The sequence below is a fragment of the Arachis hypogaea genome, chromosome 6 (assembly GCF_003086295.3).
Source record: "Arachis hypogaea cultivar Tifrunner chromosome 6, arahy.Tifrunner.gnm2.J5K5, whole genome shotgun sequence".
Taxonomy (NCBI): Eukaryota; Viridiplantae; Streptophyta; class Magnoliopsida; order Fabales; family Fabaceae; genus Arachis; species Arachis hypogaea.
Genome location: NC_092041.1, coordinates 110,388,914 through 110,461,002, shown reverse-complemented (window position 1 = coordinate 110,461,002; position 72,089 = coordinate 110,388,914). Strand labels below are relative to the sequence as shown.

At 30.2% G+C, this 72,089-nt stretch overlaps 6 protein-coding genes across 8 annotated transcripts in view; 2 read left to right on the top strand and 4 right to left on the bottom strand.

The window, feature by feature from the left end:
• Positions 1-12,645: 12,645 nt before the first annotated feature.
• LOC112755665 (transcriptional corepressor LEUNIG) lies at positions 12,646-22,595 on the top strand. Of its 2 annotated transcripts, none has more exons than XM_025803902.3 (18): positions 12,646-12,983; positions 13,519-13,616; positions 13,737-13,846; positions 14,768-15,172; positions 15,266-15,345; positions 15,490-15,568; positions 15,654-15,729; positions 15,939-15,988; positions 16,507-16,818; positions 16,925-17,119; positions 17,949-18,194; positions 18,304-18,421; positions 20,125-20,234; positions 20,404-20,553; positions 20,949-21,104; positions 21,254-21,370; positions 21,627-21,833; positions 22,126-22,595. In XM_025803902.3, exons 1-18 carry the CDS (start codon positions 12,952-12,954, stop codon positions 22,267-22,269), a joined length of 2,685 nt encoding a protein of 894 aa, XP_025659687.1. In that variant the 5' UTR covers positions 12,646-12,951; the 3' UTR covers positions 22,270-22,595. The 2 variants fall into 2 exon arrangements, with proteins under 2 accessions (XP_025659687.1, XP_025659686.1); XM_025803901.3 differs by having other exon boundaries at positions 18,277-18,421.
• Positions 22,596-23,629: 1,034 nt separating this feature from the next.
• On the bottom strand, positions 23,630-25,985 carry LOC140173763 (uncharacterized). Its single transcript, XM_072198339.1, has 3 exons — positions 24,064-25,985; positions 23,797-24,008; positions 23,630-23,751 (listed from the first exon to the last, which is right to left on the bottom strand). The coding sequence occupies exons 1-3, from the start codon at positions 25,983-25,985 to the stop codon at positions 23,630-23,632; spliced, it is 2,256 nt and encodes a 751-aa protein (XP_072054440.1).
• A 10,196-nt stretch (positions 25,986-36,181) lies between these two features.
• LOC112755664 (probable 2-oxoglutarate-dependent dioxygenase AOP1) lies at positions 36,182-42,074 on the top strand. Its single transcript, XM_025803900.3, has 3 exons — positions 36,182-36,773; positions 39,914-40,244; positions 41,617-42,074. The coding sequence occupies exons 1-3, from the start codon at positions 36,325-36,327 to the stop codon at positions 41,857-41,859; spliced, it is 1,023 nt and encodes a 340-aa protein (XP_025659685.1). The 5' UTR covers positions 36,182-36,324; the 3' UTR covers positions 41,860-42,074.
• A 6,202-nt stretch (positions 42,075-48,276) lies between these two features.
• On the bottom strand, positions 48,277-50,814 carry LOC112755663 (gibberellin 3-beta-dioxygenase 2). Its single transcript, XM_025803899.3, has 2 exons — positions 50,294-50,814; positions 48,277-49,090 (listed from the first exon to the last, which is right to left on the bottom strand). Exons 1-2 carry the CDS (start codon positions 50,767-50,769, stop codon positions 48,517-48,519), a joined length of 1,050 nt encoding a protein of 349 aa, XP_025659684.1. The 5' UTR covers positions 50,770-50,814; the 3' UTR covers positions 48,277-48,516.
• A 14,271-nt stretch (positions 50,815-65,085) lies between these two features.
• Positions 65,086-72,089, bottom strand: part of LOC112755661 (uncharacterized) — a 7,494-nt gene continuing 490 nt past the window's right edge. Inside the window, exons 1-8 of one of the 2 annotated variants that reach the window (XM_025803894.2) lie at positions 69,991-70,131; positions 69,210-69,369; positions 69,007-69,129; positions 68,305-68,510; positions 67,690-67,833; positions 67,169-67,386; positions 66,072-66,330; positions 65,086-65,358 (exon numbers count right to left, since the gene is read on the bottom strand). In XM_025803894.2, coding sequence (XP_025659679.1) covers positions 65,230-65,358; positions 66,072-66,330; positions 67,169-67,386; positions 67,690-67,833; positions 68,305-68,510; positions 69,007-69,129; positions 69,210-69,285 — 1,155 coding nt within the window. In that variant the 5' untranslated portion in view covers positions 69,286-69,369; positions 69,991-70,131 and the 3' untranslated portion in view covers positions 65,086-65,229. Of the gene's footprint in view, positions 65,359-66,071; positions 66,331-67,168; positions 67,387-67,689; positions 67,834-68,304; positions 68,511-69,006; positions 69,130-69,209; positions 69,370-69,990; positions 70,132-72,089 lie in introns of those variants that run through there. The other variant, XM_025803893.3, reaches the window with a different exon arrangement.
• Positions 70,120-71,514, bottom strand: LOC112755662 (protein WHAT'S THIS FACTOR 9, mitochondrial-like). Its single transcript, XM_025803898.3, has one exon. The coding sequence runs from the start codon at positions 71,512-71,514 to the stop codon at positions 70,390-70,392; it is 1,125 nt and encodes a 374-aa protein (XP_025659683.1). The 3' UTR covers positions 70,120-70,389.

Here is a 72,089-nt window from a genome sequence, read left to right as displayed (position 1 = left end):
ATCGCACACCCAAATATTCTTAAATGGGAAACATTTGGCTGCTGGCCAAAAGCTAATTACATAGGAGAGAATTGATGATAACTCGTTGGCCTCAAACGAATAAGTGCTGCGGCATGTAAAATAGCATGCCCCCAAACCGAGGTTGGGAGATTTGTTCTCATAAGCAAGGGTCTAGCAATTAATTGGAGGCGCTTAATAAGTGATTCTGCTAACCCATTTTGCGTGTGAACATAAGCTACTGGATGTTCAACACTTATTCCATTAGCCATACAATAAGCATCAAAAGCTTGGGAAGTAAATTCACCAGCATTATCAAGACGAATTGCTTTGATTGGATTTTCTGAAAATTGTGCTTTTAATCGAATAATTTGAGCCAATAATCTCGCAAACGCCAGGTTGCGAGAAGATAATAAGCACACATGTGACCATCTCGAAGATGCGTCTATTAGGACCATAAAATATCTAAAAGATCCACATGGTGGATGAATAGGTCCACATATATCATCTTGAATCCTTTCCAGGAATTCAGGAGACTCAAATCCAATCTTTACTGGTGATGGCCTTAAAATTAACTTTCCTTGAGAACATGCAGCACAACAAAATTCACTAGTTTTAAGAATCTTCTGGTTCTTTAGTGAATGTCCATGATAGTTTTCAATAATTCTTCTCATCATGGTTGTTCCCGGATGACCCAATCAGTCGTGCCAAGTTATGAATTCATTTGGGCTAATAAACTTCTGGTTTACAGTGGCATGTGATTCAATTGCACTAATCTTGGTATAATACAACCCAGATGAAAGTGAGGGTAATTTTTCTAATATAACTTTCTTATTTGAATCATGAGTTGTGATACATAAATACTCATGATTTCTCTCATTCATCGTCTCAACATGATATCCATTTCGGCGAATATCTTTGAAACTCAACAAGTTCCTCAGATACTTGGTAGATAATAGTGCATTATTTATTATAAATTTTGTTCCTCCAGGAAACAAAATTATAGCTCTTCCGGAGCCTTCTATCACATTGCCTGAGCCAATAATAGTGTTAACATATTCCTCTTTTGGCACAAGATGGGTAAAATATATATCACTTTTGAGAATAGTGTGCGAACTTGCACTATCCGCAAGGCATACATCTTCATTACATATCCTTGCCATTCTTCAAAAACAAATAATAATAAAATGAGTAGTATGCACAGTTAAATTGAATACTTTATCAGAATTATTTTTCTAAGAAACACTGTACATAAAATAATGTCATATACTAAAATTTTATTTTAAAATTTGACACATTTAATAATTTCAAAATTCATATTAATATTTCATTATTTATGTACATCACATTTGAAACTTAAATACATAGAAAATAAAACTTAACAATAAATTTTTTTACATTATTTATTTACATAAATACTTCACAATTTCACATATTAAACTATTCCATCATTGATCAAATGACCAATATTTCCTTCAGGGTCCTCAAAGAAATCAGATACATCATAATGAGTGGTGGAGTTCTCAGCATCATTTGAAACAAAATTTGTTTCCTTTCCTTTGTCGTTCTTTTTCAAAGATGCCTGGTAAAGATCGACTAGGTGCCTTGGGGTACGACAGGTACGTGACCAATGACCCTTTCCACCACAGCGGAAACACTTCTCCTCGGTTGATTTATTCTGCCCGATATTCCTTTCTTTGTCCCACTTCTGGTGAGATCCTCTCTTTTGAATATAATTCTTTTTCCTTCCATAATTTTTCTTGTTATTAAAAGCTTGCTATTTACCTCTTCTGGGGTAACGATTTGCCGCATTTACTTCAGGAAATGGGGCGGCGCCAGCTGGGCGCGCTTCATGATTTTTCAATAACAACTCATTGTTGCGTTCGGCAACAAGAAAGCAAGAAATTAACTCAGAATATTTCTTAAACCCTTTCTCTCGATACTGCTGCTGCAGGAGCACATTCGAGGCATGGAAGGTTGAGAAAGTTTTCTCCAACATATCATGATCAGTTATTTTTTCCCCACACAATTTCATTCGTGAGGTGATTCGAAACATTGCAGAATTATATTCATTTATAGATTTAAAATCTTGTAAACGCAAATGCGTCCATTCATATCGGGCCTGAGGAAGTATCACCGTTTTCTGATGATTATACCTTTCTTCAAGGTCTTTCCAAAGATCTGCAGGATCTTTTAATGTAAGATATTCATTTTTCAATCCTTCGTCAAGATGACGACGGAGAAAAATCATGGCTTTGGCTTTATCCTTCTGGGATGCATTATTTTCAGCCTTAATGGTATCTCCAAGATCCATTGAATCAAGATGGATTTCAGCATCTAGTATCCATGATAAATAATTGTTTCCAGATATATCAAGAGCATTGAATTCAAGATGAGAGAACTTTGACATAATGAAAATTTGTTACCTGAGTCTTCCTAAAAATTTGATCAGAGTCTCGTGCTGATAACGTGTTGTGAAATAAAAGATATATATATATATATATATAATAGAGATGTATAAATAGAAGACTCTAGTATTAAAATAATTAGCACAATAATAATTTATATATATATAATAATATTATATGTTGTAATGTATATATATATATATATATATATATATACAAAGATAGAAAGAAGTATTAAAAATAAAGAGAGAGAGAATCGCATTTGTTTATTGTTACAATCTCAATATAATAAAGATGATTAATATTGCTATTAATATTATATGTAAAGAGTAATAGAAAATAGAATTTAAAATACTTATAAAATAAAAGAAGAGAAAGAATTGTAGTAGAAATATAAGAAGAGTATTTGATTGCAGCATAAAAGAGAGAAGTGATTTTATTATTACTTGCTTGTGTATGAAAAAAAAGGGAGAATGTTATTTTTGTTGTGTTACATTCACGGAGGTTCACCTCCTATTTATAGGCTTATGGAAGGAAGATTGTCAACCTTCATTTATTTCATTCTCTTTTGAGAATGTAAACTTTATATAGGAAATGGGCATCCACGTCCCATTCCTATCACAACATGTTAGCTATAATTGCAATTATTACAGTTTTATTTGTTATTGAATTTATATTCAAATTTGTTGTACATAAAATGAATGTGAAAATTGTATAGCTAAATCAGTTTTTGGCGTAGACATTCATTTGAATTAGTGTCAACTTATGCAGTAAATTTCAACATCTAATAAATTTAGATATGAATCTAGTCAATTAATTTAGTTTTTGTCTTTGACTTTTTCTTTCTTTTCTGTTTTGTCACAAAAAAAAAATGAAAATTGCATTTTTGAATAAAAAATATTAATGAAAAAATTTATATAGATGAATCAAGAGTTGTGTGGTAAAAGGCAAATAAAAAAAAACCGTAAATTTGTTAAAGCTAAACTCCTTATAATTTAGGGTTTGTTTGGGTGAATTTCTAAAAAATATTTTTTTTCTATTTTTTTCAAAGATCTTATAGAAAATGATACGGAAATAAAAGATAAATAAGAAAATAAGGATTCAAACTGAATAAAAAGATACATTGAAATTAAAATAGGAACAAAAAAGATAAGTTGAAATTGAGTACAAAGAGAATCACTTTACTTTCTACCCAATTTCTTGACGCAACAAGAAAGGGACTCCTCAACCTAACTTGTCAACGCCATAGTTTGGAAATTGAATCGAAGGGACTCCTCAACCTTCTATTCAATTCCCCGATGTAACAAGAGAGGGACTCCTCAACCTCAATTGTCCACACCATGGTTTCATCACGAAACCAAAAAGGGGTTTTCAAACCTCTAAAAATTCTATACTATAACTACAATAGCTAAGGAGGTATTTATAACCTCTTATTAGGTTAAAACAAAGAAAACCCTAAAGCCCATAAACATAAGGCCCAATCTAGTAATTAAATAAACAAAATCAAAATACATTAAATAAAATATTCTAAAAATGTAAACTAAAATATCTTCTAAATAATTCTTGAACTCTTCATATCACGAACATTTGAAGCACATATCATTCTCCTCCTCTTCAAAAAAGATTCGTCCTCGAATCTTGTAGGTGAAAAAAAAATAATATATGAAAAGGACAATAATTATAAGGAAGATAATTTCTTTTTTTTTTTTAGTTTTTTTCTTCTTTTTTTTGTTTTTTTTTCACTTTATTCTTCTTCTTCTTTTTTTTTTTAAATAATGAAACGCAAACGAAAACAAGAACACAAGAACAAAATGAAAGACGCAACAAACACTGGACTCTTTTTTTTTATGATAAAAGAAGAACAAATATAAATTAATAAGAATTAATCTAATACCTGAGCTCTGATACCAAATGATACGGAAATAAAAGATAAATAAGAAAATAAGGATTCAAACTGAATAAAAAGATACATTGAAATTAAAATAGGAACAAAAAAGATAAGTTGAAATTGAGTACAAAGAGAATCACTCTACTTTCTACCCAATTTCTTGACGCAACAAGAAAGGGACTCCTCAACCTAACTTGTCAACGCCATAGTTTGGAAATTGAATCGAAGGGACTCCTCAACCTTCTATTCAATTCCCCGATGTAACAAGAGAGGGACTCCTCAACCTCAATTGTCCACACCATGGTTTCATCACGAAACCAAAAAGGGGTTTTCAAAGCTCTAAAAATTCTATACTATAACTACAATAGCTAAGGAGGTATTTATAACCTCTTATTAGGTTAAAACAAAGAAAACCCTAAAGCCCATAAACATAAGGCCCAATCTAGTAATTAAATAAACAAAATCAAAATACATTAAATAAAATATTCTAAAAATGTAAACTAAAATATCTTCTAAATAATTCTTGAACTCTTCATATCACGAACATTAAAGCACGTATCAGAAAAGTAAAAGTAATTTTATGTTTGGATATCTCATACAAAAAGATCTTTTTATTTACCAATTATGTATAACCATATAAAAGAACTTTTTTATTTATTTATTACGTGAAAATTATTTTTTAAAAGAAAAAATATCTTTTAAAAAAAATATATAAATTGTAACTTATTAAAATTTTTTTTTTAAATTTTTCTAATGTTTTTACTTTTACTTCTAGAAATTTATTAAATACGTAAAAAAAATATTTTTTTATTAAAAAAATATTTTTTATCAACTTAATGACGCCCAAACAAGCACTTAAAACAAATCTCTAAATAATGACATGAAAAATTGATCAAATTATGCTTTTTTAGTGAATATGTAACTAATGAATCTCATAAATATTCTCCAACTTGACAAGTTAAAAATTAATTTGTTGTGGATCGAAATTTTATTATTTAAGAGATTAGGGTTTAACTTGTTAATATTTAAAATATGTTCTGATATTTTGTATACCAAATTGAGATACACACAATATAACTATTTTGACTATTAATTTATTTCAGAAGTGATTTTGAATAAAAAAAAATACGTGTATATTAAAAATTAGCTATTAAATCAGTTGTCATGTATTTGTATATAAATATTAAGGTTAAATATAATTTTAGTCCCTATAATTTTTTTTGAAAATCAAACGCCCATAATTTTTTATTTTAAAATTGCCTTAACGTTGAATTTTATTTTAAAATCATCATTTTGCTTAAATTTTAAAATTTTTTACTAAATCATTCCTAAAAAGATAATTATAAAATAAAAAAGAGAGAGAAGCATGGGAGAAAAAGAATAATATAAAGAAAAAGAAAAGATGACAATGTCTGAAACTATCCAACACTATCGTCTTGTTACTGCTCTTTCTATTATAATTACCGTCGAGCAAAAGAACAATGGAAAGATAGACTAAGATAAGAGATAGAGGAACAAAGAGAGATAGCACTCGAGAAGATTAACAACAAAGCAAGAATCGAAGAGAGAGATGTAGAGAAAGAAGAAGGTGGCAATGACGCTAATGAGAGAGGATGCATTCGCCATCGCTATTTCTATAGCAGAGTTTCTGACCAAAAGAGAAGAAGAAAGAGAAAGGAGAATGCGAATGGAGAGATAGGGAGAAAGGATAAGTTTACAACCATGCTTCACATCTGTTCTACCATTGTTACTCGATGTTGTATGAGCTCACCGGGTCATTGAGTTTCACCTTAACATTAACAATGTTAGAGAATAAATTAGAATTAATATTAGATCAATTAGTATCATTTATATTTATATAGCATATCTGTATATTAATTATTGGATTGTATACGTTTATTACTCTGATTTTTCTAGCACCTATATATACCCCTTGTACATTGTATTTTTCCACAACCTGAATAATACACTCTTTTTTATTACTCTTTTGTTACTAACATGGTATCAGGAGCATATGTTCTTTTTTTTTCATGTAAATTCGTTTGTAGCCCCTTTGTTTCTTCTCCTCCAGCAGTGTTCTTTAGCCTCGTTTTTCGTTCTTTTTCCGATGCTTTGGTTCGTCATAACCGTTCTCACCATATTCGTCTCGTCGTCGTGATTCTAACGCATCCAGATTCGCCATCATCCGCCGCCGGACGCACCGCCACGCGCCGCTAGAATCTTCCTGCCCACATCCATTGTTCTCCTGACCAGACGCTTCAGCAACCGTTGGATCTTTGGTAACGATTGCATGGTCCACAAGCTTCCACGTGTCGCGCCGCAACCTTCCCAGCAACCCGCGTATGACCCGGTCCGACCCGTTGTTCGAACCCGCGTTCCAGCCACCCTCCAGTGTGTCTTGTCCCTCCATTCTGACGTCACCACGTGTTATCGCTTGCTGACGTGGCTGCTAACGTGGCAGACAGTGGGACCCTCCCTAAGATTTTTTGGTGAGCTCTTTCCGATTTTGCACTCTATTTTTCTCCTTTTCTACTCCAAAATTGCAGTTTTCTCTCCTCTCTTTGATCTCTGTATCTACTATTATGGAAAAGTAAGATATTTTTGCTCCCACAAACAAGAAGGGTAAATTCTGTTGAAACGATAACCGTTCCGGGCACCTCTTCTCCGACTATCCTTCTGTTGAATGTCGCACATGCCACCAAAAAGGTCATATTAGCTACCATTGTTCACAACTGTTCTGCCATTATTGCAAGCTCTTGGGACATTTGATTACTACCTGTCCTACTCGCCCACCACGTCCTGATCAAATCAAGTATCATTCTCGTTCCAACTTCTCCAATATTGTGCCTGCTTCTGCTGTTGTTGCTACTACTGAATCTACCACTTCTGCTCCTCTCAACCCGTCTCCTGTCTCTCTATCTGATATTGGGTATCTTCTTCAGCGTCTTCTCTCACTTTCTGGTAATACTCCTGCTACTTTTTCGACTCCTCCAGGTAATTCTAAATGGTATTTTGACTCAAGTTGATTTAATCACATGTCTCCGTTGCGTAATCTTTTCTCGTCCCTGTTTACCACTTCAAATGTACCTTCTGTCAATACTGCTAATGAATCCCTCTTGCATGCAACACACAAGGGTACTATCTCCCAATCGACTCTTAATCTTCCTGATACTTATTATATTTTCAAATTGAACTTTAATCTTATTTCTGTTGGTCAACTTGTTGATCTGGGTTTTTATATCACTTTTTCCATTTCTAGTTGTCGTGTACAAGATCGTCAGACATGACAAATCATCGAGACTAGATGTAAGGTCAGAAGGTTGTTTGAACTCGAGAATCTTCGTATTCCTCCTGTGCCAAATCTCTGTGCTACTTCTTCTTCATTACCCTTCACTTATGGCATCAACGTCTTGCCCACAGCTCCTTAGAAAAATTGCGTCCTCTTGTGTCTCAGGGTGTTTTGGGTTATGTTCCTAATGAGTCTTTTCATTGCATTTCTTGTCAAACTGCCAAATAACCTGCTTTATCTTTTCACAATAATTCCTCTCTTACTTGCTCTCCTTTTGATCTTATCCACTATGATGTTTGGGGTTCCGCTCCCACCGCTTCTATGAGAGGAGCTTGATACTTTGTCGTTTTCATTGATGATTATTCACGCTTTACTTGGATTTATTTGATGACTAATTACCATGAGTTACCTCAGATTTATATTAACTTTGCCACTATGATTAAAACTCTGTTTTCCAAGGTCATTAAGGTTTTTCGACGCAATAATGCTATGGAATACCGTGATTCCAAACTTTTAACCTTTTTTTGCAGAACATGGTACTTTTTCTGAGTTTTCTTGTCCTGCTACGTCTCAACAAAATGGACGAGCTGAACGCAAACACCGTCACATTCTTGACTCTATTCATGCAATGCTTCTTTCTTCTTCGTGTCCTGAGCGTACTTGGGGTGAAGCTGTTATCACTACTGTTCATGTTATCAATAGATTCCCTTATTCTATTCTTGGTAACGTTATTCCCTTTGAGCGTCTTTATCATACCTTTCCTGATTACAGTTCTCTTCGAGTTTTTGGTTGTGTCTATTTTGTTCTTCTTTAGCCTCACGAACATAGTAAACTTGAACCTCGGACTCGTATATGTTGTTTTCTTGGTTATGGCACTGAACACAAGGGTTATTGTTGTTGGGATCCTCTCTCTAAACATATTCGTATATCTCATCATGTTGTATTTTGGGAGCATCACATGTTTTCTCGGTTCTCCACCTTTAAGTCCATTCCTCCTACTCAGTCACCTTTTTTTCACTAACCCCAATGTTGATCTTCTACCTAGTGATGATTTTACAAGTTCTATCTCGAGTCACCCTCTACAGTCTCCTGTTCTTCTGCCTTCTCCATCTCCCGATAATTTCAGATCGGACAACGATCCTACTCCTATCGTCATGCCTCCTCGTTCCACTCATTCTTCTAGGGTAAGAAATATGCCTTCTCATCTTCTTGATTATCATTATTTTTCTACTATTTTTCATTAACATGAACCTCAATCATTCCGAGAAGCCTCCATAAATCCAAATTGGCAACAAGTAATGCAGGAAGAAATACAGGAACTTGAGAAAGCACACACTTGGGATTTGGTTGATCCTCCTTCTAATAAGAAAGTTGTGGAAAGTAGATGGATATACAAGATCAAGACTCGCTCTGATGGTTCTATTGATCGTTATAAGGCACGTTTGGTTGCTCAAGGTTGTACGTAAGAGTATGGTATTGACTATGAAGAGACTTTTGCTCTTGTTGCTCGTCTCACATCTGTTCGAGCTCTTCTTGCCATTACTGCGATAAAAAAAGGTCTCTCAGTAAGATGAACGTGAAGAATGCATTTCTTAATGGAGATTTGAAAAAGAATGTCTATATGAAACCCCATCCGGGTTATCCTTGTCCTTCTAGCAAAGTTTGTCTCCTTCGCAAGGCACTTTATGGTCTTAAGCAAACTCCTTGCGAATGGTTTGACAAGTTCAGCACCACTATATGTAATCTCGGTTTCACTTGCAGACCTCATGAGAATGCTCTCTTTATTCGTAAAAGTGAACGTGGAGTTGTTCTTTTGCTTTTGTATGTTGCTGACATGATCATTACTAGAAATGATGTTGATGGTATCTCTGATCTCAAAGCCTCCCTTCACCATATTTTTTAGATGAAAGATCTTGGTTCTCTCAGTTATTTTCTTAGTCTCGATGTCATATCCACAAATGATGGTATTGGTATCTATCTCTCTCAAGCTAAGTATGCTTTGGATCTTCTTGCTCGAGCTGGTATTACAGATAGTCGCACTGAGTCTACTCCTCTTGAGCCTAATGTTCGTTTTACTCCTATGGATGGCACTATTTTGGATAATCCTACTCTTTATCGGTAGTTAGTTGGAGGACTAGTCTACTTAACTATCACCCAACCAGACATTGCCTATCCGGTTCATGTTCTCGGCCAATTCTTGTTAGATCCTCGTACTACTCACTATGTGGCAGTTCTTCACGTTCTTCGCTATATCAAAGGCACCCTATGTCATGGCCTTTATTTTTTTGCTCATTCATCTTTATCCCTTTAGGCGTACTCAGATGCTGATTGGGCTGGTGATCCCATTGATCATCGTTCTATTATTGGTTATTGTTTCTTTCTTGGCGACTCTCTCATTTTCTGACGAGCTAAGAAGCAAACGTTCACTGCTCGATAAAGCATGGAAGATGAATACCGTGCTCTCGCTAACACCATTGCTGAGGTTATCTCGATTCGTTGGCTTCTCAAAGACTTGGGTGCACCGCAATCGTCCCCCATTGATAGTTTTTGTGACAACCGCAGTGCTATTCAGCTTGTCCATAATGATGTGTTTCATGAACGCACCAAACACATTGAGATTGATTGTCACTTTGTTCGGCAACGCATCCTTATTGATGATGTTCGTCTCATCGCGGTTGGATCACTGAATCAGACTGCTGATATCTTCACGAAAGCTCATCATCCGACTCGTTTTCAGACTCTGGTATCCAAACTCAAGATGGTATCCTTAACTCCCACTTGAGTTTGAGGGGGGATGTTAGAGAATAAATTAGAATTAATATTAGATCAATTAGTATCATTTATATTTATATAGCATATGTATATATTTAATTATAGGATTGTATACTTTTATTACTCTGATTCTTCTAGCACCTATATATACCGCTTGTACATTGTACTTTTCCACAACTTGAATAATACATTCTTTTAAATTACTCTCTTATTTCTAACAAACAACAATAATATTTAACTTATTTTAATTTAAAAAAAAACTATGAGAAAGAAAGAGAGTAGGGGATGATTTTGATGTTGACGAAGATCTAGATGATGGTAGTATATGTAATGAGTGGAATGAAGATGATGATAAAGAAGATTGTTAGAGAAATGTGTTGGTAGTGGACGAAGAAGAAGAGAAATTAGAAAAAAATTGGAGAAGATAGTTATATTTTTAAACATAATTATTATTTTTGTTAAGAAATGTATTTTGGTCCAAATAATAATTTTAAAATAAAATTCAATGTTATTACGTTAGAAATAATTTTAAATAAAAAAATTTTAGGGACGATTTTGATTTTCGACCACAATTATAGAGACAAAAATTATACCTAATCATACATATTATGTAGTTTAATTCATATTTAATAGGTATTTTATATTTTCATAATACTAGAAAGACAAAAACTATAATCAAAATTTATTTTATTTAATTTTTATTAATGATTATAATAAATAATAAAAACTAAATAAAGTACGTTCGGATTATTTTTTATTTTTTTGGATAACAAATATGGTAGAAATTTAGGTGCGGTCAACTTTACCTAAAGTTGATAGTTGAAAGTCATTAGATGAAAATTTAGTCAAATCATTTAACAACTCTTAACTATCAACTTTACCTGAAGTTGACTACACGTGAGTTTTCACCAACAAATATTTTCATTTATATTTCAATACCATGTAATTGTTTTTAATATATCTCAATTTGACCCATAAGTTTAGAGAATTAGAAATGAAAATTATAAAGGGTTAAGTACGATTTTGGTTTCTAACGTAGAGGCCGAAAATTTATTTCGTCCCTGGCCTTTTTTTCGTTACAAAATGGTCCCTAAGGTTTCAGTTTGTTTAAAAATCATTCTTTGGACGAAAATGCCCTTCCCCCATCTTCCCCAAAATGCAGAAACAGAAGCAGAATGCAGAAGCAGCATGCAAAAGTAGAATGCATAAGCAGAACCAGTGAAACAACAACAACAATGAAACAACAACAACTAGAAGAATTTCAAAGTTATAAACTTTCCATCCATTAGCATGTTTCCCATCAATCATATTGTCAATAACCAGCGTGCGAGTAGCTCATCGGAGAACACTGTCTTGTCATCGCCGTTGTCGGAGGGGAGGTAGTGCTAGCGGATAGCCACTCCAATAAGAGAGCGGGAGGAAAAAGTTCAGGGAGACGCGCCACCCTTTGTACCGCGGCGTGCGGCGGAAGAACTCCGGCAAGTAGGTTTGTGAGGTGAGGGAGCCAAACAAGAAGACGAGGATATCGCTTGGGACATTCGCCACTGCATAGGTGGCAGCGTGTGTGCATGATGTGGCCGCTATCGCTCTCATGGGGAGGTCTGCCTGCCTCAACTTCGCAGACTCGGCGTGGCGCCTTCTCGTGCCGGAGACGACAGACGCAAGAAACATCCAAAAGGCTGCAGCGGAAGCTGCCGAGGCATTCCGTCCCGTGACGGAATTGGAGACTGGTGAAGTGAGGCAGGAGGGTGCTGTGGGGTAAAGGCGCGTCAGAGACGACCATGGTGACGGAGACGGCAGAAGAGCAAGAAGCGGTGGCGGCAACGACGTGCTCTCCATCACAGGCGGCGTCATGATGGCCACCTTTCCCACCCCCACCTCCGTCCTCTCTTTCTCCCCACTCCTTCGTAAACTAAAACCTTCAAAATCATTTTATAGTGAAAAAAAGGTTAAGGACGAAATAAATTTTTTATCTCTACGTTAGAGACCAAAATCGTACTTAACCCAAATTATAAATAACAAAATAAAAAAAAAAAAGAGAGACCTTGTCCCTAGTCAAGTATGCCGCTCGTTCTTTGAAAATTAGCATCCAAATACTATGATTTAATTAGTTAACATTAAACATTAATCATTAATCATTATTCATTAATCATTTCACTGCACGTCACCCTTGATTTATATTCTCCCAATCATACCCAAAATTAATTAAGCCGAATCAAACTTTTACCTTAACCGTCGGTCAAGTTGAAAATTAAATCATAAATATGAGACGGGTTGATTTTTGGAATCCTAATTAGAATCCCTATTTATGTTTCCATGTTCTTTCCCTAAAAGCTTTCGAGGCGTCGTCGTTTTTGTTCACACCTTCATTTCATACCCTTTGGATTTTCCTCTCTCTCTCTCTCTCTCTCTCTCCTTAGCTTCGTTTCTCTTCTCTTTCTCTTTCTCTTTCCACAGTGCCTTTTTCCTTTTTTCTCTTCATTCTCTCTCTTCTGTGTCAACCCAAATTCTAGTCCTTTGCAACTGCAACCGCAACCAAACTAAACAAACCTTCGAGCTCAAACTCTTCCATTCCCTTAGTACCATTCAATCTCATCATGTCTCAAACTAACTGGGAGGCTGATAAGATGTAAGATATGTTTTTCACTCTCTCTCTTTCTCTATTTTTCTTTTTTAACATTTTCGTTTTTTTGTTTTCACTGTTTCATGTTTTATCTCTACTTTTTAATACAGTTTTGAAACATGGGTTTTTTGTCTTACAAATTATTGTGCTTTATTTTTTGTGATTTGGGATTCTGGGGTTGGGGTGTTCTTTTTCGATTTGGGTTTGGTTTTGGTTTATCTGTCTCATTTTGGCTCCATTCGTATTGTATTTCGCAAATGTGTGTGAATATTTTGATGGGTATGTTAGGGTTTTCATAACCATGTGGAAGTACAAGGGTGAAATTTTTATTTTTTTTGTTCTTTAAGCTGAAGAAAATTGTAGCTACTGGTTGTTGAACTCTTTCATTCTTGGCTGCATTTGGGGCTTGCTGATGATTTTTTGTTACTGGGGTTTTGTGATGTGTTCTGTGATGATATTCGATGCAAAGGTGAAAACTTTGGTTTCTCTCATGGTTGAACTGGCTCATGAAACATGCTCTTTATACTGTGTGAGATTTCAGGTTAGATGTTTACATCCATGATTACCTTGTGAAGAGGGACTTGAAGGCTTCAGCTCAGGCTTTTCAAGCTGAAGGGAAAGTATCCTCGGACCCAGTTGGTGAGCTATTTGGAAAACAAAGAAGCTAATTAATGCTTACTTTTTGTCCATTTTATTATCTTTTTTACTGGCGATAGAAGTTCATTTTACTAATTTGGTTCCTTTGTTTTGCGATTTCAGCTATCGATGCTCCCGGAGGATTTCTATTCGAGTGGTGGTCGGTTTTCTGGGACATATTTATTGCCAGGACTAATGAGAAGCACTCAGAGGTTGCCGCCTCGTATATTGAGGTTGAATTGAAAATCGGTTCTCACTGTTTTTTGTGATTTGCATACTACTACTACGCCTAGGTCGGGTGATTATTGCTGGATATTTGTTGATGGAACAACTGAATTGAGATGGATTGGCTGTTGATTAACTTTCACTGTACCAATTCATAAGAATTTTTTATACATTCAATTGCATGCAACTTCCAAGATTGTGCTTCCTGACTAATAAATTGTTAGCTGCTTCTAGGTGTAATGCAACTGTCTGGGGAGGTTGGGGGTACTTTCTTTAGGTTCAGATTTTATTTTATTGAACACGTTCCTAGAAACATGTTAATCGTTTATCCAAGTTGTTGATCAGGTGGTTAGCAGTTTGATATCATGGGTCTGGGCTTGAGTAGTTAGGAATATCAATTAGTAACAATAGCATAAATTTAAGTGATGAAGAGGGGTAATTGAGAAAGTAAAAGCTGAGACAATAAGTATTCTTGTTCACAAATCATTGTATTCTCGTTCATAAATCATATACTTTGTCTTGGCATTGTTCTAAACCACACTATTTGACCCCAGACAATATTTTTCAGCATGTGATGATTTATGTACTAGCTAGGGTGATAATTTAATGGCTTTTGACTTTTCTCATTTTCACCAGCATAACATAAATGGTTGCTTACAGACAACTTTGAATGCATGCGCAAATTTAGGAAAAGAAAAATTGAATAGATGAATAGTAGGCTTCTTGGGTCTCTACATTTTTTGAGGTGTTTGAACCTGTTATATCTCAACTTCTTAGTTTACTTGTTTAATAATATTTCCCATTTAGCCTTACTTCTCCATTATGTCTCTTGATTTCCCTTCCTTGAAATGAACTGTGATCAATTTATCACTTTTTCTTATTTGAGAGACCCTTGACTTTTATGGTACTTTTTGAAACTCACTTTGCAGACACAATTAATTAAGGCTAGGGAGCAACAGCAGCAGCAACAGCAGCCGCAGCCACAACCCCAGCAGTCACAACATCAACATCAACAGCAGCAGCAGCAGCAACAACACCACATGCAGATGCAACAGCTCCTGTTGCAGAGGCAGGCCCAGCAGCAGCAGCAACAACAACAACAACAACAGCAGCAGCAGCCGCAGCAACAGCAGCAACAACAGCAGCCACAGCCGCAGCAACAGCAGCAACCACCCCAACAACAACAGGGTAGGGATAGGGCTCATCTCTTGAATGGTGGTACCAATGGGCTAGTTGGAAACCCTGGCACTGCTAATGCAATGGCAACAAAGATGATCGAGGACAGGTTAAAACTGCCCCTTCAGAGGGATTCTTTGGATGAAGCAGCAATGAAGGTAAGGTGTTATGGTTACCTAGTCAATTAGTTATAGTATGAAGTACTGATTTTATGACACGTATTCATGGTTTCTTGATGGTATTTTATACAGCAAAGATTCGGAGACCAACTCATGGACCCAAATCATGCCTCAATATTGAAGTCATCTGCAGCTCCTGGCCAGCCTTCAGGGTGATTTTCTTGAAACCTTTGAAAATTAACACAAACACACACACACATTCTGTTGGCATTTAATTATGTTTTCTACAGTGTGTTATGGTATTCTCTATAGCAGTTGATGTTGACTTTGTTTGCATTGAAATTTTTTGAATTCAGGCAAGTTTTGCATGGTGCTGCTGGTGCGATGTCTCCACAAGTTCAAGGTCGTAGTCAGCAATTACCAGGGTCTACTCCGGTATGCTATTGTTATTAGAGTGTTTTCTGGTTACTTCTTACATTGGTTGATAGCTGCTTTCCTCTGACTTCTCATCTGGAAACAGGACATTAAGAGTGAGATTAATCCTGTTTTAAATCCCAGAGCTGCGGGGCCTGAAGGATCACTAATAGGAATGCCTGGTATTACTGATCATGTTCTCTTTCTAATGTAACTAGTTTCTATTATTCCATTGAAGTGGTATTTGGTACCTGTCTTGTATGTTCTTTGCAGTTTATTATTATTAACCCTGTCTGTTGAGAATATTTTGGTATTTAATGATGAAAGTTTTATGATGTTTTGCACAATTCTCGTGCACAGATTTAGTTAACAGGAGTTTTTCTTGTGTCAGGATCAAATCAAGGCAGCAACAATTTGACTTTGAAGGGGTGGCCACTCACAGTGAGTAATTGTTTATAGTTTAACTTAGTCTTCATTTTATTGCATGTAATTGTTTGTACACATAATCATGTTTTTGCTCTTGCTAATCTTTGTCATTTTTTCTGAATAAAGAACTCTTTTCCTTGGAAAGATTTAGTATCCTGGAGTGTCTTTGCAGAGTGAGACTTGTAGGCTTCTTTCCTTTTGAGTGTGTTTGGAATCAATAAAAATTGGAAACTAATCGAATTATAAATCTAATTCAGAGTTTGGCATCTAATAAAAATGGAAGTCAATTAAATTATAATCCATTGGAATTAGATAATTTGAATTATGAAATCATGTCATTTTTTTAAAGATTTGTAGGGAAGTGAATTGATTTGGGTTTTTTTTTTTAACAATTTAAAGACATTTTTATCTTTTATGGCTGTAACTGTATGCAATAACCATAGTGAATGTCTCTTTGACATCATATAATGATGAAAGTCTTAGCTAAGTGAGTTATTAAATTTGAACTATCGGTTTCTTCTTTCGCTTCCTAGGGGTTGGAGCAATTACGGTCTGGTCTACTTCAGCAGCAAAAACCTTTCATGCAAGCCCCACAGCCTTTTCATCAGCTTCCAATGTTGACACCCCAGCATCAGCAACATCTTATGTTACAAGCACAACAAAATCTGGCATCACCATCTGCTAGTGATGATAGTAGAAGACTCAGAATGCTGATGAATAATAGGAACATGGGGTTAAGTAAGGATGGTCTTTCAAATCCGGTGGGGGATGTACCAAATGTTGGATCACCACTTCCAGGTGGTGGTCCCCCGTTTCCTCGTGGAGATACAGATATGTTAATGAAGGTGCTTGCTCCCTTGTCATTATTTGCTTCACTGTTGTTTTGTAAGCTTCTTAAGATATGCAGTGAATTTTATTAATTGCATATTCTGAATGTTCTTTCATATGTAGTTGAGACTGGCTCAGTTACATCAGCAGCATCAAAATGCCAATCCACAGCAGCAGCAGCAGCTTCAACAGCATGCTCTTTCAAATCAGCAATCCCAGAGTTCAAATCATAGCATGCATCAACAAGACAGAGTAGCAGGAGCTGGCAGTGTCACTGCGGATGGAAGCATGTCAAACTCCTTTAGAGGAAATGATCAGGTCAGTCCTTTTATGATTGTCCCAATACAACGCATATTGTAGGCATAGCTTTCTCAAATTTGTAAATGCCCTTCAGATATGTTGGAATTATTTGTTGGATATGTTGAAACATTGATGCTTTAACTAAAAGTCTGAAACTAATGTATGCCATTGGGGAATTTTATGAATTGTAATTGTATTTTTTTTCACTTCGTATTTTTAATTTTTCTTCTCATTTTTATTTTTTAACAGTTAATAATTCTGTCTTTAATGCTTCAGACGACTTTTCCTTTTTTGTACAGTATCCAGAAAGATCATTGATAATTGGACATATTATCACAACTAGTAAATTAATGTAGTCAGTTAGCTTATTTTGTTAAATACACTAGATGGTCCTTTATTAACTTCACTCTGATATATAGTTTGCCACTTGCCTAAATCTAGTAGGCAAGCATTACAATAATGCTTTCATTACACAAGTTTTTATGTATAGGATCTAGAAAAAGATCTTTATGTGAAGCAATAGATTTGATCCATTGACCATTGGTAACAGCAAAAAAGCATGTTCCATTTGTTTTTTTTTAATAAATAAATAATACAGCAATGAGAAATTGCAAACTTTGCAACTTCAGCTACTTGTTTGTTAAGTTACATTTTTAGGATATCCTTTGGTCATATATATGGAATAAATTGCATGATACTTTTCCATATGGTTACGATGGACCTGATTTTAGTTTTATTGGTTAACATGAGCATGCATTTGTCGTGAAATTGTTACAGATTTGATTTATGTGCATCATGTAGAGTCTAGAGTAGATTCCTAACACTGTTTTACTAAATGAACCATAAGGTTTCAAAAAACCAGACTGGGAGAAAGAGAAAGCAGCCTGTATCTTCTTCTGGACCTGCCAATAGCTCAGGAACAGCAAATACAGCAGGCCCATCTCCAAGTTCAGCGCCATCAACTCCCTCCACTCATACACCTGGTGATGTGATGTCAATGCCTGCATTACCTCATAGTAGTAGTTCAACAAAGCCTCTAATGATGTTTGGTACCGATGGCACCGGAACTCTTACATCACCCTCAAACCAGTTGGTGAGTAGCTCCTCTTTGGTTCAATTAATGGAAGGAATATAAATTCCTTGCATATAGACTCATTGCCATTCCATTTTGGCAGTGGGATGATAAGGATCTTGAATTGCAGGCTGACGTGGATCGTTTTGTGGAGGATGGATCTCTTGATGACAATGTTGAGTCTTTTTTATCCCATGATGATACAGATGCTAGAGATGCAGTTGGTCGTTGTATGGATGTAAGCAAAGGTGCAGAAAACACCATTGTTTTTTTTATTACAAAATATTTGTCATCGTCATTGCAATCAATGTTCTCAAGTGTATGCACATGTGAAAATTTTCCCGGTACTTTTTTTTTGTCTTGATCAATAACTTATTTCTTCTTCATAGGTAATTTTGTTATTGAAGTATACCCGAACGAATAATAAATCTTGATAGTTAAACACAAAGCAGATCTCCTTAATAAATTATGCACCTTTTTTCTTTTTCTCCCTAAAAAGTACAAAGTTGCTTTAGAATATGTATGTCATGTATTTGTTTATGCTTCTTGTTTGAATATGTGGTTAATTTTGGTTAATCAATAACTGTTTATGCTTGCTGGCTTGCTCCATTTGTTACTTGTATGCGGTGCTATACATAAAAAATCAGGTGTCTTTTGTGGGTTAACGTGTATGAATGGTAGATCATAATGCATAAATGATCTTAAATAAACAGGAATAAAAATCTTAAGTGCAGTTGCATAGTTGCTTTAGAATATTTATGTTTTGTACATATGTTTTCCTTTTTGATGTATAACAGATGACAGAATAAAATACAAATAGAAAGGAGGACGGGAGATCCTCTCTCCAAGAACCAGAACTAACGAGAGAACTATCAATGAGATAGAACTGTTCAATCTTTTAACATGAGAGGAAACCTTGTAAAAAATCATGTGCACTCCAGGGTAGAATAGGAAAACTACAAAATTCAACAAATGACAAAATAACAATCACATACCAACATTAGTCCCTTCCCCCTACCCTCTTACGACTCCTATCTGAAATAAACGATTCCTGTCACTCTTCAATAACACTGTCAGCTGTCATTACACAATCCTCATTTTTCTCCTACACTTTAGTCAGTTCCTCATTGTTGGATCCCTGCAGCCAATATTATCTGCTGATTGAGGCACAACCGGTTCCTTCTTAGATATTCTGGTATATACTAGGGCTCATCACTCTCCTCATTCACTAGTTTTGTACTATTCATTTATTCATTCATTTATACTTCTAATTTGGGTATCTGTGTATGATGAAAAGGAATGAAGCATCAGAAAACAGAATAAACTTAAAACAAATTTAGAGTAAAAGAAATAACAGGTTGGAAAGAAATGGTTGAAAACTAGAAAAGACAGAGAGCAGCTTGTTGGTTGTACAAGATATATACCTTGTTTTGGATGTAGACTTGGACAAGTGGCAGTGTATTGTGCAGCTTTCTATACCCTCTCATGTTTTTCTGGCAGTAACTAATTCTTGGATGCCATATTGAAACCCAGTTTTAATGGACTGGAATAAGTAAGGCATAACTTATATTCTAAAATATTACCCCAGGTGAGTGCCTATGTTTGAATCTGTCAAGAGGAGAAGGGCCTAAAGTGGATACTACAACATGTCATTATTAATAATTTGCTTAGAATTGCAGTATAAATTAAAGATTTGCCCTTATAACAATTTAAAGTAGCTTTATTCAACTCCTTTAAAAGTTATTTGCACAAAACAACCCTGAATGGTCATGAAACCAAGCCACCTTAAGTTGCTCATGATTACCTATTGTTAGCATTATAATTTAGAAAGGGCAGTGGTTGGTTATATTTGTTGGGTTGGTATAGATACTTTGTTGCTCCTTAGTTAATGGCTACTTTATGTTACGGGGTGTTGATTCACAAACTGAAGGTGCGATTTGCTTATTTACAGGTTTCACATTTTCTGAAGTAAACTCAGTACGGGCAAGCACAAGCAAGGTCGTCTGTTGCCATTTCTCATCTGATGGGAAATTGCTTGCAAGTGGTGGACATGACAAGAAGGTTACTTTAGACATTAGTGTTGAAAAGTTGCTTTATTTCGTAATCTATCCATTCAATTGACATACTGACTTTAGGCATCAGCTTTTGAATAGACATGCTTGGAAATTGAAATATATATGTATGCCATGTTTCTTTATAGAATGTGACATGCTCTCATTTCACAATGCAGGCTGTTTTATGGTACACAGATTCTCTGAAGCAGAAAACTACCCTTGAAGAGCATTCATCGTTAATCACTGATGTCCGGTTTAGCCCAAGCATGCCTCGCCTTGCAACATCTTCGTTTGACAAAACTGTCAGAGTTTGGGATGTTGACAATGTTAGTCCATCATTATGTCTTTTTTCTTATGTTTTATTTCTTGAGATTTAGCTTCTCTGTAGATCCAGAATATATGTTTGAAGTAACTTCTGTATCCACATTGCAAGTATTGAGTTTTTATTTCCTCTTTTGGCTGCTTGTTTAGTGTCGGTCTGAGATTATAAAAATGTGTTCTTAGTACTTTAACTTAACTAATGTTCACATTTAGGATAAAATCATCGGATATGTGCACTAATTTCTATTACTAGATTAAAATTCCTATGACTTTAATATCCATTATATGTATATGTAAATGGGGATTAGTTCTTCTGCCTTCTGTCTATTTTTTTGGATCATGTTTTTTGGTACTCCCTGGTTGCTATTGTGCTTTAGCTGATCTGAAATTACCTATGCAGCCGGGGTATTCTCTTCGCACCTTTACTGGACATTCAACATCAGTTATGTCTCTAGATTTTCACCCGAATAAGGATGACCTTATCTGCTCTTGTGATGGTGACGGTGAGATACGATATTGGAGCATAAACAATGGCAGTTGTGCTAGAGTTGCAAAGGTAAGTTTTCTCAATAACTTCTTCTAAGGGGTTCACTTGCAAGTGAAATACACGATTTTGTCAATGGATGATTTATACATCATGTCGAATATTGTGGCAGAGTGATAATGTACTTAGTTTACTAAACTGACATTTTTCTTGCCAATTAGGGTGGGACTGTGCAGATGAGATTTCAACCTCGACTCGGGAGGTACCTTGCTGCGGCTGCAGAGAATGTCGTATCTATACTTGATGTGGAGACACAAGCATGCCCATATTCGTTAAAGGTTGGTTTTAATATTTTTGTTTTTCAAATCAATTTGTTGAAGTTATCATAAATAAGTGTTTATTGCTTTGGACTGATATATTCAAATTTATTATGTGATAGACAAACAGTTACTCCTTTTTTAGCATATCTATTTAACCATCAGAAATTCAACTTGGGAAGCTGAATTTATTGTTATTTTCCATTAAGGAAAACAACTTGGATCTAGGTAATTCAGCGTTACTGATTTACTATTAAATGTGTTACTATGATTTTAGGGACACACAAAGCCGATACATTCCGTGTGTTGGGACCCATCTGGGGAGTTCCTTGCATCTGTCAGTGAGGACTCTGTAAGGGTTTGGACTCTTGGAACAGGAACTGAGGGCGAATGTGTTCACGAGCTTAGCTGTAACGGCAACAAGTTCCACTCGTGTGTTTTCCACCCAACGTATTCTTCGCTGCTCGTCATTGGTTGTTATCAGGCAAGTCTACACCCTTTATTTCTTTTTCCGAGTATCTTTGGAATCGCAATGTTTTTTCTTTGCTCATCAATACCTCAATTTGTTTGAGTTTGTTGTGGATATATCTCCAGAATGAATAGCAATTAAATCTGATCCATAATATATTTTATAAAAGAAAAACCCTTAGTAGTCCCCCACAATTTGACCCTTACCCAACAAGTTCGTCCTTGCGGATTTTGTTTGGAAGGACAACAAATTCTTAGAGACAACCATGTCCTTTGATTTTCATGTTAGCGACCGTATGTTTATGCAGTCGTTGGAGCTGTGGAACATGTCAGAGAACAAGACAATGACTCTGTCTGCTCATGAAGGTCTGGTCGCCGCGTTGGCAGTTTCAACTGTAAATGGTTTGGTTGCTTCAGCGAGTCATGACAAGTATGTCAAGCTCTGGAAATAAAAGAGAATCTGAATGTGTTGGATCAATGTTGATAGTAACATGCTTGTAGTTTATTTCGCTTCTTTCTTTTTTCTTTTTTCCTTTTTATATTTTTTGGCTGCTGCTTTTGGTGTAATATCTAATTTTATTTTACACGTAATGTAATGTTAGCTAGAGACTTTGTAACGTTTGGTTGGTGTTTTAAACTTATGGCCTTGTATAATTTCGATTGGATCTTATTGTTGCATCATTTTTTCCGATTAGTAGTGTAACTTGAATTTGCAGCAAACAACTATGATTATGTAAAGTGGAAATTCAAACAATTAAGGACCAATTATTTTATGTAATATTTTTATCTAGTTAACTTTTATCCAGACAAAATAAAGAATATGATATAAGGGAGAAAGTTGGAATAATGCTTCTTGTAGAATTTTGTTGTTATATTTAGTTAATTTTGAGAGCCATTTTATGTGACCTTAGATAATATGGCATATAATCAATTAATTGGACCATTGCTTTCAGGACCAACCCACTGGACCTACTTTCATTCCTCTCTTCTTGTCATAAATGAAGCTAGCTCCAATACAAATCACATCAACAATAAACTCTACAAGTCATCATTACCATTTTTAATTCTCTTTCACTCACTCGTCTTAATTTATTCTAATTACTTTTAATAATTTTTTAGATAACTTTTGTATGAAATATTATTATTATTATTATTATTATTATTATTATTATTATTATTATTATTATGAAATGGTTTGGAGGTAATTAGGATATTTTTTCAAAAAATGCTTAGCTATTATTAGTGTTCTAGCAAGGATACTGTTCAGGCGCCGAGCAGTAACCACCAAACCAAGTGCTAGCTTCTCTATTGTTGGATACCTTAGTTCGGCGTCTTGTAGGACTCTGCTTACGAAGTATATTGGGTGTTGCTCATTTCATGTTTCTGTTACGAGCACAGAACTGACAGTGTTAGCTGAAATTGAGAGAAAAAGTAATAGTGGCTTACCTTGTTCTGGTTTCTGCAATATAGTCGGCGATCCTAAAATTGGCTTGAATTCAGAAAACGCCTTTTCACAGTCAGTCGTCCATATGAACTTTTTTTATTTTTTTATGGTTTTGAAAAAATGATAAGATCTTGTTGCTGCAGCTGGTAAGAATCTTGATAAGGCGGCTAAGCGCCCTATTAATCGTTGCACTTCTTTGATTGTCGTTGGTGATTGCATATTTAAGATGGCTTGACACTTATCTGGATTGGCCTCTATACCTCGGTTTGTTAACAAAAACTCGAGGAACTTTACTTTCTTTACTCCAAACGCGCATTTTTCGGGATTCAACCTCATGTTATGTGCTCGGAGCTGTTGGAAAACTTCTTTTAGGTCAGCCTCGTGTTGTTCTTCGAGCTGGATTTGACGACCATGTCATCGACATATATCTCAATGTTTCTTCCGATTTGGACTTTGAATATTTTGTCCATTAGTCTCTGATAAGCGGCACCTGCATTTTTTAGTCCAAAGGGCATTACTTTATAACAGAAGTTACCTTGGTCGGTTATGAATGTTGTCTTGTCCTCGTCGTTCGGGTGCATTTGGATCTGATTGTATCCCGAGTAGGCGTCTATAAAGCTTAGCACTTTGTAACCTGAGGTATCATCTACAAGTCTATCGATGTTCGACAGTGGATACGAGTCTTTTGGGCAGGCCTTGTTCAGATCTGTGAAATCCACACACATCCGCCATTTTCCTGTGCTCTTTCTGACCATAATCACATTCGCCAACCATGAGGAGAACCGGACTTCTCTGATGAAACCTGCATCGAGAAGTTTTTGTGTTTCTATTGCTGCTGCGCTTCTTCTTTCGGCCCCCCAAATTGCGTTTATTCTGCCGTATAGGTCGGGCATTCGGGTTAACTGCCAGCTTGTGGCAGATAAAGTTTGGGTTGATCCCTGGCATGTCGGCCGGTGTCCAAGCAAATAGGTCAGCATTAGCTTTCAAGATGCTCTTCAAATGTTGCTTTCTTCCTGCAGAAAAAGCTGATCCAATGTTAGTATATTGATTATCTGTATGTAATTCTACCTTTTCCAGATCATCCGTCGGAGAAGGGAGGCTGTGGTCATCTCTTGGATCCATGTCGGTTAGTCGTGGGATATGTTCCGAGTTATACACCGAATTAATCCTTGGGATGGGTTCTTTTGCGATCCTCAGTAAACTCGCATTGTAACATTGTCTGGCCTCCTTGTGATCGGCGTAAACCGTTGCTATTGTGTTGTCCTGCAAAGGAAATTTGACACACAAATGGATGGTGGAGACAATGACTCCAAAAGAGTTTAGGGATGGGCGCCCTAAAATGATGTTGTAAGGGCTGGCGCAGTCGACCACTAGAAATTGAATATACAGGGTCTTGGAGTTTGGAGGTTCTCCTAATGTCGTTCTCAGCCAGATGTAACCTGATATAGGGACTCTTTCGCCCGAAAAACCTGCCAGCTCTCCTCCTGATGGTTGTAGTGAATTGTCGCTCAATTGCATCTTCTTGAATGTGGAGTAGAACAGGACATCAGTGCTACTCCCTGGATCGAGCAGCACTTTTTTCACGGTCAGTGCTCCCATGCTCACTGAAATCACGACTGGGTCGTCTAGGTTTGGGGTTCTTGATTTGAAATCAGAAGTACTGAAGTTGATGGTGGCCGAGGAGGTTGATGCTGGAGAGTCTTGTTGAGTCCCATTCATCGTCATCATGGCTCTGTAACTTCGCTTCCTTGCTGTGTTTGTTATTCCTCCTCCTGCGAAATCCCCCGAGATGTAGTTTATGATTCCCTTGGAAGTAGGGGTTTCTACTGGGTCTCTCCATGATCCTTTGTCTCTGCGTTCCGAGTTATACTTCGGTTTACTCGTGTCTGCTTCCTTCTGACTCCTGGAGCCGATATACTTATCCAATAACCCCTGTCTTGCCAGTCTCTCCAGCAAATCCTTAGCAGCTACACACTCGTCCGTGGTGTGACCGAATTTCTGGTGGAAAGCGCAATGCTTCCCTTTGTCTACATACTTCTGATCCTGGTACGTTCCGGCCTTGACTGGCGGTTTTATCAGTCTGTTGTGCAATATGTCCTTTATGATGTCCTCCCTCCTTGTGTTGAACCTAGTATATGAGTCAAATTTTGGAGTTAGTTTAAAAGATTTTCTATGATCTTTAGTATTGGACCTGTTCGGCTTGTCATCGTCTTTTCGTGAAGGTGGCCTTTTGTTCCTTCGCGTTTCACGCAGTTCTTCTATTTCAATTTGTCCCATGGCTTTGTCTCGGAATTCCTCTAGCGTCTTTGGTTTGGCCACAGCTATGGCTTCTTGGAACTTCCTTGGTCGGAGCCCACTTTTGATAGCGTGCAGTTGTACTTCTGGGTTTAAGTCGGGGATTTTCATTGCTGCCGTTGTGAATCGCGTCATGTATTCCTTGAGACTTTCATGCGGGCCTTGCTTGATTGTGCTGAGGTAGTCCGAGTCTCTCACGTAGATTTTTGATGCCGCGAAGTGATTGATGAACATTTTGGCGAATTCGTCAAAGCTAGTTATGGATCCTGCAGGCAAATTAGAAAACCATAGCAAAGCAGCTCCATCCAGAAAAGTAGGAAAAGATCGGCACAAAATTGGGTCGCAGTCACTGTCGAGGAACATCATGGATTCGAACTTGGTGACGTGAATTTTTGGGTCCCCGATCCCTTTGTTTGGTGCCAGGGTCATCGGGAGTGTAAAATTCTGAGGCATTTCGTAGCTCATTATCTCTTCGAAAAATGGGTTAGCTCGTTGCCTCCCAGATTTGGGGGGAGTTTCTGCTGTTTTAGCGTTGGATTCTGACTGATGCTCTTCGTGCTATTCGGCATTTGCCCTTTTACTATCGACTTTTCGATCCCCGTTGTTTTGCATTGCCGCCAACAGTTCGGCCATCCGTTGGTTTTCTGCCAGGAGTGCGGCATTCGCGGCAATGAGATCGGCATTGGCTCGGGGAGGTTGTTGGGTTTCTGAATGATCCGTCATAGTCTTCTTCCTGCAAAGAAACAGAAATGTGCAACGGATATGGGTAAGCTAAAAATAGATATATCTTCCGGGGAGGAATTAACGCCGGTCCCACGGTGGGCGCCAAATATTCTAGCAAGGATACTGTGCTTGATCTATACGTCGGTCTGGTTGTCCAGCGAATGCTCCTGAGCCGACGTTATCCTTGTGAACTCGGACCCGAACGTGGTACCTGCAAAAGGGACTCCGACGCTCAATTAAATTAGCAAATAAATAAATAAATAAATAATTACTAAAAAAAAAAGAAATATATAAAGCATGTGATGTTACATATTTCAGGATCATACAATTCCCTTATATGAAATGTGCCAAAACCAAAACAAGAAAAAGATTTTTAGATTCTAATAGATCCAATGTCAAATAACCGTAAAAAAACACAATATGTGCTCTTCTAGCCACACTTTCTTAACTCCAAATACCTAGATTCGTTGTAGTACCTCATGTGATACTTCAACTACCCCATGAATTCGTTATTCCTAAAAAACGCAAGGAATTGAAGGATTTAACTAACATACATACCCTATTTTCACATTGGATCAGGAATAGGTTTAGGGACATAAAAGATTGCTTATATATATATTGAAAAAAAATATATCAAATAAGTTTTTGAATAATTAAAATATTATATGTATAGCTCCCTAAAAAATTATAACGTTGGGCATGATTCATCTTTTTGTCAAAAACACAAAAACTGCTGTAAATCTATAGCTACAATATAATTTTTTTTAAGAAATTGGTTTTTTTTTTCAGAAACCTAAATTTTCTTAATGATTTAATTGATATGTTTACTTTAGTTTTTTCTTAGGAATCTATAAGTCAATCGTAAAATTTTTCAGAGTCGTACTTATCTTAATTTGTTTATTTATATTTTTAGACATGGATAATCTTTGGTCGGATAACACTTAAAGTCACATATTTGGTTTATATATATACATATATTTTCCGAAGAATCAAATTTCATTAATATAAAGCGCCAAATACACGCAACAATATAATACGTTCATCATCAATTTACGTGTGATGTTAAGCATTTTTTTTTTTTTAAATTTTGGTTCATGAATAAAAGGCTTTTCCTCTTAAATAAAAAAGCCTGGACAGAATATATTTTGGCGCAGTCACTTTCAAGTAATCATGAATAGTAAACCTTTGTCGTACCAATATTCAACTTAAGATTTGATAATCTTATTAGGGCCATGCATGACATACAAAAAGCATAGAGATCATATATTAATGCTTATTCGCTTCTTCTGGCATTACGTATTGAACTATAGAAGGAAAAATGTCTTTTATATATATATATATATATATATATGTGCAATAATTCATAAATATTATGACTCCTTTAAAAAGAAATATAGTTCATTCTACCGACTTTGATAATTGGATTATCAGCAAAACTAATGAATAGTATGAACTCGCGGTATCATATTATTTAAAAAAATGTTATGTGGATATTAAAATTAGTTATTATAAATTTATATATAAATATATATAATTTAATTTATTTTTAATATATATTTTATATTTTAATATATATATATTTTATACTAATAGTTGATTTTGATGAGATTATCTTATTATTTATTCAAAACTTTTATCCTTATACTTTTATTATATACAAAGAAGATATAAAAAAAATTTGGTGTCAATTTTTTTTAAATAGATACTTTTCATCTTATATAATTTATAAAAAGAATTACTATTTTTAATATTTGAATCCAAAACTTTTATTAGATGTATAATAATTCACACACGTGTGTATATATATATATATATATATATATATATATATATATATATGACAAATTAAGTTTTTGAATAAGAACATGGTTTTATGATATAATATTATAATTTTATAATATAAAAATAATATTTACATAAAAAATATTAAATATGTAATTATTATTCATATACCTCTATTTAATAATTTAAATTTTTAGAATAGACAATTTTACGAGAAGTTCACAATTTCTTATTTAAAATATATGTAAGGTACGTATTTATTTTTTTTTTGTTCAAAATTAAAAATGAGACTTAAATTTGCGATTTCTAAATACGTATGGGAAGATTATGTTATTTGAGCTTATAGCTCGTTGGCATAAAGTATGCACTTATTATTATTTTAACTAATATAATTTTTGTTATTATATATTAGTCACGTTTAAAAAATATAATAAATTAATTAACACGTTAATACCTATTAATATATTAATTAGTAATTATAAAGAGAAATTATTTCCTCCCCAACCTTTTATATTAGTGGTTAAATCTCTTATACATCTCAATTGAATTAGAAGTTGTATGTTCGACTTTCATCTTCCTCATCTTATAATATTATGAGAGATGAGAGAATTGATCTATCATCTATCTACGTAGAGGAATAATACTATTTAAATTAATGGATGATAAAAATTGTACTATGCATGGAATTCACCATGAAGTCATGAACTACTTGAGATCATATCATAATCATTAACATCTATTAATAATCTTTTATTAGTACACATACATGATTATGCAAGTCTTTCCTTTTTTAACCTTTCTACCGAAAATTAAAACATGTCATGCATTGATGTTATGAGTATTTAGGAAGGTCTTAAATAGGAAACAAGGGAAGAAAATTAAAAAAAAAAAAAAGATGTACAACAATAATATTTATTTATGGTCCCACATAAAGTATAAAGATTATTAATTATGACATTTGAACAACTTGCTACTGGAACTACTATCTTTTGCACCTTGTATATACTTATCAAACTGCACAAAAAAAGCGACTACTGAATGGGAGAAGAGACACAAGTTTATTATATATAATCATTTTGGTTGCTGTTAATAATTAATTTGGACCACCCTAGAAAATGCATGTGTTATTTTATCCTTTTGCAATCAGATACATTCATTCACTGTATCTTTTATCTCATCCTTTTCTTGTAACTTACTATGTTCTAGTTCGGATAACTTAACTAGATAACAAATTTTCCTTCCAAACCAAATTGGGAAAAGGGAAAATCATGAGGGAATATAATATTCAATCATAGCTAGCTTACACTAGCTATGCTAGTTACATTATATATATTAAGATTTGTACCATAAAAGATACAGATATTGATAAATGTATTCATATTAGAATAAAACGATAATTATAACTACGGAAAATGATTTTTGTGTGCCAAGAGTACCCGAACGTTGGTTACATAATTGGTCCGTTAGCGTATTCTTGGCACACGGAAGCTATCTTCTGTGGGTATAATTGTTTTTTTATTCTTATATGGATATATTTGTTAGCATTTATATCTTTTATGAATACAAATGATACTTTATTCTTATTTTTATCGTTAATTAATTATCAATATTTAAAATTGTAGACAAAAGTATATTGTTAAATGACTAAATTAAAAGAATTGGATTAATGATTAAAAATAATAGTTAAAAACAATAAATTTTAATGATTCTCTGTTATTTCTCTATTAAGAAATGCTAATATATACTAAAAACAAAAACAAAGCTAACTATCCTTAACTAACTTTCTGTTACATAACCATTATTTTACTAACAGAATTTGTTGCTCTATAAACTAGTTTTTAGAGTTGAGTTCATTAGATTTACTATTTACAAATGTTTATACTACAGATGATCATCTTGGGTACAAAGAGGTATATTACAAGTCTCATCATATTTTTTATCCATAAACTACCTTTTCGAGTTGAGTTAAATTCACTTTGTCATGAAATCATTTTTTTTAAAAGGTCGAACAGATAAAAAAAGAAAATATATAAATAATATATCTTTAACGTTTTTCTACAATTAAGAATCTCTTTAAATTTATTTGAAATTTTTGTAGAGATTTTTTTTAAATTTGTTTATGCTAATTTTTTTTTTTGTTTAACAAAGATTAAATTCTAAATTTTTCAATCTAAAAATTCTCATATCATATTATAAAATTAGTTCTCTCAAAATAAAAAAACATATAAATAATCATATTTATTACAAATTCAATTTCAATTCTAATACTTGACAGGTAGCTTTCAAGTTTGAATTAAAAGTTAAAACAATCAAGTCCAATAATATTGGTGCACATGTTTATTTAATTTGTTTATAAAGTTGAAACAATACGATGACAAGGTAAGTTAATTAATTATCCTCAGCTAGTAATTTTGCAATAATATAAATGCAACATGCACTATACTATAATGCTAGTGCTGGAGTGGAGTCATCGTTCCATAAAATATGATAACGCTAAGGAGATATATAATATCTAATGTTATTTTATATATAACATAATATTTATAATTTTTTATATATAACATTTATAATATATATTTATTATATCTAAATTATATAATTATTTTAATAATAATTAATAAACATTAAATAAAATAATTTTAAACTGTTTAAACTGATTTTTTTTATTGGTTTCTAAACATTATTGCATAAAATAATACTAATACTAACTACTAATTAAGAATAATAATATATAGCGTTAATGGAGTTGACGTTTTGATATAATAGTGACTCATAATTCTTTAATTTTCTCTCCATGATTCCTTAACTTTATTTAAACTATTAGCTACAAATTGATTAATTACAAGTCAATGTTGTTACAATTGAAAGAAGTTTAATCACTAAAAAAATCAACAACATAAACAATTACAACAAAAACTTTCTCTTCAAGTAAGATTTAACAAAACCTCTCTATATAATTAAATTTATGTATAAAATATGTAGTGTTGTTCTTTAAAATATGTTTAATGTATACTAATAATGATTACTAATACAAAATATATATTATTGTATGAAAAATATTAAAAAATTAATAAAATTTATTATTTTTAGTTAATAATATTTAAAAATATAAAATAAAAATATATTATTAAATTATTAAACTAAAAAAAATTAATTAATAACTAAAAATATTAATAAAAAATAATAAATTCTGTTTGTTCTCGAATTTTTCTCTAATTGTATATTACTTTTAGCTGCGGTTCAATAATGGTTGGCTATATATCCAAAGGCAAAAGCTCCCTAAAACTAAAACGAAAAAAAGAAATGGATTACTTTGATTTATTTTATAGTAATTAAAGTTTTGTGAGTGAATATTTTTTAATGACTTCATTTGTGGTATTATTTGGACTTAATATATGACTCTTTCGTATTTCGTAGGAAAATGGGGGAAACTTTTTGGCGCTTTTGAAATTAAGGTTTAAAATGTTAATTTTATGTACAATAGTTTTTAATCGTTAAAAAATTTTTAATCTCAGTTTGGTACATAAAATGATACAATAGAAATCAGCCTTTCATATAGGAATATAAAATATTTTTATATTTATATATATTTATAATAAACTTAATTTACATTTATATTTATAATTAAATTATATAAATAACATAATCAAATAATATTGATATTTATGATCATAATATAAGTAACATTACAAAAACACAATAGTGACTGATTTTTAGGGTTCATAAAATATTTGGGTATAGAATATTTAATTATTTTTGTGATTGATTATTCTATTTAAAAATAGGTGAAATACATATAAATATATAAAAACATGATTTAGTAGTTATTTTTAATATTTATAGAGTAACTTTTATTATAAAATATATATATAATATAAAATAAATTCATAAAAAAAGCATAAAAATTAAACGGAGGAAATATATATTTTAAAAATAAAACTCCTGGTCCCTGCTGGCATATGTATTTTATTTTCACAACCTTTGTAGTGATATCATAAATATTTCATAAACTAAATTATTGTCATATTTACCTTTTAGTGACTTAATTCCTAGTTTAGTCCAGATTTTATTACTAGTCAGGAAAGAAATGTTAATATTTTATGCTTAAATTCACTTCAGCAGACACGCAACTGTTCGTTACACGCCTCCATTAATGATTTAAAAATATTAGTATCTAATTAATAATATAATTGAAATAATTTTAATACATACTGTATTGAATTGTAACAAATAAAATATTAAGAGTAAAATAGTAACTAAATATAGATATTAGTGACAAAAATTATAATTTAAGAGTTATCAATAAAATACTTGTTACTCAAAAATCAAAAACAAATAATAATAATAATAATAATAATAATAATAATAATAATAATAATAATAAATACATAAATAAATAAATAAATATACTGGATCAAATTATTTATCTTTTTAGTAACATAAGGCATTTCAATTTTTTTTGTTTTTGTTTTTTTTTTTTTTTTGTATTGAATCAAATTAAACTCCTGAAACCCATGAATATGATCCAGACTGGACAAAAAATAAAATAAAAACTCTAACTCACACCCAAAACTTAAATATAATCCTCTCACTTAAAAACCTTATTAGTTTACTTTACTTCTACTAAACACCCTGGCAAATGTTCATTATTATTTATTAACATGCATTTATTGTATTTACATGATGAAGCTAATACAAATGGCTTGCATGCACGACAGCACCAACATATTCAGCCTTAGTTGGAATACACAAATATTTTTTTTGCATATTAAAAGCGAATTGAAGGCATGTATTAATGTTGATGTTTATAATTACTTTTCTTTTAGTTTTATTAAAAATTATATATATGAATATTGAGAATGAATAAATTATAAATAGTTTTTAAATAAATATTAAAGAAAACGGAACTTCTCTGTAGAATGACATAATTCTGTCATGGTAAGTCATTCTTCATTAGAAAAATTCTTACCACTTATTAGAAAACTTAAACATATTATCTAATTTTAAATAAAATAAAAAATTAAAATATATTGAAATTACAAAAAAATCAAAATAATATTTATAAAATTTTCCTTAGCATGAATAGTAGTTGAAGAAAGGCTTAAGGATTAACAATTTTAGTTTATAGGTTAATATATTTTTAGCCAGCAATTTAATATTTCTAATCCAACAACTTAATACTATTTTCTTAGTCAATATTTTTAAATATTATTGACTAATTATGGATCAAAAATAATAAATTGTGTTCATCATATAGTACTATTATTAGAATTAAAATAATTTACATTAAAAATAAGGGTACTTGATAAAAAAAAATAAATATTGAATTTAATTTTGATATACTGATCTTTTAAATAATTATTTACTTGATTAATATAAAAATAGTTGGTTTTTTTTATATGATTTTATATAACTAGATACACATATCAAACTATTTTATATTAATAGTGCATCAAAATTAAATTTATAAATATTATTTAAATATTTTTAGATTTTAACTTTGATACTCTTATTAATCTCTTATGGTGTAAAATATTGTACACATTCGTATAATCATATTTAAAATATTTTAAATCATCATTCAATGCTATTAATATATATAAAAATTAAAGTTGTTTTTGTTAATACAACGTTTTGTAATTAGATTGACGGTACTTCAAAATTAAGTCCATATTTTGTACAAACAATTATTTGTGAAAATAAAATTTTAAAACTGAATACACATAAATTATATTGGAGGAAGCTAAGTATATTCCTTTAGAAGCATGCATGTGATGACACCAGCAAAGACCTAAATTTGAGACCTCCCAAGTAATTACTTTATAGTTTAATGTACTAAATCAATACGGAACCTATCTGTGGAACTAAATTGACTCAATTTTTTTAATCTATTATTTTGATTTATTAAAATATATATACGAGACTAAAATGACGAACCCATAAACCTGCTAGATGATGAGAGAGGTGCGATTTTGCATGTTTCAATTAGGGAGGGAGAGATGGATTAATTTAACTTCTCAAATTAAAATTGTGTGTTTAACTAACAGTTACTCATAAAATTGATGCTAATTTATTAGATTCTGCTGCACAATTAAAAACCGTTGACAAAACTATCACAATTCTTCTATTTAGTGATGGTTTTGCATAACTGTTGTTAAATGGTCGCTGCAATCTTCTAACCTTAGATATGTGGTGTACTGATAATGATATCAGTTAATTCTTTTAAAATTATTTTTTTTAGTTTAAATTTTAAGTCATAAATTTTATTATATTTAAAAATTATTTAAAATTTTTTATTATATTAACTATAACTAATCAATTATATTAATTATTTTGTTTTATGTATTTTGATTAACGATTTTTACCAGTATCATAATTAATAATTTATTTTATTTGTTTAAGATAAATATAAAATTATTTAATATTTTTTTATCATATTAACTATAACTAATTAATTATATTAATTATTTGATTTGATTGAAATAAATAATAAATTAATTTTGTTTTAGTTTAAATTAATATTTTTTAAAAGAATTATAATTTTTACATGATATATTTATAAGATATTTTTTTATTTATTTAACTTACTTTATTGAGCCAAACAATTATAATTAATTTATTATATCAATTATTTAATTTAATTAATTTAAATATATGTTATTTGATTTAATTTATTGTCACGTTAATATTTGAGTCGTTATTTATCAGAAGTTCTTTTTTATTTTATTCTTTAATTTTAAATATTTTAATTTTAAATTTTAAATTTTTATTCATTGTTTATATTTTTTTACTTTAATATCAATCTAATATTTCTATTAATATTTTCTTACTGTTAAATCGTTGTTTGTCCACCGTTAATTATATGATCGTGATTATTTTTTAATTTATTAAAAAAATACAATTCTTTTTTTTATTTTTTTTTATATTTTATAATTTATTCACTGTAAAAAATCATATATACTAGAAGAAACTCTTATTTTTTTTAGTCAATATATGCTAGAAGAAAGTCTTATTTTTTTTACCAACTGCTCCTCTGTTTGATAATTTTTTTTTCTACTATGATGCATTATTATTCATTATTGTACTCTATCTCTTCTATTTCGTTTATTTTGTTTCTATTTATTTAAGTTTTTATATTTTTTCATATAAATTTTATCCTTTTTATCCTATATAAGTTAATTTATGATAACTCTTCATATATTAAGTTTTTTTATGTTTAAATTATATTTTTTAGTACTTAATTTTATTTCTAATAATTTGAAAGATTGAGTGATAAAATAATATCATTGAAGATTATTGTGTGTCTTCTTCTTCATTTTTTGGGTCTACCTTCCTTTTTGTAGGAATTACAAGTAATTATAAACAATAGTACTTATGCATAAATAATAAATATAATTGTATAATATAACAAATATAAAATTATTTAATATGACAATTATCTTATATTCTAATAATCAAAAGGTATGGGTTCAAATTTTTGAAATAGCAAAAATATATTCATATAATAGGTTATAGATAATAAACAATATTTAGAAAATGAGAATAACAAATATAATGAACAAAAAATATAAGCTTAATGTTTTTTTTTAAAAAAAACCTTAAATTAATTGATCTTTTTTTTTTTTTTGTATGGTTGTCAAACTGAGTGTTCATTCGAATTTATGAGTTTAGGCAATCAAGTTACTCGACCTCACACTAGGTTTTGGGGAATTCTTTAAAAAATTATTGTATTTGGACGCTCAAGTCAATATATTTAGGTAAAAGAGAGCGTCTAGGTACATCAATTTCAAAAGAAAAAAAGTAAAAAGTAAAAAAATACACTTAATTATGGAAGAAAATGTATATTAAATGTTACTCTTACATTGAATAATAATATATATAAATTTAATTTTGATACACTTATAGTGTAAAATATTTTATATAATTATTTAATTATATTTATTCGAATGACATACAATTAATGTAAAAAATAATTACTTTTATTAATATGATATTATATAATTCGATACACGTATAAAATACAATAGAACGTGAAAATTAAATTTATATATAATAAAGTTGACATTTTTGTTTTATATATATATGACGGCAGCTATGGTCTCTCGTCTGAATATATTGTCCCTTTCCCTAATAATAATAGCGTTGCTTTTGGGTTCAGCAGACACGCTTTTGTGTGCTAATTTTGCTATAAATAAAATTGTGTGTAACATTTCAAGAATCAACAACCCCAAATAAAGAGCAACAAAGAATTTAAAGAAAGAAAATGAGAGAAGAGGGTCCATTATCCAATGGTGAGAAGAAGAGTGATGATGATGAGGTTGGGATGATGATGATTCCATGTTTGGATTTTTCCTTCAATAACAAAAATAATAATAATGGGTTGGGATCATTAGAGGAGTGGAAGAAAATGATGAGCAAGAAAGTGAGAGAAGCATGTGAAAAGCATGGTTACTTTGTGTTAGTGTGTGATGATGATGAAATAGTTCCAAAGGTTTTAAGAGAAAAGATGTTGATGGGGTTAAAGGAATTGTTTGATTTACCTGAAGAAACAAAAATGAAGCACCAAAGCACAACAAAGCCATATAGTAGCTACACTAGTGATTGCCCTGTTATTCCTCTCAATCAAAGCTTTGGTGTTTGTGATAGCCATGTCTTCCATGTTTCTCAAGAATTCACCAATCTCATGTGGCCTCATGGCAACCCATCTTTCTGGTATGACTTTAATTTAATTTTCTTTTTTGCATGTTCAATGCTGTGTCCATTTATGTTGAAGAAAATTCATTGACAGTTTGTTTTCATATGAAGTTGATAATCGAAAATGGTTAGATAATTTGATAAATTTGACTAAATTATCATTTAACGATTTTTCGGTTATCAATTTCACACAAAAATAACTGTATATGAGTCTTCGTCATTCATGTTTTATTCGATATTATGTTAGATTCATCAGTTTCTACTAATTTAATTAGGTTAGAATTTTGAAAGAGAGAGAAAAAGGATTTATAGTGTAAAAAAGTTTAAAATTTAACATTAATTAAAAGTATTTTTATTTCTTTCTTTATTTTTTTTAAATCCAAACTTATTGCAAATAATTTCTAAAATAATCCTTAGCTTTTGTGACTAACCAAAATGATAATGGGGAATTAAAATTTGGTATTTTAAGACTATGTAATTTGTTTATACACAACCCTTAATAATTACTACACGTTGCTTAATTTTGTGCTTTATAATCATAAAAAAAAAGCCTTTTATATATAAAAAAGATAAAATGTCTGACTAAAAACTGGTATATATAACATGATTTAGTGATTGCTTTTTGAATTATTTATATAGAGTAAATTAAAATTGTGTTATTGAAAAAATTATTTATTGAAAAGCAAATAAATAATTTAAGAATTTAATGTTGATGTATTATAATATAAAACAATTTTATATATATGTATCAAAATATGTAATATAACATTAGTAAAAATAACAATCTTTTATATATATATATATATATTAATTGAGTATAAATAATTATCTCAAAAAATAGATGTAATTGAACATTGTAATGGTTACTATATCAAAATTAAACTAAAAATCTAAACTCTTCAAAAAGTTCTATACCCATAAAAATCACGTTGACAAACTAACTACTAGTTTTTATGGGGTATAAATTTGTCAAATAAATCAAACATTTTAAATATATCAGAGACCACTACCTCTCGTTCTTATTGACAGAGTTGCTATATTATTATGATCATTAGTTTGAGGTATGATGTTGATTAAGTACATACTTTGCCCTCAAACATTTTAAATATATCAGAAAATTTTTTGTTCTTTCATATCAAACTACTAGTGATATGATTTTTGTAAATAATATTTGTACCGTACTAATTAATTTAATTATGTTTGAACTAACCTAATTTTGCTGCTTGATTTGTGCCTCATTTGCGAATTCCACCCCTAATTAAAAACAAAGTCTTTTATATTTAGGCTTTAGTCGTATATGAATATGAGTTTATTATATATCGCTTATTAGTTGGATTAGGAAGAGAGGGGTGGCTGAAAAGACATAAGAGTGCAAAGTAAACGCTGATTAATATAAAATTTCTCTCACCATGTGACAAAGCTTTAATCTAAATAAGTCTATTAGTGGTTGCATGATGGGCATGTTTGTGTTCTATGGAATAAAAAATCTATGGTACGTACGTTTGTTTGAATTTTTAATATTTTGTTAAGAGAAAAAAATAAAAAAATGCTAAAAGAAAATCGAAATCAAAGTTCTATTATTTATTTTTTTTAATATAAAATTTGAAAAAAAAACCAAAAATAAAAACACAAAATAAACAAATATCAGAAAAGAAATTGAAATTATGTATGTTGGATAACCTTAGAAGTTGACATGCCATGTGTAGCTAACTCTTCATTTAAATTCATTATTGATTAGGAACTACTCAGATAAAGACGTCTAAAACGTCTTGTTTTAAAGATATTTTTTAGTAACTAAAATTTAACACATATAATCGATTAAACCATGCTATTTTTGTTAAAATTAGGCCAAACAAATTAATTTGACCGAAAAAATGGTAAATCAAATCTTGAACTGATCTAAATTAATATTTTTTTATAGAAAATAACTACAATATCTTTTGTTATAGAAAATGACTAAAATAATCCTATTATACATATTAATTTTGAGAATCCTAAATTTTAGTCCTTTACTTCTCTGCCGTTATAGGATTAGGATTTAGAATTTTCAAAATATATATAATAGGAATATTTTAGTCATTTTCTATAATAAGAATATTGTAGTTATTTTCTATAAAAAGTAATATTAATTAAGATCGATTTAAAATTTAATTCACCGTTTTTTCAATTAAATTAATTAGTCTAACCTAATTTTACCAAAAATAACATAATTTATATATAAAATTTTAACTAATAAAAAAAGATGTTTTAAATATTTTTATCTAAGTCATCCTAATATTTTCATTTGTTCATTTCTAGAGTTTTTCAAAGTTGGAATTGGGAATAGTCAGCATCCAAACACAAAACCTTTTATAAGAACGAACCAATGCTCAGCAATCAAGATCATCCAAAATTTTCCTTAATTTCATGAATTGTTACCTTGGTGCTTCTCTCCCATGCATAGAGCTCCGAGCTTCTCCTAGCTAGCATATATAGCTCATTTAATTTAGTGATATTTTAATAAAGTAAACAAAAATTTTCGAAAGAAAAAACGATTTTTTAATATTTTAAAAATAATAAATATATGGTTCGTTCTATATATCTTTTTTTACAAAATTAATACTAATTAAATTGATTTTGCCAAACAGGCACTCTTTTAAAAAAATATACAAGCCATATAAAAGAAACGGCAAAATATTATATTTTAGTTTTTATAGTTCGGTTAAATTTTATTTTTTATCTAACATTTAAAATGTCTTATTTTTTTTTTCCAAAAATTGTATTTCATTCTATTTTTTCTCTAAAATAATTCCCCCCCCCCCCAATACTACTTTTCTTTTATTATTTTTTATTTCTTTTTTTATCTACTTTTATTATCAAATTACTAAAATCAACACTATAATTATTATAATTTTTGTTGTTACCTAAAAAAAATAATATTTAAAAAAATAAATTTAATAAGAAGTTAAAAATAAGACAAAATAAAAAATTTATAATAAAAATAAGATATTTTAAATATTAAAAATAAAATTAGTACTTAACTTAAATGTTAAAGACTAAAACAATATTTTATCTTTAAAAAAAAAAAACTTACTTTGAAAGTCCTACAGTTATGTGTGCAACCTATTAAAGAAAATATCTATGTTATATACATAAATTGTTTTGATTCAATGTGGTAGTGAGACAATGAATTCCATAAGTTCAAAGTTGGTGGAACTGAATTACATGATCTTGAAGATGATTGAAGAGGGTTATGAGCTTCCAAAGCACTACACTTGGGAGATTGAAGACATGCTAATGAAGGGTACCGTTTTTTTGCGTCTAATGAAGTACAAAAGTCCAAGCAAAGAAGGTGAAATTGGATTGGTGACTCACACTGACAAAAACACCTTAACTATTCTTTGCCAAAATGATGTGCAAGGTCTTGAGGTGCAAACCAAAACTGGAAAATGGATTCAAGTGGAGATACCCCAAAATGCCTATGTGGTCGTTGTTGGTGACATATTGAAGGTATATATAGCATGTTAATTAATCTGATAGAAATATAACTGTGTCTTTTTCTGACAATTTAAATTAAATTTTTAGAATAAATAATTTTTTTATATGAAAAAAAAAATATTCTTGATCAATGACAATTTTAGAATTTGATCTTTGTTATCTCAAAAGAAAGTATTTCAATTATGACAAAACTAAAAAAAAGGAAAATGCGTATACAAATTTCATGATTAAAGCCCGTATTAAAAGAGGCAATTAGGCGAAAAAATATGTTAAAAATATAATTATTTATGTAATTTATTTAATGATTTAAACTTTAGAGATAAGTGATTTTATGAGATAATAATTTTATCAATTATATGTAACCATGGATCATAAAAACAATGAAAAATGTAAATAATGGCTTTGAACTTCATTTATGTGCATGTTTTATCTTAAATTTTTAAAATAGACTTTTTTGGGTATCAGCCATGTTCAATAATTTTAATCAGTATTTGATCAGTACAAATATCAAATTATTTTTAACAAATAAAATTTATTATTTTATTATATGTATGTATAATTTTTGATAAATATAAATATAAACGGTATTAATTCATATTTATAAATTTTGATAAATATAAATATAAATTATATATTTTTGTGTATAAATTTTTATAAATATAAATATAAATTATTGTTAACTAAGTTGACCTAAAATAATAATGTTTATCGATCATGTAACTAGCGATGGAGCTAGCATAAAATTTGGACCGGAGCCAAATTGTAATTTTCGAATATAAAAAGATTACAATAAAAATTTTAATAGTGAAGACATAGAAAACTAAATTTATATATATACAGTTTATAAGAAAAGGTTGAAGTTTAGGGGAGTATTACCCCCCTTGAGATTCACATAATTAAGAGGCTTCGCCTATGCATGTAGCATTGCTATTTTTAAAATGAGTTTATTTGATGCCCTAAATTCGTTAAATGATGAAAAAAAATCCGTTAATTTTCTATTCCAAAACTATTCTTTTGCATATATAGATAACTTTTTTAATAGTAGAAGAATAGTTTTGGGAAAATGAAGTTAAGAAAATATCTTATTTGTATCATTTGATATTTCTCATGGGTCACATTACATATTTTGAGAATTTAGAGTACATATAAACTACATATAATTAATTTCAGTAATTTAACCTTAAACATATATTAAAATTTTTAGGGTATTATGCTGTCTTTTAATCATGGTTTTAAATTGTGGGTGCCATTATCTTGCAAAGAATAATAATAATGGAACAATCTTTTAATTAGCACTAACAACTAATTAATTTTGGTCCAATAATTGCTCATGCTCTATGTTTATATAGTAACTAAATAGAATGATTTAATTTGTTGTGTATAGGCATGGAGCAATGGTAGATTACATGCGGTTAGACATAGAGTGACAATGAAGGGAGATAAAGAAAGATATTCATTTGGAGTGTTTACAATGCCTAAGGATGAAGCCAAGATTGAGGTGCCACCTGAGTTGGTTGATGCCAACACTCATCCCTTACGTTATCACCCATTCACTTATGGAGACTACATCAAATTCTTTGTTTCTAATCTCAATGAGAATGCACTTGATGAATTTGCTGCTCTTTAATTTCATTCTTATTTGTTTGTTTGTTTATGATGCATGCTATTATATTATGGCATTTATGTGTGTATATGATTTATAGTTTATTATGATTTTATTTTATCAATAAAGTATGTATGTGTGTCTGATAGTAAAGTGTTCTAAATTTATTGATTGAACGAATTCATTGTAAGCCAACTCTTATAGTGATGTGAATATATATGGGTGTAATTCTAAGTAAAGTTATGTAGTTCATATTTTGTCTATGTAATTATTTTATGTTCATTCTCACAAATTTTTATATTCAATTTCATAAATTTTTAAATTTTTTATTTTTAATTTTAGGAAAAATGTTTTTAACAAATATTAAAAATACACAATTTTTTTGAAAAATAAATTTGTAAATAAAAATATAAAATTTTACATCTTTTTTTTTCTGCTTTAATGATAAATATATAATTTAAAAAAAAGTATAAAAATTTGTAAACAAAAACACAAAAATTCTATTGCTCTTTTGTTTTTCCTCGTTCTCTTCACCTTTGTAATAACGTTTAGAAAAAGATAAAAAAAATTTATAAGAAAACACAGAATTTTGTGGATGAAAATATCTAAATAATTCAACATTTTCTTATTTTCTTCTTTGATGATGAACACATAAACTAAAAAAATAATAAATTATATATTTTTTCCTCCTCTTCTCTTTTTTTTTCTCATTTTTATTTAATTATTTATTTTTTTGTTTTATTTTCAAAAAAAAGAGGAGGAGGAAAAAAATATCAAATAAATAGAAGCAATTTTAACAAATAGTTGTTTCTCCTTCTTCTCCTCCTTCTTCTCCTTCTCCTTCTCTTCTCCTTCTTCACATGTTCTTTTTCTCATCGTCATTCTTTTGTTGTTGTTGTTGTTATTGCAGTAAAAGTTGAGGAGAAAGAGTTTTTGAATTGTGCATGACAACGAGTCGAAATGCACCTTAATTCACTCAGAAACAAACCGAAATTATATAATGATTACGACATAATTAACTTAGAAATGAACCAAAATCACGTAATGATTGCGACACAATTAACTTAGAAATGAACCAAAATCACATAATGATTACGACATAATTAACTTAGAAATGAACCAAAATCACATAATGATTGCGACACAATTAACTCAGAAAGAAAGAGAAGTAGAGAACAATGATAAAAAATTTGCAGGTTGAAGCAATGGATGGTAATAATAAAAGATTTTCAACCTGAACTTTAGAGATTTTTGCATGGAAATTTCAAATTCAACTGAGGAGAATTTAGCTACAATAGAGAAAAAGATTATAAAAAAGGCCTTTTAGAAAAAAGAATATATTATTTATGGTATCTTATATTAAATTTATAATTCATATCAAAGCTATTTGAGAGATTTTATTTTTTGGGATTGTGAAGGTCAATGAAATGCTTTTTTTTCTGCCTTTGTAAAATACTTAAAAAATATTCATTGTATTCATTAATTTTACTAACTCAAATTTAACACATAAATTCAGAAATGGTGTTAAATTTGAGTAAATCAAAAAGAATTTTGAAAAAATAAAATAAGAAGGAAAAGATGAAGAAAAAAAGTTGAAAAAGAAAAAGAAGTAGTAGAAGATGAGGAGGAAGAGGAGAGTTTTGAATTGTGCAGGATAACGAGTCTAAATGCACCTTAATTTACTCAGAAATGAACCGAAATAATTACATAATGGATTGCGATATAATTAACTCAGAAATGAACCGAAATAACATAATAATTGCGTCACAATTAACTCAGAAATGATCGAAATTTACCATAATGATTGCGACACATAAACTCAATTCGAAAATAAGCACACAAACAAGACTGAATCGTAAACAAAGACACATTTAAAATTAATTTTGGATCAGACGTCATTAATATATTTCTTCTTCTTTTTTGTTTGATATTTTTTTCTCTTTTTCTTGGTTTTATTCCTCTCAAGAGAGTAAATAAAAAAGAATTTTGAGAAAATGAAATAAGAAGGTGAAGATATGGAAAAGAAAAAGAAGAACAAGAAAAATGTGGAGAAAGAGTTTTGAATTGTGCAGGACAACGAGTCCAAATGCACCTTAATTCACTCTAAATGAACTGAAATCACATAATGGATTGCGACACAATTAACTCAAAAATGAATCAAAATTACACAATAATTGTGACAAAATTAACTCAGAAATGAACCGAAATTATATAATGATTGTGACACATAAACTCAGTTAAAAAATAAGCACACAAACAAGACTGAATCATGAACAAAAATATATCCAAAATTAATTTTGGATTAGATAACGTTATTAATATATTTTTTCTTCTTTTTTGTTTGATATTATTCCTTTTAAAAGAGGGAAACAAGAAGAACTATAAGAAAATGAAAAAAGAAGGAGAAGATGAAGATGAAGAAGAAAAATATGAAAAAGAAGAAGAAGAAGCAATAGAGATGAGGAGGAAAATGAGAAAGAGTTTTGAATTGTGCAGGACAACGAGTCCAAATGCACCTTAATTCAGAAATGAACCGAAATTATATAATAATTGCGACACAATTAACTCATAAATGAATCAAAATTACATAATAGATTGAGATACAACTAACTCAGAAATGAACTGAAATTACATGACAATTGCGACATAATTAATTCAGAAATAAACCAAAATTACATAATGATTGCGACACATAAACTCAGTTCTAAAATAAACACACAAACAAGGCTCAATCGTGAACAAAAACACATTCAAAATCAATTTTGGATCGGACAACATCATCAACATAGCAAAAATTCAACAATAACAATGACGACGATAACGATAACGATGATATGTATAAAAAGAAGACAACAATAATGATGATGATGATGATGGAGGACAAGGATGAAAAGAAAGGAGGAGAAGAACTTTCAATGAAAAAAGAAGAAGAAAGATTGAGAAAGAGGAGGAGGATGAGATAGTGGCAGTGTAGTGGTGGTGGTGTTGTGGTGGTGTTGGTGACAACGGTAATGAAAGTGAAAAATAATAAAAAAAGATAAAAAAAGGAAGAAGACGTAATATTAGGAGTGAAGAAAAAGAAGAACGCATGCGTGTATTTGAAAGAAAAAGAAAAAGGAGGAGGAGAGAAGAGAAAGCGAAAAAAAGAAACGCGTGACTCAATCACTTGAATGAATTTAAATGTTAAAATTATTTAAATAAAAAATAATTTTTTTTTGTCTCTTTAATATTATCGTGTATATTAATACAAGACTAATTGAATTTTTTCATAAATTATTTTGTTCTTTTTCACATTATGAATGCCTCAATTTACTACACGCAAAGTATAGTAGTAATTGCCAACCAAAAGCAATAATGGAAAATTAAGAATGTTTGATAGCAAAAATATATTAATAAAAAATTATTAATTTTTTAGTTTTATTTAATATATTTTATAATAAATAAATATTAAATAAAATAATTTTAAATATTTGAACGGATTTTTTTATCTCTTTGATATTATCGTAATTGAAATATGAGAATCGAAAACATTAATGAGACATTTATTGTATTTAATTAGCTTATATAGTAGTATAGTCAACTCAAGTAATTAATTATTGATAAAGGATAAAGAACCTACTGATGCCAATGGCTTGCATAGTTGCGTGGCAGAAATTCTACGATAACGGTGAGTATGTCTAAAATAAGTACAATAATGATGTGTTTATTAAATACGTTATATTTATATAAATTATTAGATTTGATTAAATAAAAATTAAAGGCTAATATAAAAGAAGAGTATTAATAGACTCTAATAAATACAGAATATTTTAGTACATAAATAAATATTTTAATAAACAATACTTTAAATAGTAACATAATCTTTTATTCTTAAATAATTAAATATAAAACATAAAAATACAAAAATATGAGTATTTTTTATTCAATAAAATTAATTATTATGCAAAATTTTTTTATAATATTAAAAAATCATATTAAAATAAAATTTTAAATTATAACATAAAAGTATAAAATAATTAAAATTTTATTTTATATTACTTGACAAATAATTAGATTGTTATATCAAAATTTATTAATGAAGTAATTTTGTTAAAAATATTATTATATATAATAAATTCTCATAAAAATATTTTAAAAATATAATTTATTTAAAATATTATATATAATACATGAAAATATTAACTTTTTATATATTTTTTTAAATTTTTTTAGAAAAATAAAATAAAAATAATATAATTTTAAATACATGCCTATCACATTATATATTTACTTATATTAATAAGACTTAAATTAATCAAACTTACATAATTAAAAATATAAAACATATAAATATAAAAAATAAATATTTTTTATTTATTAAAATTAACATTTAAAGTTTCATATATATAATATTTAAAATTATATATTTATAATAAGATCATTTTGTATTTTTATTATTTTCAAGTATTTTTTTTGTTTTAGTTAAATTTTTTATTATCTAACTCGACCAAATTTATATATATAGGTGAATTCTACTAAACATGTAAATTAGCCTCTATAATGTGATACATTTTAATTAGAGGTTTAATTTTAATTTGAGTTAATTTAACTCAATGAGAGTTAACATCTTAACTAAAGTAGGACATTTTATAATTAAATATTTTTTTAAGATAGATAATTATATAATTTTTGTAAATATTAAAAAGTAAAATTATATTCTTTTACCAAATCATTATTATTTAAATTCGTTCCACCCTACTATTGAAAAACACCTTTTTTGTTGACTGAAGTATATTTCCTCCCTTTCACTGTTCATTCATCACTCAAAGCCCGTTGAAGGCACCTTATACCTCGAAGCAAGACGGAGAGTAAAGATGCAAGTATCCTTTGAATATCTAATGCAAAGGATCTTGTGTACAATCCAATGATCCATAACCATTCCAAAGAACAGCTTTGATCTAATTGATATAGTCTAATTTAAATTCTAATAGACGGATAGATAAAATGCATATCTAATTCAAGCATCACTTTAATATATGCAATAATTATCACAACCCTAAATCATAGATTAATGCATCCTGATAATCAAGAATTTATATGTGACACAAAAGAGCAAAAGACAACTACAAAATAGCAGCACGATCAAATACACTCTCTTTAACTAATCGCAGATCCACTACAAATTAAAATCAACACAGAAGAGCAATCAGAGAGAGAAACCAAGTTGCAGAAAGTAAAGATTCATTTTTTAGTATTTTATCAAATTATACATTTATTCTTTTAAATAATTTTTTAATTACAAATAGCTTAATCATAGTTAACATAACAACCAATTAAAAAATGACATGTCATAAAAGATAATTTACATGTTAAAATATAAAAAATAGAGTAAAATTTACATACATACATACATACATACATACATACATACATACATACATACATACATACATACATACATACATACTAGTGTACAAATGTCATAATATTTCCAAAATATTTTTATTTTTTTTGTATTAATATATTTTATATTTTTGATTACGTAAACTTGATTAGTTTAGGTCTTACTAATATAAGTAAATATGTAATATGATAAGTATGTTTTTAGAGTTATATTATTTATTCTTTTTTAAAAAAATTGAAAAAATAAAAAGATTAATATTTTCATGTATTATATATAATATTTTAAATAAATAATATTTTTAAAATATTTTGATGAAAAATTATATTATATAATAATATCTTTAATAAAATTAGTTAGTTAATAAATTTTAAATACAATAATTTAATTATTTATCAAATAATATAAAATAAAATTTTTATTATTTTATATTTTTATACTACAATTTAAATTTTTATTTTAATATAATTTTTTAATATCATAAAAAGATTTGCATAATAATTAATGTTACTGAATAAAGAATATTTATATTTTTGTATTTATATATTTTATATTTAATTATTTAAAAATAAAAGATTATGTTACTATTTAAAGTATTATGTATTAAATTATTGTTATTTAAAGAATTTATTTATGTACTAAAATATTCTATATTTATTAGAGTCCATCAATAATATTCTTCTTTTATATTAGTCTTTGATTTTCATCTAATCAAATCTAATGGTCTATATAAATGTGGCGCATCCAATAAGCACATAATTGTTGACCTGTGTGCTTGTTTTAGACATACCTGATAAGGTTAGAGTGACAATGATTTAAAATAATTTAATATTTATAATTTTATATATAACATTTATAATAATTATATATTTATTATATTTAATATCATTTATTTATTTTAATGATAATTAATGAACATAAAAAAGTAATTTTTGGTCAATTTAAATTGATTTTTATTGTTTTTCAAGAAAATACACAAATAATTTTTTTCGGGTAGGTTATAATGAATATGTGATGTTTTGAAAAATGTGTTAACAAATTAAAATACGTCACACTAATTAGAGTGTTCTGTGCAGTAGCATCTGTTCAAAATAAATAAATAAACACAAATAATATTAGATACATAATTTCAAATTTATTGTTTTAGAGACACGATAAGAGCATATCTTTATTTCATCTCATCCAAACACAAACAACATTAACATTAAAAAAAAAAATTAAAGGAACATAAAACAAGGTAATAATAATAATCGTCTCTTTTAAAATGAAAATTCATATATGCAGTTATCTTCATCCGATCTTTAATCTTCTTTGACGCTAACAATTGACAAGGCTTTGTCAAGATACTTGTCCTTAATTCCAACAAACTCCTTGAAAGTCAACGCACGAAAACGAGGTTCCTCATCAGAGTTATTACTCGGAACCAAAGGAGAAACCACTTGATCCATGGTGGGCCTATAAAAATAGACCATGGAGTACCTATGCTTAACGTTGTTCACTGAAACTTTGTGAAGTGCTGATTTGAATCTTGCATTGGATAACATGTGAAGAACATCACCGGTGTTGATAACAATGGTGTCAGGTACAAGGGGCACAGTGAACCAACCTGAACCATCCTTGAAGATGTGAAGGCCACTGCTTTGGCTTTGGTGAAGGAGTGTGAAGATTGAAGTGTCTGTGTGTGGAGCTATGCCCATGGCGTTTTCAGGTTTGGGACAAATAGGGTATGAATTCAATTGAATTGCACCAGCATGATTGTTCGGGCCAACCCAATTCTTTTCTTCTTCTTCAGAAATTCCCAAGAATTTGAAGCTTAGGTGTATCAATTTCTCTATTAACACCCTTGATTCGTCTTCGAACTTCTTCATCGCATCACTACCACCAGGAATAATTTTTTCGATCAATATAGCAATTAATTTTTTAAGACGATATTTTAACGGTGGAAACTCAGGTGCAGTTACTTCATTTGATAATTAAAAGTCGTTAAATAAAAATTTAATTAAATTAGTTAAATTATTTTTCACCTATTTTAATAGATCTAGACTCATATTATTATAAAAATTTTAATATATTAATAGATTAAATTCAAACTTATTAATTAGTCTTATTAATCTGTTAGATTTGTCTAATCCTATTAAATATAAATAAATAGATCAAATATAAATAAATATGTAAATAATTTTTATTATTAACAAAATTATTAGATATTTAAATTTATTATATTTTATTATAAATAATTTTTATATTTTAAATATTTTAAAAATTTAAAATTTTTATAAATATTAAATTTAACATATTACATATAAGTAATTTTTATTAAAAATAATTTTTATAAATAATATTTTTTATTTTTTATTTTTATAAAAAAATTTATCAAACTTTTTAACCGAGATTAAATCAGTTTATTAGACTCAATAATAAATCAAATTTAATACTTAAAAAAAATTATAACAAGTTACATGCTTAAATTTAGGCTAATTAACTAGATAATAGATCTCGCTTATTTTCACCTAGAATGGTGATATGCTGAGAAAAAAAAAAAGAAGTCAGAATAATAAAGTAATAATTTAATAAAAATAGTGAATGAGTGAATTTGTTTGGATAAGATTCAATAATTGATTATTAACTAAATTGGTAGATTTTTTGTTGACTCTCTAATATATTTTAATTAATAATTAAGTAATGTTAAAAAATTAATATTTTTTAGATAATATCAATTAAATTTTTTAAAATTATTTTATTTGTGTTAAATTTTAGATTCTAAATTTTAAATTCTTAACTCTCTAAACTCTAAATTGTAAATTCTAAAATAGATCGATTAATGTTAACTAACTAAAAGTTGGTTCCTTATATATTTTTTAATAATAATAAAAAAAAGTATAAAGAATTAATTTTTTATTAATCAATATTACTCAAATCTAAAATTTATTTTATAATTTTAGATTTAGAATTAAAGATCTGAGATTTAAAATCTAAAATTTAAAATAACTAACCAAAATAATTTAAAAAAAAATGATGAGATGTTGGTGGAAAAATATTAGTTGCTAACATATATAGTGTAAGAATAATTGTAGTTACCAAAAGCGTTGATAGTCATTAGGCCAAATCTTTTTGGCATCTTGAACAGCAGAAGCAATGATGGTGAATCCTTCTTGCCACATACGTTGTTGGAAGAAAGGTGTAATCCAAAAAGTTCCATATCCTGTTGGATTATCACGGGATCTAAGAGCCTTCAACTTTTGCTCTTTTGGAAGATCAAAGAGCCTCTTTGTCTCAACTTCAAGCTCTTCAATAACACTCTTGGATATGCCATGGTTCTTCAATTGGAATGCACCCCAATTCTCACATGCATACCCTATGAGTTCCATGGCTTTTGGATCATTGAGATCAATGATGGGTAACACTAATGACCCATCTCCATTGTTTTCAACTTGATCTTCATTTGATTCAGGCCATGCATGAGATTCAGGCACGGATTGAATTGAAGAAAAGTCAAGGGGAAGTTGGATTGGGAGGGTTTTGGTTTCAACAGCACAAGATTCACTTGTCGCCATTTTCTCTAGGAAGGTTACGGAGATCTTTTGCAATATGCTTAATAGATTAGAACTTGATTGATGAGTTAATGATATATTGTAAGGGATATTTATAAGGGTATGGAACTATTATTGAAACCTACCAAATTAAATTTGAGAATTTATATTATTCTAGAACGAATTATATTTTAGCACAATAAATATTGACGTAACATATTTTAGTATTAATATGTATCTTTTTTTTTAATTTATTTTAAGAATATATTTTTTTTATAATTATATAAAAATTAGCATATTTCCTCTTACAACTTATTAATTATCAATCATTTTAATTATAAATAATTCTAATTTTAATTATACTAATTATTAATTATTCTTATTATCAATCAGTCTAATATAATTGTTATCATATATTATTAGTATTTATATGATATTTATACGCATTTATAACTTTGTTATGTATGGGTGTATTAATAACAAATATATTGATTGAATATTCTCATAATTATTTTGGTGCGACTAAAGATTATATACCGTGTTTTTTTTTTATCCTTCACGAATCTAAGTTTTAGAGTCAAAAGTATTTTGTTTAATTTTTAAATATTTTAATTTTTTGACTATTTTATAAAATATGAATGTATTCTTTATTTTTCATCGAAGTTAATTATTTTAAAAAACAAGTTGTAATTTTTTTATGATCTTTTTATTCTCTTATTTTTTTAATAATTTAAAATCTATTCTTACAAAAATTTTTCTTTCCATCTAACTCTATTACAATGTGATTGTCTTTTACCGTAATTATTTACAATATATATACCACTTATATAGTGCACAATTAAAAATTCAAATATATCTCTATTATTTGAGAAAAAAATATATCATAAAAAAATTATAATATAATTAGCCTTATTATCAGTTAAAATAAGATTAAGTTTAAACCAACTAGCCATAAATTTTTTATAGAATTTACTTCACAAAAAATACTATTTTGTATTCACTTAAAGACATAGAATTTAGTTCAAAAAATATATTATTTTGTACTTTTTTGAAGACTCTCTAATTATGATAAATTTTGTTTTATTTTAAATCAAACGAAAAAATTACTCCAAAAAAAAGAGATGATCCATACTTGATAAGTATGAGTTATACAATTTATATTTAAATTAGTTGGTTTCAGTATTTTTTTGTTTCAATATTTTTTGATGAATTTTTTAGAGGTAAAATTTTGCACTTTTAATTTACAGATATGATAGAACTTTTAACTGAAAAATTTTTATAATAAATTTAACAGTATTTTTATCGTGTGTTAGATGAACTGTGGCAAACTAAAATAATTGTAAAATATTTTTAAATTTGTCTTAATGTATTATAGAAATGGACTTTAAATTGAGATTCACATTCGGTAAAAATTTTACAAAATAATTTACTAAATATATATATAATCACATAAATAAAAAATATGTTAAATAAGTTAAATATGTTTATAATTTTTTTAGATGCATATTTCAAATTCAATGAAAAAATAAATAATTTTGAATTAATAGTTAAAAATTAATATACATTAATTTATAATTAATAATTAATAATTATAGATTAACGGTGGATAATGACAATAGATATGGTTAGAAATATCTCAAATAAGATTCATGCGTGAATATAAAAACAATTTTTAGAAAATATTAATTATTAATACAATTAACAAACTCAATTATGGAAATATATAATCAAAATGGATTATTATCAACTGTATGGATAAGATCTAATATCACAATAATTAATTTGAGTTGGTCAAATAATAATTTATTTATCTGTTTAAATAAATATTATTTAAATAAATATTAAGATTTAAATTTTAGTTTGTGCATGCAATAATTTTTAGATAGAATTTAAATTTATGATGCATTAATTTTTAGTCTATTATTATAATGTACGGATACTGACACGAACACAGAATACGATATGACATGAGACACGTTAAGACGTAAATTTTAAAATTTTATAAGACACGGAAACACGCATACATATAAAATATAAAGTATTTTTCAGATAAATCATAATGATATTTTAATATTTTATTGATACTAGAATATAAATTAATTTTTTAATTATTTTTAATGTTTTATTTTAATTATATCAAATATTTAAAATATTTTTTGTTTTAATGAATAATAATATATACTATATTTAAATTTATTTTAAAAATATATATTAAGAATAAGACTGGACACATTGACAGGTGATAGTATTTAGGTGTATCCAAGTGTGTCTAGAAAAATTTTTTTTATTTTTTATTAAGATACGCTTAGACACAGCAAACATGCATATCAGATGATTGTTGGTGAATATCTTATATATCCAAAATATATTCAATACACAGACACAATAATTCAACAAAATATCCATGCTCGCTTGATAGATTTATTATAATGAAAAATACTATAAAAAAATCAATATAATAGTTGTCAGCCACAGCGAATGATGAAAAAACAAAGGAATTATATACACACAAACAATAATATTTGATGCAAATATATTCATTGGTAATACGTATTTTGGCACGGAATTGAAAAAAAATTAACAAATTTGGTAATAATACGTAATTAAGGATTGAAAAACAAATTAAATTTAATCATGGATAATTGTAATTTGGTAAGAAATATAATTGATAATCGTTCATGCATGAATCAAAACACATTTTTCGAAACTACTTAATGATTAATAAGAAAATTAATAAACTCAATAATAATCATAATAATAATAAAATTGTTCGCTAGTATATGATATCCAATAGATATCATAAGTTCATAACTAACAATATTAAAAAATAATCAAATCATATATTGCAATAGCTATTAACTATTAATATTAGAGTAAACATTCAAATTAATCTTAATAAAATAAAAGATAAAGTATATTTTTTATCCCTAAAGATTAATAAAAGTTTTAAAAATATCCCTTAGTTTTATTTTGTTTCAATTTTGTTCCAAAAGTTTTCGATTTGCATCAAATGTACTCTCGATAGCTAAATTTTCAAAAAATTTAAGATCAATCTAACAATAATACATGAAAATTATGTTTGATTTGCTTGTGTTGAGGGGTTGTTTTTATGAAATTGTTGTTGAATCGGTCTTAAATTTTTTGAAAAATTAGCTGTTAGGGATATATTTGATGCAAATTGAAAATTTTTGGAACAAAACTGAAACAAAATAAAATTTAGGGATATTTTTAAAATTTTTGTCAAACTTCAAGAACAAAAAGTATACTTTATCCTAAAATAAATTTTAGAAGTTTTCGAAACAAAACAGACTCTTTATAGAGAGATAAATTTATTTTATAATAATTCTTTTAAGAGAATTAATTTGTGTGACAAAAGTAATTCACAATACTACTTATTAAATAATAAATTTTTTTAGAAATTAAACTGTTTCAATCTAAATTTTATTAAAGACTAGTTTAAATATTTATTTAATGAACAAAGAAATAATGCAAAGAAAACAGCGAATGCGCGATTTCTCTAACCAATTTTCGCATTATGGAGTACAGAATGGTAAATTATTTTATTTTAATTGTAAATTTAAAATTTTCAATGTATTTAGATATATCTCTTCTTGACTCTGTATTATAATCTTTGTTGAAGATTTATATCATAACTGTTAGCATTATAAATTCATCGTTCATATCTTGTTTAGTCTTACAATTAAATTTAACGACAATAATGTAAAAGTATTTTACACAATTTACATAATCAGATATATTTGATGATAAAAAAATATTAATAAAAATTATCAAAATTTATTATTTTTAATTTTATTTAATATATTATATAATAAATAAATATTAAATAAAATAAATTTAAATGATTTATATTAATTTTTTTTATTTTCCTAATATTACTCCTATATAACAGGAGCTTGCTTATTTGCGGGTCAATATTTTACTCCTTTAGAATAATACAACATCTTATTTTAAGAAAAAAAAATGTAATGAAGAGATAACAATATAGCATACATTTAGACTACATTTAAAAAAGAGATTGAGATTGAGAGATTAAAATTGGTTGATAGAAATTAAGAGACTGAAATTGAATTAAATTTCTGTATTATATTTGGTATAAAATATATTGAACTGAATTATGACTCAATATTATATTTAATTTAAAATAAATATGGAGATTAAAAAATAGATTTAGAATTTAAAAAATTAAATTAAAATATTTTTTTAAAATATTATTAAAATTTTAGTCTTTATCCTTAAAATTTTAGTCTTCTGTATCTTTACGTTTTAGAAGTATTGAAAGAACTAAATTTTTAAATATAAAAATTAAAATTTTAATTTTAATCTCTAACTACTAAACATAATATTGAGTTTCAATTTCTTAATTTTCGTATCACTTTTTCTAACGAAACGCTTAGTGATGAAAGATATCGTTAAATTAATAATAAATGAAGAAAGAGCAATATAGCAGACATTTAATGATGAAAGATATCGTTAAATTAATAATAAATGAAGAAAGATATCATTAAACTTCCAGAACCTCTATTTTTCAATTTTCCAAAGTTTTGGGAACGGATTTTTTATTTTTGTAAATTAAATAAATATAAAATTATCAAAATAAATAATTTTAAAAATATTTATTAAAATAAATATTTTTTTATCTTATTTACACGATAAACGAGATAATTTTGTATATATGTCTTGTTTATAGTGTAAACAAGATCAGAGAAAAGTATGCAATACGTATATATCTCGTTTACATTGTAAACGAGATATATGTATTTTAAAAAAATTAAAAATAATAAAAATATCAATAATTCAAAATTTTAGTAGACAATTAATACATAAAATAATAGGTAGGAAAAATTAAAATGGATAAGTTTGATCAATTAGCACTCAAAAAGGTTGATAAGATAGAGATAACCGTTTCAATTCTCTTTTCACTATTCCATCAATTTTTTTGAGTACTAATTGATCAAACATATTTATTTTAATCTCTTCTACTAATCTTTTTATGTACTAATTACATGCTAAACGTTTGGATTATTGATATTATTAATATTTTTTATTATTTTCAATTTTTTTAAAAAATACATGTATCTTGTTTACAGTGTAAACGAGATATACACGTGTTGCATACTTCTTTTATCTCGTTTACATTGTAAACGAGATACATGCAAAATTATATCGTTTACGGTGTAAACGAAATAAGAAAGGAGTATTTATTTTGGTAAATATTTTTAAAATTATTTATTTTGATAATTATTACCTTTATTTAATTTATAAAAATAAAAAATCTCTATTCCATCGTAAAAGAATTTCATTATGAATAATATTACGCATTTAAATTTTTTATAAACTGAGATTCAATTTGGATAAACAATTTAATTAAGCTTTTTTTGAAAAATAACTTAAATAATAAATGCTTATATTAAAAATAGCTTATAAATAAGTTATTTTGTGTTTAGTTTTTTAGTTCTAAAAGGAATGTGATAAAAAGCTATTTTATTATGAGAAAAGTAATTTTTTTAACTTCTCTATAAGCACTTAAATAGCTTCTTAGAAAGTTATAATTTAATTTTGGAAATTGCACCAAACATTAATTCTACTACTTTTTATAGGTCAAAAGCTAAAAAAAAATAATTTTTAAAACTTTTCTAACAGACACTAAGTTCAACTAAATTACACAACAAAACTTAAAATAATGCTACTCATAACTGAATTTTGTTATATGATTTTTGATGTGTCAAATATTTTGTTTCAACCATGTTCATTCTAGAAACCAATTTCAAGTAATTTTTTTCCTTGGTTTACAAGAGAGGCTAAAGGCCTGAAACAAAACTAAATAATCAAAGAAACCATCCAAGGAATAACAATTCCCATGGCATCATTCATCAATAACTGAGAGACTCCTACAGGAATTCATTCCGGTACTTTGTCTTTATACATTCTTCAAGCTCTAATTTGCTAATCAATTGGTACAACTCTTTGCTTCTCTGTAAGTATGAAATATACGAATCTCTCAATTTTTGTTCAGAAACTCTTTGATCTGATAATAGAGCATAATTCCTTTCTTGCAATTCATTTTCGAGGTTGAGAGGCTATCTGCCTATCTATAATAGCTCGAGAATTGCTTTCCACCCAGATTTCCTGAATCCCAGGGTCCAGGCCATTTCCAAACCAATATAAAAGCCCCATAGTTCAGTGATGAAGGCCGAGTAAGATCTGAGATTTTTTGTATATCCGATAATCCATTTATCTTCATTGTTGCGAATTAAGCCACCACAACCCGCATTATCAGGTTCTCTATTAGCCGCCCCATCTTAGTTTATTTTAACTCAATTCTCAAGATGAGGCTGCTACTTGACTTGAATCTCTTTTCTGAGGATTGGCAAAGGAGACTCCCCTTTCTTCTTAAAGGCTTGTTGTATATTGTAAGCCAAATCTAACATATGGATATGAGGATTCCATGACTTTCTAAAATTGTTCTGAAATATTTTTAAAATTTTTCATTTCTAGAGTTTCCAGCACGCTACTGGAAAAACAAAGTTCCAATCAACCCTGACAGAACAACTCCAATTATCAGCACAACTGTTTTTCACCCAGTCCATGAGGTTCTAGCCAAAGAATTATACTATCCTTTAAGAGTTAATTAGCTTTTTTCCAGACCTCTTTAGCCTTTTCATAGTCCCGTAAGATATATAAGACGTTTTCTATACCGTTGCAACTATTATAACACAGAGAAAAAGTTCCATACTATTTATGCTTTTTATCGTTTGTCAAGAGCCTGATGTGAGTTACTAGCCAGAGAAAGGTCTTGTTTTTTATAGGGCATTTAACTTTTCAGGTTAGCTTCCACACCTTTCTGCTCCAAGGGGAGAGCGCTGAGAGTATAATAAGTGAATTTTTTCGAGAATTTACCATCCTGAGAATGCTTCTAAGCCAAAGCATCAGGGAGATCATTAAACTTCAGGGTGGGAGTAGTTGCTAGTTTGTCTAGCACTTGTTGCGGGAGAATCTCCTTCAACTCCCCTCATCTCCACTATCCTTCTTCTATAACATAACATTGCACATTGGCACTGATATCCTGAATCAATCTATTGGATTGGGCTAAATCCAACAGTGAGCCCTCTAGACTTAACCATTGGTTCGTCCAAAATTTGGTGCTTTTTTCGTTCTCTACTCTGTACATCTTACTGTTGTCCACAAACTGCCATAAGTAGGATAAGGTTCTCCATAGACCAAAGCTCCCAGTTTTAACTTTCCTAAGATTGTTTGGGGGTTCATTGCCATATTTATTCCATAATACCTTTGCCCATAGCGTGTTAGGCTTTGTTATCATCTCCCAGCAAATTTTTGTCAGAAAAGCTTTATTCATATCCTCCAAATTTTTTAACCCCAGCTTTCAACATCTTTGGGGAGACAAAGGGTCCTCCAGTTGATTAAATGTGTTTTCTTGAATGTCTCATTTGTACCTCAAATAAATTTTCGTTATGCCAGTTTCACATTGTTACACACAAATTTAGGCACTTTGCTGTGTTGCATGGCATGGTTTGCCATGTGAGAAATGACAGATTGGGCTAGGACAATTCTCTATGCTATAGAGAGGCTCTTTTGTTTTCACCCCTTCAATTTTTTTTTTTACTTTCTCCATGATATATTTGTATCTCTTGATCTTCCACCTTCCTTCCAACAAAAAAGGTCCCAGATAACGGCTCAACTCCTTGGTTTCTTTAAAATCAGTGACTACCATTATATCTCTCCTATACCTATTTGGAGTTTCACGAGAGAAGTAAATTTGTGTCTTCTTAGCATTGACAATCTGTCCCGAGGTCTTGTAAAAATCCTACAGATACTTTCTTATCACTTGCATCTGACTTTGGGTTGCCTCTGCAAATAGTATCAAGTCGTTCGCAAACATCAAATAAAAAATTTTGATCCCATTTCTATTGAACATAAACGGCTTCCACTCTTCCTCATCAACCAAATCTTCAATCATATGTGAAATTATATTCAAGCAAATAACAAATAGATAAAGGGATAGTGGGTCTCCCTGCCTAATACCGCACGAGGGATAGAATCTATTCGTCACTTTTCCATTCCAAAGAACCCTGAAGCTAGGAGTTCTTACACAATGCATGATGAGCCTGACCAACTCTTGAGGGATTGGGAAATCAATGAGGCACCGCTCTATGAAGTTGCAATTGAGATGGTCATATGCTTTCTCAAGGTCTATCTTAATGGCCATGAAGCCTCTTTTATTCTGGGACCTCTTTACCATATGAACAATTTCTTGCACAATAATAATGTTGTCGTGAATCCTCCTACCAGGTATAAAGCTAAACTGATTGGGAGAGATTCTATCGTTTAGGATTGGCTTTATCCTGTTCGCAACAATCTTCATAATTACCTTATAAGTAACATTACACAAGGCAATAGGGAGAAATTGGGATATAAATTTTGAATTATCAAGTTTTGGAATAAGGATAATTAAAGTATTATTGACTGCATTAACTTGATCTGGACATCCCCACACCTCTTTTACAAACCTGATTAAACTCTCACCCACAAATTTCCAATTCATCTTATAGAAGTAAGCTGGAAATCCATCATCTCCTAGGGCTCTAAGTGAGCCCATTGAGAAAATAGCTCTCTCTACTTTGTTGCTGGTCACATGAGCTTCCAGTCTTAAGATATTTTCATGTTGTACCTCCGGATAGAAGTTGCTAGCATTTCTCACACAACACCTATTCACTTCTGTTTCTCTAAACAGGTTGATAAAATAATTACAGACTTGAAACTTCAGTACATCTACATCCTTGATCTGCTCCCATCTTCTCCTTTAAGTTTCATAATTCTGTTGCGCCTTCTTCTGATAATCGTCTTAGTATGGTAGCAGCGGGTATTCTGATCCCCTTGAACTATCCAATTTTCTCTAGACTTTTAAAGCCAAAATATTTGCTCTTTGTCTAGAATTTTTTCAAGTTCCTCACTTGGTTCCTTCTCTAGATTGTCTAGGTAGTCACCCCAACCATATCTTGGAGATTGTTGTATTTCTTTCAACCTATTTAAAAGTGTTCTCTTATGCTTGAAAAAGTGCCCGAAGGTGTTCTTGTTCCACTCCTTTATTTTTTTTTTCAAAAGAGTTTGTAGAGAGATTTAAAAGAAGATTTGCTAACTAATTCTACGATAGAAAATAATTAAAATCACATGTTGCATTCACAAAAACTCAAACTTAAACATCCTGGATTTGGGTTTTGGTTGGTTGCCTTGTATTTGATCATAATAGGGTAGTGGTCAGGTTTATTACGGGAAAGGATTTTCACCACAACATCATGAAAGAGAAGTCATCAACTCTGATTATAAACTGTCCTATCGAGCCTTTTAAAGATGCGATCTTCGTTCTGCCATCTCGGCCCCCTTCAGGTGAATCTAGTTCCAACAAAACCCAAATCTATAAAGTTGCATTCTTCCATTCAGTCTCTAAATCTGCGAATTTGAGTCAAATCAAGGATTGCCCCTCCTTTCTTCTCACCGGCTTCCGCAATGTTGTTGAAGTCCCCACATACCACCTACGGGAGAGTAATATTTCTGGCCACATTTCAAATAAACTACCAGCTCTCTCTTCTTTTCCTCTCCTGTGGATGTGCATATATTATTTTGAGGCTCCATTTCAAAAATGGATCTCTCTATTTTTTTAACACTTGAGAGAATAAAGTGTGATCTCTCACCTTTAATTCTATAAGTGGGACCAAAATTAAATAAGAGAGAGAACAATAAAGGGTGAGATCCTACACTGAATACCATCTAGTTTTTTTTTTTTTACTGGAAAGGATCCACTCCCCACCATTTCTCAATTCCATTATAAACTAGGACGTGAAGAGCTTGGCTGTGCCTAGTAATATCTTGAATTCTCATATTCGTGTTGTTCTAAAGGAGCCAAATCCCTCCCGAAAATCCATTAGCATCTATAGTAATATTGAAAGAGAATCCTGTATTTTTGATAGAGTTCAGAGCTACTTGTCCCCTGTAACAAGTTTCTTGAATTACTACTATGTCAGGCTTATATTGACTATACTATTCCTTTAGAGCCTTAGTGACTTTTGGGCTCACAGCCCCACTCGAATTTCAGGATAGAATTATCATCTTAACCAAAAAGAGTAATAGAATTTCTATCAAAAAAATCCAGGAACTCAGCTCTTAGGGTACTGAAATCAATGTGGGCTTCCTCATGAACCTGGGCCATGTAGGCCTCATCATTTTCCTAGGCTATGACCGCCTCCATTCCTTATGCCATAATTTCATCCAAATCTGACCCTAAGAAGTTGGGCCCCCTGGATTAAGTGGTTCAGGGTCCATTGCTATGTCCAATTGATCCATTGATATTTCTTCCAACAAGGTTTCTTTTGGGTTATTATCTACCATAATTTTCATTGGACTGGAAATTGGGCTAGCTGTATGAAGGACTGTCTTATCTGAATTGGGCTTATTGATTGTCTTGTTATTGGCGAAAAGATATTCAAAGAGTGTTCTTTTATGAGTAAAAGTGTTCCTTTTGGGAGTATGAGTTATGACGTTATTGGCCATCTGAGTGGAGTATGGGTTTTGTCCTAGTTCATTTGCTCTTGCTTTTTTCATTTGGATGCTTGTAAGGAAAGCTTTTAGGCTCTTTTCTGGCTCTTTTTTAGGCTCCTATATTTGTCTATCGCTGGCGTGATGATTCCGACTAATAAGCTCATCATTATCATGATTTGCCAGTACATCGTACTGAGATTCAACCCCCACTATCTCTCTTTCAACCTTGTCCCCCTTATTCTTCCTTCCACTATTGTCCTTGGTAGCCATTTGTCTCCTTGTCCTTTTCTGTTTCTGGACAATCATCCATTTCCTAAACGCCTGACTATCTGACATGATGCTTTTATCCTTGTCTTTTCCACTTCCTTCCTTCAGAATACGTTCCGCCGATGTTTGCATCCCTCCCCACTAGCACCTGTTGACGGCGGGTGATTCCTATGCGCTGTGCCATCCTCTTTTTGGTGCACTTCTTGCCTCTTCTTTGTCCAGCTTTCGTTTACATGGCCGAATCTTTCACATGCAAAAGATATCATGTGGAGCCCCTCATACTCAATGTAATAGCTGCATTCATTTACTAAGTATATGGCGTTCAAGGATTTGTTCAAATCAAGCTCTACACATAACCTCGCAAACTTGTCCCTAGACTAATTCGCTATATGCCTATATTCATATCTACTTTAAGCATCTTTCCTACCTGATCCCCTACAATCCAAGGAATTTCTTATCGTAGTATTTAATGGGGATGTCAGGTAGTCGTATCAAGGCTACAATCTTGTTAATATCCGTCCCAAAGGGGTTGAAATCTGGAGTCCGGTATCTAGTCATCAGATAGTGATCTAATAGCAACCACGAACCTCCCTCCATGATGTGCGAGTAATCCTCTGCATTGTAGAGTTTGACAACAAAATAATCGTTTCCTACATCAATTAGGTCCATGCAGCTTGTCTTAGCCCACATGGTATCCAGCCTTCTCCTTAGCACTGCATATGAGACACTTTTTCCCAGGAATTTGACTATGAGTGCATGTTTTCAGGACTGCTCCAGCCTTCTTAGCTCTATTGACATTAATGCTTATCATTCCATTTTCCAGTCTCTTAGTAAGATTGCTGGATGGCTTTTTCTTCACGTCTTTCTCTCCTACGAGCTTCCCTTTGAACTTGGCTCATTTCAAGCACCTCCATAAGATCCTATGGGTTCTCCGTATCTGAGTCTTCTTCTGAGGAGTCATCCCCATCGCTTGATTCCTCTGAATCTGACTCTGGCTCAATGCTATCCCTCATCACGAGATCAGCATAGGATCTACCTTTTTCGTTAGCTCCAGTGAACCTTGTTTTGTCAATCATTCAGTCCTCCTCTCTCACTACTCTAGGGGTCTCTCCTCCGTATTTCCCTTTGTCATTCCTAAGCTTTTTCTTGCTCCAATGAAGTTGATCAGCTTCCTCAATGGATGTCATTTTGAAATCGATAGTCTGCATGACCTTTTTTACTTTCGCATAAACTTGTGGTTCTTTGGTTTAATTAATTATTATTCCTATCATCTCAAGTAAAATTTTGTTTGTTAACAAATGACACTGAAACTCACCACGGGCGTACTACCTTGGCTCGCCAATAAAGAATGGGCCAACTATATTGATTTGTATCGGGTTTTTGGTAAATGGGCTCATATCTTCTTCTTTTTAAAAATAAGACTTATATACATTTTCAACTTAATGTCTGCAGCCGAGGCCTGGGTTAGATGGCCACTTTGTGTGCCTCCCATAGAGCTGCACCGGGTTCAAGTCCTCATGGAGGAATATAGAACCATTTATTATGTGTACTCCCATGTAGTGTGTGTGAGTGAGTTGTGTGGGTGTGTAATACATGGGTGTATAAATGTAATGCCTAGGATTGGGGGTTGTCCAATCCACTTGACCAAAAAAAAAAAAACAAATTATACAAATTATTCTTTGGCTTGTCGAGAGAGATACCATTAAAAATAATAAACAAACTACTACAACTACTATTATTAGTATGTATCATAAAATAAAGAAAAAATTTTACTCCTCTCTTCTAAGAGATGCTAAAATGAAACTTCGTTCCCTTTTATTTATAAAATATATACCTTTTTTCTTATAATTTTTTTAAAAAAAATATTCTCTTTAAGACTTTAACTTATTTAAAATTTTGTGTTAACTAATATCAATTTTATCTATTTTTCTAAAAAAAATAAATTATATTTTACAAAAATATCTTTTAAAAAAAAATTTATTTTTTCTGAATAAATTTTGTATACCAAAATATCCTTTAACAAATTATTTTTCTAGTGATTAAATTATATTTTTATTAAAATATCCTTCAAAATATTTTGTAGTGATTAAATTATTTTTTGTTAAGATAACGTTCAATATTATTTTCTTAGTGATTAAATCATGATGTCAATGCATATTATTTTTACATTAAATTAAAAAATTCTTCCTGTGAGACTAGTAGAAAAAAAATATTAAACCAAACTTGTAAAACCATGTTTAATAATATGCATTGATATCATAATATTAACAGTAAAAACATGCAAAAAAATTGTTGTTAAAATTTTTTTGGGTAAATTATAATTTAGTAACTAAAAAATTATTGAAGGTTATCTTAGTAAAAAATAATTTAATCATTAAAAAATATTTTGAAGAATATTTTCGTAAAAATATAATTTAGCCACTAGAAAAATAATTTGTTAAAGGATACTTTGATAAACAAAATTTAATTGCAAAATATTAAATTTTTGATAAGAGTATTTTTTGTAAGAAAAATTATTTATTTTTCTTAAAAGATAGATAAAATTGACAATAGTTAATACAAAAAATTTTAAATGAATTAAAGAAGAGGTTTTTACAAATTATAAGAGAAGAAAATATATATTTTATAAATAGAGAGACAAAAACAAAAGTGTCATTTTAATATATCTTTAAAAAAAGAGTAAAATTTTCTTTAAAATAAAAGAAAGTGGTATTTTAGTATAACTAAATAAATACTCATTTAGTCACCAAACAACTTTTAAAAGTCACCAACAAAAAAAAAAACAAATACTCATTTAATAGTAAGTAATGTTAGACAAAAAAAAATAGTGTCAATAACTACTTTTAAAGATGACTACTTTTAAAAATCAAGGTTAAAATTTTCCACTCTACTATTGGATCAATTATCTTGTATGGGACAAAATATTAGGTATGAAAATGAACATAAAAACATAAATTTAGTAGGAGTAAATGAAAATGCTTCAATAGATAAATACTAATACTTGAAGAGATAAAAATAAGAAAAAAATAACTATTTGTACCTATAAACTTTACGAACGCTAACAAAAATATCCATTAAACAAAAAACTAACAAAAAACTAACGTTATACTTATAAAAGATAAATTTCATGTGACAAAAATATTAAAACCTAACATTTCATGACTTTTTAATAAAATTCTCAAATTACCCATAAATCAACAAAAAATTAGAATTTAAATACTTTTTTATCACACAAAACCCATTTTTTATAGATATAACATTAGTTTTCTTGTTTGATGAGTATTTTTATTAATGTTCACAAAATTTATGAATATAAATAGTTATTTTTCCTAAAAATATCTAGTGGATATAAAAAAGAAAGTTAAAGTGACGTCCATTATTAAAAAGATAGTGTTATTTGACCATATTGAAAAAGATTAGGACAACATCAAGAAGATAAATCAAATGAAATGATAATACGATAGTTAAGAGCAGAGACAGATATAAAAAGACTCTAAATAATTTGATGAAAAGTGATAGAAATATAAATGGATTGAATACTGACAATCTGACATGATTCATAACAAATCGTCTGATTTATATGAACAAAAATATATTTCAATTGGATATTTGCACTCCCAAGAACATTTTACAAGTAAATACTTTTCAAAAATCGTATTTTGTTCTTCCGCTTGCTAAAATGAGGCACAACATATCTGGGATATCAAGAGAAGAGGAATAAAAATTCCAAGACTCGAGCATTAATCGTTTTCTTGATCCTTTAAAATGAACAACCTGCGAATCATAACACGGACAAAATAGGGTTAAAACCTCACAAGACAATGTAGATATTTTTCTAAAACACCAAATGAAGTGCCTTCAGATACATCACCGAAATGGTAGATAAAAAAATATCTTTCCTTTTCCCCAGTAAATTACCATTTGGACTCGCAAAATATTAGTTCACTACTCTCTCATGGTCCTCGAAACTCGAAAGATCAGTTTAACTTGACAAATCGACCAAAGTGAGAACCGATTTGTTAGCAAACTAAAATTCTGAGGGCTAATTTAACTGTTAACATAATCTTTTGCGTACCTAGTGATAATTATCAATTTTTAAGGATACTGAATCATACAAGGATTAAAATGGTGATTTATTCTGGGAAAAAAAACAGAGAGGGGGGCGGGGGTGAACCACCAGCTTGATCCTTAAAGGATCTGTAAATCAACCCCCAAAAGACTTGTTATTTTTTTTAAAAGTATTAATGAAAAGACATTTTAAGGACTAATTTGTCATTATATTGATCTTCTAAGAAGTAAGTCATTACTATATTAACCATTCTGATAACACGAGAATATAACATCTTTCCGAGTCTCAAATAATGGCATTTTAATCTTTTGGGGCTCAAAGCGGTGCTTAACTCTTTTCAATGGCCGTCTCAAGAAGCATTGATTATAAGTTGTTTCGAACTCGAAATATACAAAGCACATTTAAGTCTGAAATATACCTTGACGTCCAATGGCATGCCACGAAACTGTCCAGCACCCTCTGGCGGAGTCCAATTGTACATGGCACACGGTAAGAACAATACTTTAGTACCGCGAATGTCTTCGGTGAAAGCAACAGTTTTGGAAAACCTGTTGGCATCAAATTGAGGTTTGGACTTCACAACCAAAGCAAGCGCCAACTGATCTCCAAGCATCCGTGAAGCTTTCATGTATTCCGTGCGGTAAACTCTCAAAACATCTTGTAGAAAAAGCTTTGCCCTTCATATATTATGAAATTAGAGGGAGGAATTAGGAAAATGGAAGAGCTACTGATTTTCAAACATGCAAATGGAAGAAAAATGATCAGCAAAACAATGAGAAAATAGAAGATCATGAAATTGATGGTACTATTAATTAACTTGCAAAGGGGGGGGGGGGGGGGAAGAAGCATATCAAAAGTATTTGCTGGTATAAACTTTTACATGTAATATCAAAACTCCTCAGTCCTCACTATTTTCCATCTTTTAAAATGACTTCGGTAGCATTAATGAAAACATCAGAATGCTAGCATAAATGGTAGAGTTTAAGTTTGATTAATTCTTCATAGGAATCATTCACAAGCAATCTCCGAACAAATGTTTTAGCAGAATTGAGTCAGATCTTTAAACGTTCATCTAACCGCTTAAGCTTTTATAGGAGTTTCTCCTTAACAAGTCTAATATAGTCAAAGAGAAAATAAATCATCATAAACAACTATGATTTATATAGTGTGAGCCTAATTACACCAACATTTTATGGAAACCATGTCCGAAACAAAAACAATACCAGTGTTTTTCATGTTTGAGGAAACCTGAAACTACCAAGAGATGTGTTACAGGACATGTATTGTGAGTTCAACAGACAAACGATCTACTGGAAATTCTTTATTTTTGCGATTAAAGTGAAACTATAGAGACAAGATTGGTCATGATTTATTAAATATTTGATTTTTAATAAAAGAACTAAAAGGGTATCATTTGATCCATACAAGCAACCCCGTTATGTGGAATAAAGCATGGAGGTTATATATGAAGTAAATGTAGTTAAATGAAAATCACATACAATCCAATTTGTTTACCTTAAAATTGCATCAGGAGTACCCCTGACTGCAATGAATCCTGAATTTATCGGTTGTCCCTTGTTGTTCCTAAATGTTAGAGCCAAGTCAAAATTCGGATGGTCATGAAAAATCTGCCCTAAATCATCAACCACTGCCATATCAGAATCGGTGAAGATGTAGTGAGTGATATTCCCTGGCCTCTGAGAAAGCATCTTATGCCGTGAATCCAAAAAGGCCTGTAAAGAAGGAAAAAACTATATCTTACCCTTAAGAGCTACATCATAAATTCTAATTATGTTAAATGACAAAAGAACAGTATGATGTGACTATATAATTGAAATATCAAACAGAAAGAATGACAAAGATAACAGAACCATTGGTCTATTTTCGTGCATGAGATTGCAGCCACTGGCAAATTTATAAAGTAATAATTTTAATTAGATTACAAAGACACATACGGAGAAATGTTCAAAATAAACTCATACAGATGATCAACTAGTTTTATTCAAAATATTTTCTATACAGCAACGTGATCTTACAATATAAGACCTGATCCTTTGGAGCATCAATTTGTCTCGTGAATATTCACCTTGTATAGGATAAAGGGTAACTTGGCTTCTCTGTACTGAGAAGTCAGACTTTGGATCGGTGAGAATAATCACATTGCTCCGGGGCATTGCCACCTGCAGATGTCATCCATACCAAACGTTGAAGAAATTATTCCTAATATAGTTATATCGCAATATACGCTTAAAGGAAAATGACAATAACAATACACTTCAATAAATTAGACGCCAAATATTTTGATCAACCTTTGATATAAGTAGATCGAAGAAAAAAGTATGCAACATAGCATGACTTTTGCTTGATGGTTAGAACAAATTAGACATAAAAAGTCAGAAAGGCTAGATCAAAGAATTATAGGATTGTCTAGGCACTATTCAATCTTTCAAGCTACAAAGTTACATTATGATTCATCTTCCAAGCTCACTCCTAGTATTAGTTCCATTTAATGAACTCCAAAAGTATAAAATTATAGAAAAAGATGAAGGACTTCATCAATCTGCTAGGTAACAGATAATGTACAGGCCACAATAAGCAAAAACATTAAATTTCTTTTGATACAGTGAAGTAAAGTTTTATTCAATAATTACCTTAATGAAGTTAATGAAGGCATTCAGAACGGCCATTGACCTCTCAACCTTATTATATGAAGCACTGCCAACTACTGTTTTTATTGCTTTATCATCTGCAGTATTGACTGAGGAATTATAAATTGTAAAAACAGTGACAAATGCAACACTATCCTCCAAAGCTGATCTTCCGTTAGAACCATGTGTTCTGTTAAGAGCCTTTGTTCCTGTAAATTGTTAACATGTAAAAGACAACATAAGAATTATGAACATCTGAAGTAATGTAACCAAGTTAATAAATGATATGAAAGTAGTGAATATAATCTTGACTTGTAAACATATAAAAATCAGCAAAAGGAAATTGTAATTATCCAGATATCATTAGATATATCATTAAACCGTAAAAGTGATTCATCTATCTCTGATGGAAAAGTCAACCTTGGGGAGAGATTTCATGACAGACATGGATCTATCCAAAACAATATAATTACAAATTGGCTACTACCTGATAAACTGCTATTTAAAAAAATCATTTGGCCAATGGTCTAAAATCCAAGTACCATGTGAAGTATACATACAATTTTCCATTTCAATACCCAATTCACAAGTAGATTTTACAAGTAGCCCTATTCTAGATAATATAAGTTCCAAGACAGACATATATGGAGTTACATGTTTTTGAATCAAAGCATATAAGGAAATGAGACAAATAAACGTAGATACCTTGGCATTGCAATCGATTAGATAAGCCTTGTCCAGCCGCAGGACCAAGAACCAGATGATCAAATTTTTTATTAAGTTTCTCGGGAGGTTCCATAGTTTGTGAACTCTGCTGCAACTCCTTCACTAAAAAAAGCATGAAGTTTACTTATAAAGCACAGTTGAAAGCAGAAAGACTAATAAAAAGGAAAGAAGGTATTACCCACCAGAAAATAGATGAGTAAGCAATAAAATTAGAGGAAGACCAAAAAGAAAACGGTGCCATCCCCTCATCCTTTTCATGCCCGATAGATGTAGAATACAATTTTAACGGAAACAGAAACAAGGAAGAAACTAAGATAGGTCCTGCAACCACTTGCGTCTCAGCTGCATAAATGATAAAAAAGAATTCAGGATCACGCTTGACACGAAAACAAAATGTAGATGGAGGGGGAAAAGAAGTAAATCAATTTTTTCATTAAAAAGGCATGCAGTTCAACCACCCAAATAAAAGAGAAAAATAATAGAGGGCAGTTTGGTGCTATAAGGGTCCTGGTATGTGGGAGTCCAAGGAAGGGTTTCGCTGAAAGAAAAATGCATATGAAAAATGTGTGATTTAACAAATTTTGAAAAATATCATGGGCAAATAACAAGTGAATTACTTCAGTTAGCTCCACCAGAATAGCAAAAGCCTTTTGCTAGTTTAAAATGAATACGCTGTTTTCATGTGATAACCAAAAAGAACAAGAAATTATTATTGAACATTTGATTGGGTGTTGGTAGCAACACTGAAATTGCAAAGAAACTTAAAATCAGGTCTCCTAAGTTCCAAACATTTGATGGGGTGTTCAAAGTAACATTTGTTTATTGTAGTATTAGTGTCAACTAAAGTTGCATAAATATTATAGAAGTCAAATCCATGCAAGTTGATCCTGAACTGGAAATCAATGTCTTTCAAAAGAACAAATCTTAACAAGGCATTTTCAATGGTTGAAATTAAAAACCAACCTGAAACTGCAAAGAAAGTTACCATATGTTCCATGAGCATTTGATACCCTACCCAACTTGCTGTTCATTACAAGTTTGTGACTAGTGTAGAATTAGTGTCAACTAATGCAAAATTGCAAGATTTACATATTTAGAAAAATGTATAAATATTAAGAACATAAAGTTTATACAACTGAACTCAAAGTTGAAAGCAACATCTTTCATAGGAACACATCTTTTATATTCGTACTTGATGGGGGTGTTGAAAGGAAGGCCTTAAATTGCCAAGAAACTTAATTGCAATAATCATAGGATACAAAATCAGCCAATCCTTACACCAACTACATTTAACTTTCCTGCTACAGCCAAGTGAAGTGCAAATTTGCAAATTGCAATCAATGACTACTTTAGATTCAATAGCTAAGCTTCAATCTGTGAATTATCCTTCAACTCAACTTGTCTATGATGTTTCTGAGTCTTAGTCATGAGGTGAATGTACCTAAATCTCATACCCATTAATGGATGCTTTCTAATCAAGACATCCTTTCTATAAGCTTCCCTAAGCACAACTGTCTGAGTCCTAATCTTATTGGAAATGTAAAATATGCCAGGGTGATGAACCAAAGCCTTCTTAAATCTTGAGTCCAACCCCAAACACTCTCCATAACAAAGTAAGTTCCCTCGCTCTGTCTTCTTTGACACTAGAAGACAGAGCAACTCATGCAAAATTGCCACTATCCACTTCTCTGCCAGGTCACTACTTAGATCAAGATGAAATGCATCTTCATATGGGGAAATATAAGGTAATTTTTGCCAATTCTCAACCCAACTCTTCACTCTCTTTTCAAGATCAAAACCTTTTGGATAAAACATGGGAAATGAAATATCATGTCTTCTTTTGTCTCCACAATAGTCCAAGCTCATTGCCCTCTTCTCCAAGTCGGAGACAGAGAGCTCTTTTCTCCAAGAAACAAGCTCTAAAGCAAGCATTTCTTTTCCGGATGATGGATCTTCGATGTTACAAACATCAAAATAATCAGGGTAATCGGCCAAAAGAGTCTTAACATAATCATGAGGAAGACCCAAATCCCATTTTAGCTTATCAATTACATAAAGTGGCAATTTTCCCATACCAGCAAGCATCAGAAGCCTTGCAATCCTATGAACAATGTCTACACGGTTAATGGGACAATTGTGGATATCCATTTCTTCTTTGTGTAGGCATAAAGCATGAGGTGTGAGCTTAACATGTGGAGGGAAGCCACGATCTGGTTGGAATTGCATGAAAATACAATGATACTTGTCTATAAATTTGGTGGTTGTCATGGAAAGGTTAAGGGGATCTTTCAACAGAGAAGCATTGTATAAGGAGAGGGATTTGGAAGTAGATGAAACTATTTCATTCTTGAAGGAAACGACCTGTTTAAGATCTTTCTCTTTAAGGATTGCATTATCAAGATACAAGTCCCGAACCCATTTGACCTTTGCATTCACAAAAGTCCTAACGAGGATGAACTGACGAGGAAGTTTGGAGGGGAGAGCCATGAATGACCAGCTCACTACCCTGTAAAGTAAAACACTCTGTCACCAGGGTCCAATTCTTCAATAGACTTCAAAACTTACACAGCTAAACTCAAAAACTTTAACACAATATAAAGTTGACCAAAGAACAAAACGTCCAGCACAAACTTTTGTGCCATTCAACTATGTTCTATTTTAATAGAATGCTATAGCATTGCCTAATCCATGTAACTCGCACCACCCACTGGAATAACGCTTAATTGTTTTTGTCAACTATGTTCAGTTAAAGCAACAACGTGTAAGTCTTGTGATACCCTAATCTACTCAAATTGTGTAAACATAACCTACAGAAGAATTCTCAAATTATAGGAAAATTGCAACAGGTGAAGGGAGTGGACCAGGTCAAGCCGTAAGGGTCATATGTGTAGTTGAAACATTTGAATCTAGGACGGATTCTAGTCCAAGTAGGTTACACAATAAAATATTTAGTATCACAGTTAGCAACATCACAACATCACCTTCCCAATGCAGCAAACAGAGACGAGATACTTTCCTTACTCTGTTCACCAAAAATACACAATGCAATAATTCCAAAGTAC

Bases quoted from the DNA above. Each gene is read 5' to 3' on its own strand.
- LOC112755664 (XM_025803900.3), top strand. From the start codon at position 36,325: ATGAGAGAAGAGGGTCCATTATCCAATGGTGAGAAGAAGAGTGATGAT. The intron at 36,774-39,913 runs GTATGACTTTAA...TCAATGTGGTAG, and splicing joins CATGGCAACCCATCTTTCTG to TGAGACAATGAATTCCATAA. The intron at 40,245-41,616 runs GTATATATAGCA...TGTTGTGTATAG, and splicing joins TTGTTGGTGACATATTGAAG to GCATGGAGCAATGGTAGATT.
- LOC112755663 (XM_025803899.3), bottom strand. From the start codon at position 50,769: ATGGCGACAAGTGAATCTTGTGCTGTTGAAACCAAAACCCTCCCAATC. The intron at 49,091-50,293 runs GTAACTACAATT...TCCTGGTGGTAG, and splicing joins AATGACTATCAACGCTTTTG to TGATGCGATGAAGAAGTTCG.
- LOC112755665 (XM_025803901.3), top strand. From the start codon at position 12,952: ATGTCTCAAACTAACTGGGAGGCTGATAAGAT. The intron at 15,173-15,265 runs GTAAGGTGTTAT...TATTTTATACAG, and splicing joins TGGATGAAGCAGCAATGAAG to CAAAGATTCGGAGACCAACT. The intron at 18,195-18,276 runs GTGAGTAGCTCC...CCATTTTGGCAG, and splicing joins CATCACCCTCAAACCAGTTG to TGGGATGATAAGGATCTTGA.
- LOC140173763 (XM_072198339.1), bottom strand. From the start codon at position 25,985: ATGACCCTGGCACCAAACAAAGGGATCGGGGACCCAAAAATTCACGTC. The intron at 24,009-24,063 runs GTTTCATCAGAG...GATTATGGTCAG, and splicing joins ACAAAAACTTCTCGATGCAG to AAAGAGCACAGGAAAATGGC. The intron at 23,752-23,796 runs GTAACTTCTGTT...TAAAAAATGCAG, and splicing joins AACATTCATAACCGACCAAG to GTGCCGCTTATCAGAGACTA.
- LOC112755662 (XM_025803898.3), bottom strand. From the start codon at position 71,514: ATGGCTCTCCCCTCCAAACTTCCTCGTCAGTTCATCCTCGTTAGGACT.